Source organism: Gopherus evgoodei, chromosome 9 (genome assembly GCF_007399415.2).
Source record: "Gopherus evgoodei ecotype Sinaloan lineage chromosome 9, rGopEvg1_v1.p, whole genome shotgun sequence".
Lineage (NCBI taxonomy): Eukaryota > Metazoa > Chordata > Testudines > Testudinidae > Gopherus > Gopherus evgoodei.
In genome coordinates this window covers 101646029-101718117 of record NC_044330.1, presented here as the reverse complement: position 1 = coordinate 101718117, position 72089 = coordinate 101646029, and the positions used below count along the sequence as shown (strand labels likewise).

Here is a 72089-nt window from a genome sequence, read left to right as displayed (position 1 = left end):
TGGCGCCAAACGTGGACGGAAAAACAGGGATTGCTGGGATGTGAAGCAATGCATCACAGGGCTTTGGGACAGGAAGCAGAATGACCCACCCCCTTCCCACAACCCACGGTGCCAAAATGGGACGAGGTGCTCTGTGGGATAGCTGCCCATAATGCACCACTCCTAACAGCGCTGCAAATGCTGCAAATGTGGCCACACTGCAGTGCTGGTAGCAGTCAGTGTGGCCACACTCCAGCGCTTTCCCTACACAGCTGTACAAAGACAGCTGTAACTCCCAGCGCTGCACACCTGCAAGTGTAACCAAACCCATAGAAAGCTAAAATGGGCATGAGAATCTATATCTTTTTATAAAAACAACAAGGAGTCCAGTGGCACCTTAAAGACTAATAGATTTACAGCATTTGGGTATAAGCTTTCATGGGTAAAAACCCACTTCTTCTTAATCTTTAAGATGCCACTGAACTCCTCATTGTTTTTGTTGACACAGACTAACACAGCTACACCTCATATATCTTTTTATAATTAGCAGACCCAGTGAAAGTTAGCCAGGAAGAATGAATCTGCATGCACCAAAATGAACCACGGTATATATTCTAAAGAAGTGAAAAATAATAGGAACTGTTAACTTTACATTCTAAAAGCAGCCCTCTGGCTTTTGCTATTCAGGCAAATTATTTAATTACTCCAGATACCTGATCTTAATGCCTTTCAGGCTGGTTTCTTCCCTAACCTATATTCTGAATAGTACATATGTGGTCATAACAATTGTCAGTATTTGACAGATATTTAAGGAAATTGCTGATGGTTATTTAAAATGAGCTATCGCAAACAATTCAGAGCCAGACATGATGATTTGCCGAATTGTTACAATGCCAAACCAACATGATTACATCATTTTGAACAGATAGCCATTTATTTTGGATTTAAAAACCACCCAGTACAATTCTTCCACTCATGCTCATCTTGCCTTTATAGTACTATCAATTTCTTAGAGAAGTAGGCTACATGACACCTACACAATTCTGCTTCACGGATTTGCATTCTTTAGCCGCATAGTTTATTAATGCTTAAAAATAACGTTAATGCTATATAGAAGTGAGACATAAGAGATGGTGAACTCAAATATCAGTGGCTTCCCCAAGGTCAGTGACTGTTCTACATAGGATGACCAGATAGCAAATGTGAAAAATTGGGATGGGGCTGGGGGGCAATAGGAGCCTATATAAGAAAAAGACCCAAAAATAGGGACTGTCCCTATAAAATTGGGACATCTGGTTACCCTAGTTCTACACGATTTCTTTACGCCCAAAGCCTTGCATATATAAATGCTGAAAAACTATATTTAAAAAAGGTTACTGATATTCCACTCCCATTAACACTGACTTGAATCTGGAGTAAGTCCACTGAATTATCAGTATGAGAGCACAAAAATCTTACCCCGACTCATATTTCCCCCTGCAGATTTCAAACTTGTTCTATACTTGTCTCCATTCTAACAGTTCAAGTACTGTCCTTTTCTAATCTTTCTCCTTACTCCTGCCCAAACCGAGAAGAGTTAAAAACCACAGACATACTGGCCAGAGATATCTGTTGCAATTGGGATGAGACAGCAGCCGTTCAAATCCAATATCTATGAACGAAAGGTGAGAGCTTAATTGCCTTGCTCCCTTAATATAAACTGGTAATTGCTGATGCCTGTAATGGTCATCTGATATTCTTCAGTAATGTTAGAACATTAGTAAATGTCCTCTGCTGTTCCAGCCAACTATGTTCAAACAGGTAAAGTTAGGCAGCCATTTTTTTTTGTAATCTGACACCAAGCAACCTAATTTACTATTAGGGTTGTATTATTTCTCCCTATGTATGAACTTCTATAGGATCCTTATCTGTTTAGCTTTTATCTTATTTCCAAAGTCTTCCAACAAGTTAGATTGCAATTACAAACTGGGTTTAGGATATTCAAATGACAAGCCTTTGATCTCTGCAGATGCATACGATGACAGTTGTAGAGTTTTTGTAGCATTAGAATGGATAGTAGGAACAGTGACAGATCAGTTTTCAAGGGTTTGGTAGTAAAATTGAGAAGGAATAGTTAAAAAAAAAAGGTATTAAGGATTATGTTTTAGACAGCAAGAGTATTTTAAGAGTAACTCCTAGTGCTAAGAGATGTCGAATCATAGAAATGTGGGGCAGGAAGGGACCTTGAGAAGTCATCAAATCCAGCCCCCTATGCAGAGGCAGGACCAAGTAAACTTAGACCATCTCTGACAGGTGTTTGTCCAGCCTGTTCTTAAAAACCTCCAATGATGGGGATTCAGAGCCTCCCTTGGAAGCCTATTCTGGAGCTTAACTACTCTAAGGGTATGTCTAAACTGGATCGGAGAGCAGTGATCGATCCAGCAGGGGTTGATTTATCGCATCCAGTCTAGATGCGATAAATCGACCCCCAAGCACTCTCCCGTCGACTCCTGTACTACACTGCTGCGAGAGGCGCAGGCAGAGTTGATGGGGGGAGCGGCAGCAGTTGACTCACGGCAGTGAAGCCACCATGGTGAGTAGGTCTAAGTATGTCGACCTCAGCTATGTTATTCATGTAGCTGAAGTTGCGTAACTTAAATCGATCTCCTCCCCACCCTCCCAGTGTAGACCGAGGCTCAGAGTTAGAAATCTCCCTTGCTTTGGAATAAGCCCATCACTTCTTGTCCTGCCTTCAGTGGACATGGAAAATAATTGATCATTGTCCTCTTCATAACAGGCCTTAACATATTTGAAGACTGTTATCAGGTCCCTCCTCAGACTTCTTTTCTCAAGACTAAACATGCCCAGCTTTTTTAATCTTTCCTCACAGATCAGGTTTTCTAAACCTTTTATCATTTTCGTTGTTCTCCGCGGGACTCTGTCCCATTTGTCCACATCTTTCCTAAAGTGTGGCACCTAGAGTTAGACACAGTGCTCCAGCTGAGACCTCACTAGTGCCAGGCAGAACAGGACAGTTACCTCCTGTGCCTTACATACAACTCTCTTGTTAACACACCCCAGAATCATATTGACTTTTTTTACAGCTGCATCACATGGTTGACTCATATTCAGTTTGTGACCCACTACAACCCACAAGTCATTTTCAGCAGTGCTACCGCCTAGCCAGTAACTCCCAGTTTTGCAGCTGTGCATATGGTTTTTCCTTCCTAAATGAAGTACTTTGCACTTGACTTCCCTTACTTCATCTTCTTGAATTCAGACTAATTCTTCAATTTGTCAGGATTGGAGGACAAGGTTAGGATTTAAAACAAAGTGTTTGCAACCCCTCCTGTCTTGGCATCATTTGCAAATTTTATAAGCATATTTTGCACTCCATTATCCAAGACATTAATGAAAATATTGACTATCACCAGATCCAGGACTGACCTCTGTGGGAACCCATTTGATATGCCCTCTCACTGAGTGGTTTTGAGTGCAGTCTTTCAACCAGTTGTGCACTCACATCACAGTAATTTCATCTAGATAACATTCTCATAAGCAAATTAGGGAAATGCAACGTGGGACTGTGTCCAAAGCCTTACTGAAATCAAGATATATCATATCTTTTGCTTCCCCCATCAAGTAGGCTAGTAACCCTGTCAAAGACGGAAATTAGGTTGGTCTGGCATGACTTTTTCTTGGTTAATCCATGCTGGCTATTCCTTATAATCTAATTCTGCTCTAGGTGCCTACAAATGAATTTTTAATAATTTGTTCCAGTATCTTCCCAGGTATTAATGTTAGGCTGATAGGTCTATAATTCCCAGGGTTCTCATTGTCCCCCTTTTTAAAGTCAGTTACACTGTTTGCTTCTTCCAGTCTTCTGGGACTTCACCTCCTCCATACATTCTCAAAAGATAATTGTCAACGGTTCCAAGATTGCTTCAGCTCATTCTTTAAGTTCCCCTGAGGATGAATTTCATCCAGCCCAAGGAGTTTGCATTTGTTTTCCATAGAACTTTGTTTACTTTTGCTTGGCTCACTTGGGCTATATTTTCTCCTCTCCCCACAACCCATTCCTCAGGTGCTGACAGCCTGATCCGGAGGCCAGTTTGAGAAGACACCCACTGACTTTCCAAGGTTTTGAATCAAGTCTATAGTGACCAAATGACAGCACCACGTCTTGTGGCTCCGTTGTATCAGCGGGGAGGGGACAGCAGGCTATGTGAGTCTCTACCTGTGTGCACAATGAGCTAGGCTTCATGGGTGCTCAGTTCACAGCACTGCAGAGGAGAATCAGGGGGCTGGCTTGGCAAGACCAGTGGATCCATAACTGGTCGGATCGACCAGCCACCTGCTCCCAACTCCAGCACAGGGAAAATGTGCAACTCCAGCACCTCTGAGCTCTGGACTCTCAGGCCTGGGCTACACTAGCAGGGGGGTTCGAATTAAGATACGCAAATTTAGCTACGCTATTCTCATAGCTGAAGTCAAGTATCTTAATTCAACTTACCTGGACATCCTCACGGCAGCGAGTCGACCGCCGCGGCTTCCCTGTTGACTCTGCTTACTCCTCCTGCCGAGGTGGAGTACAGGCGTCAATTAGTGGATCGATTTATCATGGCCAGATAAGATGCGATAAATCAATCCCCGATATATCGAACACTACATACTGAGGATCAGGAGGATGTTCTCACTCAAACAATCCTTGTGCGATACTTGTCCATAGTCATAAAAACAAACACTGCTTCTCTTTTACCTCAGCTGTACGCAGGCATAGCTACATTGTCTCTTTCACCGTCTCTACTCACTAGCACTCATTGTTAATGATCAAGCTGATACATTTGCTTGTTCTAGAAATATTCAGTTTATATTACCGCAGTCTTAACATTCCACCTGTCATACAGGAAGGGGCATCCCAGGAACTCAGTGTTATTCAATGGAGCAGGAAATCCCCTGCAGAAGAGAGGGAAATTTGAAGGCTCTGGAACTATGGCACCAAGTCTGTAGGCCAGTTCAGGGTGCAGAACGAAACCCATGGAGGAGCATACATATAGGTTTGGGCCAGATTCTGCGCTAAGGCCCTGATTCGGAAAGCAGTTCTGTTCAGGACTGTGTTCAATGCTGAAAGGCATTGAAGTGGCCTTAGTCTCATCCAGTGCTTCAGATACTGGAGCCACTGAGATTTTTTTCTTTGCCTTACAGCCCATGAAGAGGTTGAGGCCTGGTCCACACTATGCTGTTAAACCGATTTTAACAGCGTTAAATCGATTTAACGCTGCACCCGTCCACACTACACTGCTCTTTATATCAATTTAAAGGGCTCTTTAAATCGATTTCTGTACTCCTACAAAATGAGAGGAGTAATGCTAAAATCGATATTACTATATCGATTTAGGGTTATTGTGGACGCAAATCGACATTATTGGCCTCATTCTTTTACAGTAGCTACCCACAGTGCACCGCTCCAGAAATCAACGCTAGCCTCGGACCACGGACACACACCACCGAATTAATGTGCCTAGTGTGGACGTGCACAATCGACTTTATAATATCTGTTTTATAAAATCGGTTTAAGCTAATTCAAATTTATCCTGTAGTGTAGACATACCCTGAGAGAGGATGGGTTACTCTGCTATGGAGAACAAAGAAAGAAAGAAGCAATTTTAATAAAAGAGCAAATATGAGTTACCATCCAATGTACCTTGTGATCTCTGGCCCCTGATTCTTATGCAGCCACGTTAAAGCAAGAGAGTCTCTCCTCTGCCAGGTTGCACCCAGGAAACTGAGTGCAAAAGGAGTCTCTCCTTCAGCCCAGGTCAGGATAGCCTGTGGACACACATTAGGGATCCTCAGGTACAGACAGTGCAAGTTCCTGGGGCTTGTGTTTATTGTTTCACTATAGTCCTGGTGTTCAAAAGGTATTTCTCTTGTTTGGTTCCTCCCACAGGGTCTGTTTTGAGCAGGTGGCTTTATGGACACAGCATGATTCACAGACTAGAAGGCCAAGAGCCTGCATTTTGACACACAACCCTCATCACCATTGCCTGCCAGTGACATCCTTCCAGTCCGACATGGGAGACCATGGTATGTAGGGAGAGGGCAGCTCTAAACCCACAGCCATGGAGGGCTTTGACTGTTAGTATAGAGACCTTAGACTGAGCTCTATATTAAATGGGGAGTTAGGCCAGAGAGTGGAGAATCAGGCTGATGTGGCCTGGAGCACTGGTAAACAAGGTGGTTGCTAGATTTTGTACCAAGGTTTTTGAGGCTGGGTGGCTACATTCCCTGGTACACTGAATGGTCAGGATGTTAGTAATGCATAATTCACTCTAGCCTGGCCAGCTTTCAACAGAATGAGGCACAATCTTCCAAGCGGGTGTATTTTCTGCTCTGCCTCAGTAGCATTGACGAGTCCCAAAGGAGCTGAAGGCTGCAAGTGAAGACAAATACCCTTGCTGATGGGGGGATGTTATAGAAGAAAGTTCTTTGAAGCACTTCTCTCTTCCTCCCAGCATCATCTCTGTCTTGCCAGGTGCAATTTCAGCTTGGCCCTGAGACGGTCAGCTGACAGCATGGTTTACGTTTGATGTAAAGAAGATGTAGAGCTGGTGTTGGTTCCAGCACTTTAGCCCATGTTGCTTCACCAGCTTTTTCCACAACTTCATGCAGGTGTTGGATAACGAAAAGGAAAGGACTGAGCCTCATGTCTGCACTGAAGCGCTACACCTGGGGCACTGCTGCTGTAGCGTTTCAAAGTGTAGACAAGCTCTTAGAAAGTGCAAAGACAAGTGTAGCAAGGAGCTCTAAAAGGGAAGAATGGATTCGTGATTCGACTTGGGCAGCAGTGGAGCAGAGAAGAGTAAAGTAAAATCTCATGAATGCTAAGCAATGTGCGGAGATAAGCAAGTAGCAAGAAGAACACAGAGCTTGAGACAGGTAAAAAGAGAAGAAGGGCACATATTGACTGAAAATGTCGAGACTCTGAAGATGCTGCCAAAGAGGTGATTTTACAACTCTGTATAAGATAATCAAGCAGCTAACAGGAAACTTTAACAATACTGGATGCCCTAGCAAAGATTTAAATGGAAACATTCTTAGGGCTTGTCTACATCAGAAAGTTGCAGCGCTGGTGAGGGAGTTACAGCGCTGCAACTTTGAAGGTGTACACATCTGCAGGGCATCACCAGCGCTGCAACTCCCTGTTTGCAGCGCTGGCCGTACTCCCGTTTTGTCTCGGGTGTAGAGGATCCAGCGCTGGTGATCCAGCGCTGGTAATCCAATGTAAACACTTACCAGCGCTTTTCTTGACCTCCGTGGAAGGAGGAAGCCTCTGGTAATCAAGCTGATCTCCTTTCCCGGTTTGCTCTCTCGTTCCCGGAACCCCGAGCAAGCAGGTAAGGAGAACCGCTTGCTTGGCGGTTCGGGGAACGAGAGAGCAAACCGGGAAAGGAGACCAGCTTTGCCGCGGTTTGCTCTCGCGTTCCCGGAGCCACCCTGCAAACCGCAGGGAAGGAGACCTGCTTGCTCGGGGTTCCGGGAACGAGAGAGCAAACCGCGGCGAAGCTGGTCTCCTTCCCCGGCTTCCTCTCTCGTTCCCCAAACCGCCGAGCAAGCGGTTCTCCTTCCCTGCGGTTTGCAGGGTGGCTCCGGGAATGCGAGAGCAAACCGCGGCGAAGCTGGTCTCCTTTCCCGGTTTGCTCTCTAGTTCCCGGAACCCCGAGCAAGCAGGTCTCCTTCCCTGCGGTTTGCAGGGTGGCTCCGGGAACGCGAGAGCAAACCGCGGCGAAGCTGGTCTCCTTTCCCGGTTTGCTCTCTCGTTCCCGGAACCCCGAGCAAGCAGGTCTCCTTCCCTGCGGTTTGCAGGGTGGCTCCGGGAACGCGAGAGCAAACCGCGGCGAAGCTGGTCTCCTTCCCCGGTTTGCTCTCGCGTTCCCGGAACCCCCCTTGAAGCCGCCCAACAGCGCTGCAGTGTGGCCACATCTAACACCACTTGCAGCGCTGGTTGCTGTAAGTGTGGCCACTCTGCAGCGCTGGCCCTATACAGCTGTACTAATACAGCTGTAACTACCAGCGCTGCAAAATTTTAGATGTAGACATGGCCTTAGAGCAACAGATGAGCAAAGGAAAAAGATGGGAAGAACATTTTCAGGCTGTTTTATATAGAGCAAGGCCAAGCAAATTACTAGAAATACATGATAAACACCTACCTCTGAAGCTTGATATTGATTTAGGAGAAAAGCCATCAATAAACTAAAAAATGGAAAAGCAGTTGGAAAGGATAACATTACTGGAGAGATATTTGAAGCGAGTGATGAAACAACCCCCTAAACTTTCCTTGTGTTTTTAATAGGCTATGGAATGAAGAAAAGAACCCAACTCGATGGAAAAGAGGCCTTCTAGTATAATTGCCTAAGAAGGGTGACTTTACCAATGGCAATAATTGGAGATGAGTCATATTACTCTCAGTACCTTGGGAAAATCGCATGTAACACCATTCTGGAACATACCAGGAAACTAACAGAACTCCAACTTAGAGAGGACCAAGCAGGTTTCAGACTACTGAGATCCTGTGTAGACTATAGTGTTGTTCTCAGATATTTTATGAAACAAGCAAAGAGTGCCTAGCACCTCTTGTGAATTTTTATGGATTTCCAGGCAGCTTTGGACAGTATACATAGAGACAGTCTCTGGGAAATTATGGCGTGCTATGGAATATCAGCAAAAATAATTAGAATAATCAAAGACCTATATGGTAATAGTGAATGTGCAGTGAGAGATGGTGACAACATTAGTCAATGGTTTGCAGTGACAGCTAGAGTAGGACCATATTATGACTTTGTCATGAGGAAAGTAACCACGGAGAGGAACCAAGAAATTTTCTGGACAAAATGATAAAATACAATTGGATGACCTTGTTTTTGCTGATGACACTGTCCTGCACAGCTCAATACATCACATAATGGAAGAAAAGACCCAGTTTTTGGTGGACACGGCAAAACAAGCTGGTTTGTTTATCAACAAGGGGAAGATAATATATTGCTATCAAGGTTCCAAAGCAGCCGTCAGAGTAAATGGAGAAACACTAGAAGAGCTAATTCTTTTTACTTACCCGGGGAGCAAGATGTGCAGGGATGGTGACACCACACTAGACATCAAGGGATGAATATCAAAAGCAGCAAACAACTTTCATAAACTTGAAAAGATGTGGAAAAAATAGCATGATCAGCACTGATATGAGAATATGAATTTTTAACACTGGCATTGTGTCTGTCCTCCACTATGGAGGAGAATCATTGATAAGAAAATCAGCTTATTCCAAAATAAATGCCTGTGGAAGATTTTCAGAGTCCATTGGAAAGAGTGTATCACAACATCAGAAATTCTAAGTAGCGCACAACAATTTAATGCATCACACACGGTAATTTTGGCTAATTTGGGCCCACTTGATTAATAGATTTTCAAGTCCAAAAGGAGCCATTTTGATCATCTAATCTGTGCAACTCCATAACATAAGCCACAGAACCTCACCCAGTAATTCCTGCACCAGGCATAACTTCTGTATGTGCGTTAGAAACAAAAGATATTCAGGCTTGATTTAATAACTGCAAGTGACAAAGAATCCACCACCTCCGTAGGTAAGTTATTCCAGTGGTTAATTACCCTCACTGTTTAAAACTTTGCCCCGTTTCTAGTCTGGATTTGTCCAGTCTCAGGACTTAAGTGATCCGATTCAACTGTGACACCAATGAAACAGTGAGCTGAACAAAAGGGGACCACATTGGACTGTTGTGTTTTGGCCATGTGATGAGCAAGGGTCATTTGCTTTAGCATTCCATCTGCTTTAATAAATGTTACCGGCATCATTAACACCCCAGCTGAACCCAGGCCTGGAAGAGGAAAGAAATGCAGAAAAAGATAGGCACACACTATAAACTCTGGGAAGATCCCAAGTAAAGGATTCTAGCCCAAGTCTATTCACTGGCACCATGCAATAAGCAGAGTATGTTCACCAGAACAATAATCTATATTAGTACAAATTATAAAACAGGGGAAAAATTACTAGGTTAATCTGTTGTAAACTGATTTTGACCCTGAAGGTGATCTCAGGTACACAGCATAAGGGCACTTTAAACTGTTTTATGCAAAGCTTAAAAAAGACCCAGCAACAGACAAAGGGTTTTTTGTGTTTGCTAAACAAAGCATGAAAGAATAGTGACAAAAGTAGGAGGGGCCGAGTTTGTACAGACAAAGCGGGGAGGAGGAGCCCTTATGCAATGGAAATGCAGTTCAGTGGTCCTGAATTGATATGCTCATCCTTTAAACCCCTAGGGCTGGGAGATCACAGGGCCTGAAAGTCCATCAAAGAGCACTTCTCTGCCTTGATCCAATCCAGAGCGGAAGGTTCGCGGGGGTTTGCTCTTCTCTAGGAGACTCTGCCTCAGAAGATAAGCAGCTTTTCTTCCTTGGAAATTAGGGAATCCCCAAACTCGAGAAAAAGTGTTATTTCAGGGGTATCACGCCAGCCTAACCTACAGGGGCTGTGAACTTAACGTTTTTTCCAAGATGGAGGGGAAAGTTGGGGGAACTGTGGGACATGAAACACTAAAAAGATGCTGATCATTGTTAATGCTTCAGTTGCTGTTCCAAGACTTTTCAGTTGCTGTAATAAATGACTAGAGAGCACTCTAAACACTTCATTGTTTACATTTGGATGTTCACACACTGTGACCAGGAAAATCTTGTCTCAAAAATCCCACTTACTTTTTAGACCACTATGTACCCCAGCAGAGCCCAGTTAGACATAAACAGACTAAGCCCCGATCAGCTCAAGGGGACCTCCTATTATCAGTATGTGTTGGGTGGGGGAGTCCCCAAAATATTCCTGTTTAGGGCCCCCAATGGGCTAGCACCCACACTGGACCCCAGAGAGACAATTCCATGTTAGCTCAGATTCCACTTTTTAGCAGCATTAATCTCTGTAAAAGTGAGAAATAATAAACCTGGCGAATCTGTGGTACTGACTGCTAAGACCTTGAGCAACTCTCAAAGCAGGAGTAACTTCAACTTTATTTCCAGTGAGCCAGCTCTACAACCAGGGCCCCGATTCTGCTCTGCCTAGCTTTACACGCGTGTAATTCAATGTCCGGCAGTGCAGTGACATTGGTGTAAAGCAGAAGCAAGTGAGAGCAGAATGAAGCAAAGTAACATTATAGCTGAAAGTCAGGGGCTGCAAATTATTAAGCAGTGAATCATGTGGTACTGGGAAAATGTTACCAGGGCTCTAAAAGGAAAATACTGCACCTTCCCCACAGAGTGCAAAATCTACATCAATGAAGATTAAGAGGAATCTTTTAATTGCATGCATAGCAGAGTTCCTGTTAACTGAAACCGACAGCACAAATCACATTCCCATTTCCACACACTGAGGAGCCCTTAACAGGTAATAAAACAAGATACATTATCCTTGAGTAAATAATACTTCAGAGGTTACAAAGATTGCCCAGAAAAAGATTGAAATTAAGCAGGACCAGTGTCATGATTGTGGTTATAAACAGCCAGAGACACAGCAGCCACTGATTTGCCTGCAAATAGTTCCTCCTGTGAGCTTTAAACAACAAAACACAGGAGGGGTGAGATTTAACCAAAGCTTCTGTGTAACTCTGCAGCTGCTGAAGTTAAGGGGAAACTCCCATCAGGCCAAAGTTGTAAAAATCTTCCCTTTAAATTTAAAGACTTTCTCTACCCTTGCTCCAGCAGCATGGTGGGAGGAGGAATTAAAAGATAAGCACTGTTGTATTTTTCTATATAAAAATGAATCGACAGTAAAATAATTCTCCTTTAACTTTTCAAATACAGTTATTGTCCCATTTCCTTATGCCTCTTGGATGGAGCCATTTGACTGACTTACTTGCCTTATTTAAAACTGTAGGTTTCTCCATGCTTCACCCACCAGCACCCTGAAGGTGTTTTCAGTCTATTTACTGTAGAAGGCTCTTTCAGTCTCATTTGCACCTTGCAGAACTCTACTCAGCACAATATTATTATTAATTATTTGCATTATAGCAGCACCTAGAGGCCTCTTGTCAGAATCAATGTGCTAGCTATTGTGCAAAGAGAGTGAAAGGCAGGCTCCGCCCCAAAGAGCTTGCATTCTAATTAAAGGCTTGTCTGCACAGGGAAATTTACTGGCAGAACTACACCAGAACAAAACAGTGTTCACCCAGAGAGTTATATTGATATAGCGAGACCAGTGTAATTATGCTGGTACGTTTCCTCCTGTAGACAAGCTATAAGATAAGATGTACGACACCTTCAGAAGGAAAGCATATTTACATACAAATCACTGAAACACTTCTCCAGTAATGGATTTTTCATTAAAATGCTTTTGCTGCACAACTTCTATGATTGTTTTTAACCTAATTAATAAAGTTGGGGTGAGGTGGAGAGTTCTTTTGTTTGATTCTCTATGCTATGGGTTATTAGGAATTAAAACATTAAGATTGTCTTCGTGGGTGTGCACTTTCCATCTCACTCATCACCCCTCCCTGCTTTAAATTCAAGCTTTTGAGTTTTATGACCCTTCACAGTTTATCTCCTCCTTTATTATCCGCTTTTGTAACTTATTGCATCTCCCCTGCTCCATGCTGGCCTCCATTGCTTATTTTCCCTGCTTCTTCCATTAGTGTCTTTAACACCTTCCTCCATGCCACTCCTTATGCATGGAACACCAACTCTGAGCTAATCTGTAAAGCCATCTCCCTGTCTACCTTCCTCACACCCACTTCTCCCATGGCGGTGCCCACATGAGGGAAACGGCCCACCAGGAGGGGCTAGGAAAATGGCCAGTAGGGATTGCTGTTGTTTACCTTCATCATAGCTTGGTTTTTAATGTGACCAACTCAAAAACCATCTAGCTATGCACATAATTGGCCCATGTTATGTGCATGTTCTTACTATGAACTCCTTCATTCCCCCTTCCCCTTTTCTTCTGAATATGTATGATGCCAGGAGCAGGCAAAGGTTACTGGGGAAGTTCACTATTCGAGATAACTTGAAAAAACCCCAAAAGTTGGCGTTTCCAAAGGATTTGATGCTCCCAGTTGGAATGAAGTTGATCTGATGACAAAAATTGAACACCAAGGCACATACAGCTGAAAGGACAAGTGGTGATTGGGGAATAGGACCACCTTCCAGTTCGGTTAGGCACGTACTCTCAGTGGATGGCTTTATTTTGGGCGGCGGGGGGATATTTTGTTTTGAGGGTGCTGTGTTGCAGCATGAGTGTAGTTACGGTTCCCTTGGCATATCAGTTATATAGCAGAATTTCACTCATGCACACTGATGGGTGGGGACCCAGGGAATTTTGCAAGTGAGAGCAAAAGCAAAGAAACCTGCTAACACCCATTAAGGGCAATGCAGCAAAGCTTCCTTTGATGTCCATTTTTACTGTCCTTTCCCCGCAATGTTTATAGCAATGCTTCCCAGGATGCTAGTGAAACAGCCAGCACCATAGTTTGTAAAAACAGTGATGAATTGGGGTGAAAAACCAAGTTTCTAGTGAGAATGATCATGTTTGCAGATAAATTACCTTAGAGAAGTAGGGACAGATCCTGCCAGATGCTGAGTGCTCTCAATTCCCATTAACTACCATGGGAGTTTAGGGATTCTGTCACCCGGCAGAGCCAGGCCCAACATGTGAACATATTACTAATCAGTGGGCTTTGGACCAGGCTCTTATCAATACGGGGAATATCAACTTCACCAGCCTTGCTCAGCTGTTCTCAGCTACCAAACTGGAGAGCACATAAAGACAGGGAGGCTGGAACAAGGTTTATAGTGGGGGAAAGCCATTGAATCAAACTGTAAACCCTGTATATAATGGAAACCACTTCAAGCCAGGGGGTGCAGCAGCACCCCCAGCACTCCTAGTTCCGGCATCTACGCATAAGGGAAGGGGTGAAGAATGCAGTGGTGCTCAACCTATTTACCATTGTGGGCTGCATCCAATACTACCTGTATGGCCCTGAGGATGTCACATGGGCTGCAGGAATAATGGGCCCTGTCAGAGAGCTTCTTTCTTACAATATCTTCCTACACTAAGGGTATGTCCACACAGCAACTAGACACATGCGGTAGGCTCCTGCCAGCCACCTCAGGCTCCTGCCAGCCACCTCAGGCTCCTGAGGCTCAGGCTGCAGGGCTGTTTCATTGCTGTGTAGACTTCTGGACTCGGGTTGGAGCCAGAGCTCTAGGAGGTGGGAAGGTCTCACAGCTCGGGGGAGAGAAGAGTGAGTCCTTTTGTGTCCATGTGTAATGCTTGTAAACTCCTTAGAAATATCAAATATGACATGCGCCCTTCCCATTTTTTGCTGTAGAAATTGTTAAAAGTTTCAGATGGGGGTTGGGAGCACTCTCAAGCCATAGCTGAAGGCATGGAGAGGGTGAAACTTTAACACAGACTTCTTTTTTCCCTCACAGATAGTTGTAGGGGTAGAGAGATGAATGGAGGTTAACAAAAACAAATAGAAAGTTTTAAATACATTGAGTAAAATCTCTTCCCCCATCTCTCAAGTTTCATTTTCTTGTAACATCACAGTCCCACTCCTGACAGCTGTCTAGTGGCTCAGCGAGTCATCCAGGGTGAACATTCTACTGAAAGAAAGAAAACAGGGAGGGGAGACCACATGCTTTCAGGCCCTCCGTATACATTAGAAAAGCAGCTATAGGTACAAACACACATGTCCTCCACTCTCTTTGCAAGGCACCTTTAAATATTACCCCTCAACAGAGCAACCACAGTAGCTAATATCAAAGTAAATCAAACCAGCAGTGCCCACATTGAATTAAATGATGCTATAGGTTTCGTTAGACTTTAAGGCAGCCCAGTAATTTGCACCTTTAACATTCGCTAAGCATGCAATCTGCATTGTATATATTCATGCAACATGTTGGGAGACATAGTCTCCTATTATACTGTGCTTGGTAAATTAGCCAGTAAGCAGAGAGCAGACAATAATAGCCATCAAATGGGAATCTCCTAGGTTTGATTCGTTGCATCTTTAGTGTTTTGATCATTTGGTCCAAGGAAAGATGCACACAATTTGGTAGCGGCTAAAGTGGGATTTAATAAGTCTCCAGTAAAACACAGCATGTATGCAAACAGCCCAGAGGATTAGCCTGCACTTGCTTAGTTTAGAATTTGGTGCAGCCAGCCTGAATAATCAAGCGTAGGAACAAAAGTTGTGAATCCCCTCAGTGCACTGCTTCATTAGGATCTCCTTACAAAAAAAGAGAGAGAAAGAGAGAAAGAGAGAAAAGAAAAATAGGACTCATCTGATCAGCCAGATTTTATGGCATCTGATTAGACCACCATTTTCTCAGCAGGTCCCCTTTCTTTAAACTGTTGACTATGGATGGCCTGCTGAATAGGATGAACTTTGGACCGCTAAATTGCAGCATTATGGTTATTTAGTGTAATTTATGAAAAAGAGAGAAGTTGTGATCACCTACTTCATGTTGCTAATGATATCTCCATTTATCAGAATAGGTCTGAGTTTGGATCACCTGTTATTTTCACCCCACAGTCATGGAACACTGTCCAATTACAGACCAAAGAAAATTGCTTGCCCGTGGGACTGTACAAATGATAAATTAAGATTTAATGGCCCTTACATAACATTTATTACTGTGGGCGGTTTGCTGCCTTGCATCACATTCCACATCTTCCCAGTGTGTTTTTATTTAAAAGTTTTCATCGTTCAGTGTTTGCTTCTGGGCAATTTACTGAAAGTGGTTAAATCACTTGAATTTGGCTTTGGTTATTCGTTCATAGTGCAAATCCTTCACCTAAAACTCTCCTCATTAAAAAAAAAACTAAAACCAAATCAAAAAGCACAACGTGAGTCGTAATATGGGGATTTAAATGAGGACTCTTTTTCTTTGCTCTATGGGAGAATCACCAGGGGATGATCGTTTCTATATCTGGAAATCTATTTTTTTGTTTTTTAGCCCCCTAATCATAAAACTACTAAGCATTGTTTATAATAGCAAAAATCCAGAGACTGATGGTTGCTGCAAACTGGAGCAATGGTAGTTAATAATGAACTCCTGCCAAACTCTAGTTTTTGTAGCAGATGCTGTTCATGTCCTAGTATAGCAAAAATCTAAGCCTCCACCAATCCTGTGGCTAGAACTGCATTTTTGTAACTAGTTTGGGAATGGCCATCTTGGCCAGTAAGGGCTTGTGTATAGGGGGAAGTTATTTCAGAACAAGGTAGGATGCGGATTTAAAGTGTTATAGATATTCTGGAATAGCTCTCTCTGTGGACAATTCTATTATGGAATAAGAGTGACTACATGGGGATTTATGCTGATCAGTTTCCTCTGCAGAGAAGCCCTTATGTAGCTTGGCTGGTAATCACACAGCAAATTCTCTGCCATCACACCTGTAGTTTTGCATCTATACCTAGCACTGATTTTAGCAGTGCATTCAGAAGAGTTATCCCTTCCCACAGCCCCTCATCAGCAGCTGCCCACACTCCCAGCTCTATTGGTGTTTTATCACTGCTCTACCCCTTTCCGGGGAGGATGATGGGATTTCCTATACAGATGCCATTGTACCCAGCTCACAGATCAGGTTTCACGGAGACTTTTCCATCATTGCAGGCTGCTGCATCCTTTGGCTTCTGGAAACAGGCCGGGACAGATTGCTGAGAATAATATGCTGGCTGCTTTCGCCCTGTCACCCAAAAATGTGGATGAGGCAAATGCAACACTGTCTCTCACTGACTGGTGGAGGAGCCAAAGTGTGTTACTTTCGCTAGGAGTTGCACTGACTGATATCTTTTAACTGAAAATTTCCCCACACTAAACTTAGCCAAGGGTTGGTGTCAGGATAAGGATTATTTATTTACCTGCAATGTTTGTAGGTTTTTTTCTTTTCTTTCTAGCATTGTTTCCAGTCATTTTTAAAGTTAATGGGTGAGGGAAAAAAAAAATTCTTAAAATCTGGGAAGGGGAGATATTCCACCTACTTCCCTGCCCACCCTGCCCCAATTAATTAATAAATAACCGATGGGACTTTTCCCTCAAAACTTTCCAAACAAATTCATCTGCTGGCTGAGATCACCCGTGGAACGTTTCAGCCACCAGAGGAGAACTTTCGAAGGAGTTATAAGCATTTGAAAATAGGAGAGAAAAATGCAAGTTCCTAAACTGCAGGGGTGTAGCAGGGTGCTCTACCCTGAAGGGGTTTAAAACAGCCCTGGGAAGGGGGCTGTGGCTGGAGAAAGCAGCCTTTAGGCTGGGCTGATTGGGGAAGTGGCTGCAGCTGGGGCCATGCCCCAAACTGAGCAACAGGTCCTCATAAGGCGGTTAGGGGAGCTAGAAGCAGACAGTCTCTCTCCAGCTATAGAGGGAGATGGGCCTGGCCGCTGGGAGCCAAAGACAAAGTACCTGAGGGGAGCAGGGCTGAGGACAGGCTGAGGAGTGGGGGGGAGCTCTAGCCTAGAAAGCCCCAGGCTGAGGCCTAGCATTAGGCTAAAAGGTACTGGGGGTTGCAGAGGGCAGCCCAGGGGTAGGCAAGGGCAGCAGGTCCAAACCCCGTTGCCTATGATGAGTGGCTGATACTGCAGTCTGCCCCAGTGAACGGGGGTGAGATGGAGACTGGGCAGTAGCCAAGACTGAGGCCAAGTGGAGATAGTGGGTGGGGGTCCCCCGGGAAGGGGAAACCCTCAGAGAAAGGGGTTACTGCCAGAGGGCAGCACTCCACGTAAAAGGGCACCGGGTCCAGGGAGGGATACAGGGCCAGAGGGCAGGTGGCTCACCGGCCTGCAGAGGGTGCTTCGGAGCTGGAACCGAGCTAATTCCCAAAAGGAACCAGCAGGAGGCGCCACAGGGGTGAGTCCGCTCTTCTACGGGGGGCAGAGACTGCTTGTATTTGTACTGTGCCTAGCACAATGATGTCCTGGTCGATGACTGGTCCTAATAGGCAATGCAGTTCTACAAATAATAATGATGGCCATGGAGCTGAGACCCACAGCAGAGGGATGTCCCAGGCATGGCCCGTACAACCCACTCTACCAACTACCAGAGATTTCTTGCAGTGGGGTGATTTTTTTTTGGCCCAGATTCATAGCCAGAATCTGCCAAAGCTGCTACCTAGCACTGAAAAATCTCACAATCCTCCCTTCCTCCATGGAATGGTCTCTCTCTCTCTCTCTCTCTTTTTCTTTTTGGCACAGCCCTTGGCAAACATCAAAGCCACTCTGAAATCCAGGATAGTGCACAGGCATGGCTGCAGAAGTTACAAAATAAGAGAAATTAAATGGACCTGACCCCATTTTAGATTCTACTCTTGAAAGGCACCAGTCCCTCAATCTGTGTTTTTCTAGCCTTCGGCACTCTCAGTCTGAAAGAAGTTCAAGCTCATCGAACTGGCCCGAGCCCTTTCTACACTCTCTGAGGAGGCTGGGTCACCTTATGGCGAAATGTGCTGCAGAAATCTCTACGCATGCTGGCGGAGGCAGTTTTGTCAAAGGTCAGGTAGGGTCAGGGTCTTTTGGGAAAAACCCATGTTTTTGTGGTGAACTGATCATAACACCATCCCCTCTGCCTAGTTCTTAGCACTTTTCAGCAGTAGAGCTCAGACCAAGGCAGTATCAGATGGGGAAACTGAGGCAGAAAGAGGGGGCAGTCACTTGCTCAAGGTCACCCAGCAAGCTTGGGACAGAGCCATGAATACAATGCAGGTCTCCTGAGTCCCAGAGCAACACTTTATCCAGTAGGATGCACTGCCTCTCATAACTTGCCCACCTAGCACTCACCCTGCTTATCCTCTCTTGCTTGGACAAGGTCCTCATGTACTTTTCTCCTTGGGCTGTACATCTGGACACGATGCTCTAACTGCTTCTCTCGGGACATGCTGAGGAGCTACCTAGAGTATAGCATTATAAAGATTGACATTGGAGATGGGTAAGGAATTATGGCCGTTCATCCAAGATCGACCTGGTAAATAACCGCAGCTCTTGTACGAAATAGCCATTTGTTATGTTGTTGTCAGTGAGGGAGTCTTTCAAGGTCTGTGTGCAGCTTTCTAAATGGTCTGCCAACCAAGATTCTCATGCTTCCCCATGCAAAATACTCAGCAATGACTCCAAGAAAGGAGGGAGCCAGAAGACAGCTATTAGTTGAGCTGTCAATGTACATAAGTGTCCACAGATGTCATCAAGTGTAAAAAGGCACGTGGCAGCCATTTGACATTGCGGTCACAATCCTTACCATAGAAATGGCAGTTGCAAAATGATGTCAGTCTCCTGACAGATCTCATCGTTTGGTTCCTGTGATCTCTAACTAAATGGGATCATGGCAGGTGAACAGAGATAATTCAAGGCAAACTCACAGGCAGGATGAACACGTAGGTTGCCAGAAGATCTTCATGACATCTCTGAACATGGCAAGGGAAAAAGCTCCAGCTAAGATCTTATAAGCTGTGCCTTTACATATTGGCCACTAAACCTAAGTGACTGTCCAGGTAAGTCTGTGTTGGCAGAATGGGAACAAGTCCTAAGAGCCTTTTGCTCTGAGGCAATCCATGTTTACGGATTTTTAAAGATCAGGCTTTCACTCAAATAAAAATTTGTTAAAGGCCCCATCTCCATCTATGAACTGCCAGGCAGCTGTTTTCCTCTGAGACTATGCAGATCGCAAAGCCCAGGACAAAGGGCCTGAGAGCCAGATATCATCCATTCTCTATCAAAAGGATCCTTTCAGAGATCAGACTAAGCCAGAGTCTGACCACTGCTTGAGTAAAGCTTTTCCACCATAACCAGAAAGCCATTTGCAACAGCCACTAACCTCCCCAGCCTCTGAAACAAATCTTGCTAGTGTCAGAAAGTTCTGCATGAGATAAGAGAACCAGAGACTCCATGAAGTTCACTAGGGACCCATCAATTAATCTGGGATGTGCTCAACTCTGATATTACAGTGATGGGAGCCAGTACAAAGCCCTACAGACAGGCACTCTAGAAAGCAGCTATATGTGAAGTGAGGAAAAGCAACCAGCACAATGCGAAAGAGAGTGGAGATGGAGAGGGAAAAGTTTGGCCAAGATGAAATCCCCTAAGCTTGCATCAAAAGCCAGGGTATATGTAAAGTCCATACCTGCGGGATGGGGGCTTGATTTTTAAAGGTGTCCTGGAAAAGCAGGCAGGGGAGGGAAGAGGAAATTGAATTGTGACCTTTTCACTTCACTTCTTAGAGCTGAAATGGTTTGGTTCTGTTTACGGATTGAACGTCTAATCTCTCTCTTTTGCCAATGACTCCAGGGAGGACTAGAGAACTCGAGTAGGAGTTCTCTCAGTCCTCATGTGAAGAGGTAGATATACAAATCTTTACCAATGAGAGGTTTTTCACCCACGTTTGGTGGGAGGGTAAATTCTTTTTTAAAAAAAAAAGAAAAATATTTAAAGTACTCCAACTGTTTCAACTGCTCAGGTTTCAGTCTCTTGGGATGTGATAATTCCAGCACCAGCAGGGAAGCCATGAATTCATATTTCTGAGGTTAAAAAGCAAGCAGGAAAAAAAAATCTCACTTGTTAAAAAGGAAAAAAAATATTTTCTGGCTTTCTGTGTATGTCGCAAGAATGAAAGATATCATGGGGCACAGACCCATTTTTCCCCCTTTACAATATCATCCAAAACCCTGCACTGAGTAAACTGTATGACGCATTGTCCCTAGCAGAATTTGAGGCCATGGCCTGAGGAATGATACACATTTCAAACCTCAGTTTCTTAAGCCGCATCCTGTGGCATCAAATAATTTTATAGCCATTCTTCTTTGAAAGCAGATGAGTCAAACAGTTACTCTGATCAACTTTTTCACCACTAAGATAACTCAACAACATTAATTTTTTTTTTTTAAATTAGAAGCTAGTGAAGGAGAGAGTTTCTGCTCCATTGCACTGATGCAATTGATTTTGACCAATCTTTATAAACACATCAGCATTTGGGCATCAAGGACTTGACAAACGTGTAAAAGGTGAGGCTCCTACTTCATTGCTGGATGCTATGCAACAATAATTTGGCTGTGTTTTCATCACTTACATTCATTAATAATTAAGAAATGCTAAGCTACTTCTGGAACATGTTCGCTCATGCTATCCCTTGCCGGCAGAAGTTTGGAGTGTGAATGAGCCTTTGACATCATGGTCCGATACATTTAGGGGTAAGTGAATAACCACATATTTTTGACTAGCCAGGGTGTGGGCTCATGGCCTCCTTTTCTGAGACAGATCGCTTGCTGTGCTGAAGTGTGAAGGATAAATAGGCATAAAGATGAGATTTGAATGATCTAGATTGGGGGAAGAAAATAAAACCACCTGTTTAGAGAGATTCTACAGAGAAAATGCAAAAAGTATGGTACTACTTAGTAATGCCTAGATGACACCTGGGTTACTCCTTTGTGCTAAACTAGCAGCAGTCTGGGAGGTCAATCTGAGGTTCAAAGCAAATAAGAAAGTTCCTTAAACAAAAAACAAAAAAAATACAACAAAACCCATGAAGCAGAATACAAAACTCAAATGTGCAGCGTGCAGACTCCCAGTAGGTCAGGCGATACTTAAAGTTACCGCCACACAGGATATTAGTATTACAAATTATTTAATAGGAATTATTCTAATACAAAATAGCTTTTGTGGATATGCACATATTACAAAGCGCTGAAGTGTCAGATGGGAAATTTCTTAAACTAAACTGAAAGACGTTTAATTATGTATCAGTAAAGACTGAACACAAAGAGCAGATTGTGAAGGAAAATAAGGGTTCAATCAAAAACAATCAAAAGGATTATTATTAGTAGTAAATATTTACATTACAGTATGACCCAAAGGACCCAACTGGGAATCACTTCCATTCATAACATTTACTCACACGAGTAAAGGTTATATGATAAAGCCCTATATAATTACTTGAATTAAGAATGCAAGCAGCAATTCGGTCAGCAAATTCTCATGGATATTTGTTTCAAAGTTATGAAATGTAGGAAAAATTAAAAGGTTTGGTTGACGTTGGAAAGAACACCTTATCTCATCCCCCCCCAACTACATATTATGTGTTAGGACTTGTAAAGACTTCTTTTTTTTTAGACAAAAATCATTGTTATTGCATAGAATGTGGTTTTTAAAAAACATTTCAAAGACCAAGATATCCTAGACCACAATGTCTTTTTCTGGAGTTTTTCGTTCTTTGGAAAAAGCACAACGTTGGGTTCTGACAAATATTACACCTTTATTCCGTGGATCAAATCTCTTTTTGAAAGTCTGAACTGACAGCATGTCTGGTCACATGATTCCAGTCGACACATTTGGCCAACGGTGATGCTTTAGGACAAAATTATGAAAAAAATGACAAATTAACAATGGCAACTAATCAATAAATGACACACTATGGAACCCGTGAACCTGATAATGCAACCTCACATTTTTCCAGTTTCATCCAAATAAATTATTAGAGCTAAACATTTGCAGGTCACAGTACTACTTATTTCCAGGGAGATTATATATATATATATATATATATATATATATATATATATATATATATATATATATATATATATATATATTTCCCCCACAGATGGAATCATATAGATTATAACTCTAAAATAATCATGTTTTAAGAATGTATTTCCTCCCACCTGACACAGCCTTTTTAATAAGCAGACAATGACATGTGGCTGCTTTCAAATAGAGTTTGATGCAATGCAATGTTCTGTAGATAAAGTTACCATATATGATACCATCCGAACTACCATAGATAATGGCATAGGCCTTTTTGTTTTCACTAAGTAAACACCAAAACAAATTATATTGAAGAGAACACTTGTGATATTTCAACACTTAATCAGTCTGCCTTCAAATAAATTCCCCTTCATTTCAGACAGTTGCTGTACTGAAGTATTAGGGAAACAATACCATTGGATACAAAGCAATTTACTTTCATTCTTATTCCTATTTTCAATAGCTGATCTATTATTTTCAAGCTGAGAACTCACACTTACGGCTTGCGCAAAAGTGAATTTGATTTTATAAATCTGAAGAAAATCTGTTCTGCCATTTTGGAACTCACAGTGGCAGAAAAACCTCTGGGAATCACCAGCTATGAAATTGTTCTACAGCTTGCCCCGTTCACAGCCGCGCACCCATATTCTGCTCATTCAGACGCAATCCGGGATGGGAAGACGTCAGACTTGGCATGTAAGTAGTCCATACTGAAAAATACACTCTTGGCTAATGGGCTAACTTGCAAAGTGCTGAGCCCCTTCACCCTCTCCCTCCCACCAGGTCCTCAGCAGCTTGTAGGATTGGGTCCTAAAGTAGAAAAGAGTTAAACACAGTTTGCAGGGAATGCAAATAGCCTCCTGGAAGCATATAGATGTGCACAGAGAAGAGACAATAATATATCACTTTTAAAACTTAAATACGCTTTTAAAGCTTCACTTACTCAGTCATTTCCACTGCTCCAGGGAAACATGAGGTAGCAGTTCCATCAAAGAATACATTCTTGATTGTCATAGCTATTATGAGCTGGACAGCAAGACTTGGGAAGGATCTGGAAAAAAAAATTGTTGAAAGGTTACTTTAAAATTAGTCCCAGGCTTTCGGGACCTCACTATTTGGAGTCTATAAAATTCCATTTATATCACATATGGCACATTATGGAAAGGCAGAGCCCTCCTTATGTAACTCTTCTCCATCCCTGTTAACCTGAACTTGGTTCAGCAGGTCCTCTGAAATGCATCGATTACTTTGAAAACTTCTTGGCAAGCTCACTTGATCAAATCAAATTCTCTCTACGTCCCCAGTGCTGTTCTAATTTAAGGGGGGTTGACTGTACATTACAGTTCACTCTCAGGGGATCGCATGCGCCTAATCACACCACTCCCCTGTCACCATTCAGAATAGTGGTGTGGATGTGACAAAAAACACACTGCCCCCATTGTAAAGAAGAGCCTCTATGGAAAGATGGTTGTCTTTAAGCCTTGAGAGACCAGACCTTACTTTCTTAGTGGGTAAGCTTTTGATGATGTTTGGAACCAAGAGTTCTCTTGCTGCGGAAATTGTCCATAGTGTGCCATCCGTTCCATTGGTGTTGATTAGAGGCTTGATGCTAGTTTGTTACAGTGCTATGATAGACATTAAAAAAAATTCAAGCCTTTTGGTGGATGTAGTTGGCAAAGTGGAGAGCATCATTTTTTCCTTGAATGACAGCCAACAGCTGCAGGCATTTACACCTGGCTTTGTGACTAGAGCATCGCCTTTCTTACACGAGTGTGTGGACAGCGTTCCAGTATCACAGGTAGAGGAGGATGACCCTCAGAAACTTCATGGAGGGTAAACAGAAAGCTGTAAAAGGCTCTAAGGGGAGAGAGAGCCAAGGGAGGAACTTTCCGGTGTGGGGAGTGAACCATTCAAGCTAGGAAGTGCATCAGTGCAGAGACCAACCAAGGCAAGGCTGGGAATGAAGGCAGACTAACACCAGTATCACATAGCCACTCTGCTCTACTTAAACTCTCCTCTCTCACAGACTCATGCACTGCTCAGTACCCACTTCACCTTCCTCCGCCTAGGGGCAGGGGCATTTCAGTCATTAGCCAGAGCAAACTTTCATATCGGCATTCATAGAATATCAGGGTTGGAAGGGACCTCAGAAGGTCATGTAGTCCAACCCCCTGCTCAAAACAGGACCAATCCCCAACTAAATCATCTAGGATGACCAGATGTCCCGATTTTATAGAGACAGTCCCGATTTCTGGGTCTTTTTCTTATACAGGTTCCTATTACCCTCCACCCCCATCCCAATTTTTCACATTTGCTGTTTGGTCACTCTAAAATCATCCCAGGCAGGGCTTTGTCAAGCCTGACCTTAAAAAACCTCTAAGGAAGGAGATTCCACCACCTCCCTAGGTAACCCATTCCAGTGCTTCACCACTCTCTGAGTGAAAAAGTTTTTCCTAATATCCAACCTAAACCTCCCTCACTGCAACTAATGGCATTAATGGCAGCGACAGGGGCCAGCCCATGTACGGCCACATACAACCCTTTCCACGTGAGACAATTGTAGGATGGGTGCCTAGTGTCTCTAGCTCTCAGAATTTTAATCAGGAGTCTGGTGATTTGGAGGTTGTTGGTTTTTTTTTTCATTAAAGCAGCAGCTGCTGGAGTCAGGTGATTACAAAGCTCAGATTTTTTTTTTTAAAGTACATTTGGCTTGGCTGGCCAGTTCTTGCTCGCATGCTCAGGCTCTAACTGATCACCATAGGTGGGTTCAGAAGGGAATTTCCCCCCCGCCCCCATCAGATTGGTAGTAACCTTGGGCGGGGGTTTCACCTTCCTCTGCAGCATATGGGCACGGGTCACACACCAGGACTATCTACGTATACCTCACTTCATCATTTCCCTGCCATTGTGGGGGGTCTCAGGCCCTCTGGGGCACCTCAGGCCCTCCTATCCTCTGCCGGGGGCACATACCGATCTAGTCTCCAGGGCGCTGTAATACTTCAGTCTAATTTCAGTTGTGGGTGGCCTGTGATATACAGAACATCAGGCTAGAGGATCTGGTGGTCCCTTTTCGCCTTGAACTAGGACACTTCTCGCCCTTGGGGCTCTAAAGAAAAGCTTGGTGGGTGGGGAACAAAGTGACTGCACTGTAAATGCTCAGCAGCCAGAAAGGATTGCTGAAGAGAAGAGAACACAAAGAGATTCATTCGAAAAGTCCCATGATTGTTGAACCCTCGAGGTTGACAACAATGGCAAAAGGAAATAAACCTGAGACTGGGAATGCTTAGAGCAGGCCACCATCCTTCTTAATCCTGTGCCCTTCCCCCCAGCTCTGCAAACCTTTATGTGCATGCTTCACTACCAGAAGTCAGACCATGCCCCATAAGGCAGTAGAAAGTGGCACAGGTGACACAGACTGTCCTTTGTGGGTTATCCAGACACAACAGGCCAAAACAGACAAAAATAATTTAAATAAACCCTTTCAAGTGCACAAAACTGGCTTGTACCTCCTTCCTAAGATTGCAAGGGCATTGGGGCAGGCCTGTCCTTTCAGTACATGTGCATCCCACAATGGCACCCCTAATCTCTGACTGAGGGGTCCAGGCCCCGCTACAGTACAAACGTCAGATCCATAAGACACTTTATATCAACAAAATAGCAACTGAGTACTTAGGTGCATGGCCAGCAGGTTAGCACTCATTCCCGGTGCTAGGCTTCAGTGCCCAACGTACGCCATTGTCACCTCAAAAGTAAGTGCTTTGTTTGGAGCTATTGGGTGACTTTCACTTCTTCCCCATCAGGAGCCAGGTTTGCCCTGTGAAACAGCTACAGTTGCTGAAGGAAACAATGACCTTCACTTCACTGAGTTACCAATGCAAAGACTACCCCTGCTTCAGTGGAAATCCTTATTCCAATCCAGCTGGATGCATTGCACAGAGCCAACTGCAGGATCAAGACCTCCGTGTATATTAGTTGGGGACAGAAACTGACCTTTTATTTCTGTGAAATCTTCCCTAAGCGTTTCAATCTTTCCCACATACCCATGTTCAGACAGAGCAAATTTTCTAAACTACTTAGCTTAAAACATCTACAGGATGCAAGGTCAGCAAAAAAACAGCTGAAAAGAATCAGACCCTGAGCAATTAGGGCATTTTTCTTAACAACTTCTTTACTGTTCCGTAGAAAATCTAAACTTTGTATACGCTTAATGTTTCTAGCCATCTCTGCTGAGAACCTGCCTTCAAAGTATGTGCTCTCCTACCATAGCCAGCCTGGCAGAAAACTGTCTCCAGCCAAACATTCACAGCAATCAGAGGTGTGAATTATTTGCCTCGCCCTATTCATTACAATCAAATGTGTCCCTATCACTGCCCATCACCTTAATGAAGAGTTAATTTCAAAATCTAATTGGGAGCTAAAAGTGCTAATGCTATTAAGCTGCCTAAGCAACAAGCACATGGACTGGGGGCAAAGTACTTGTTAAAACAATGGGCGAGATCCTCAGCTATTGTGAATTGAAGTCAATGATCTAGAATAGTTTATACCTGGTGAGGATCTGACTCAGGATTTCTGTGCACTAGTGTCACAGCACACTAGTACTGAAAAATGGCTGACTCTCATTTTTGCCATATAATTAGAAAATAGATCACAATTCCCCAAGTTGAGAAACACTGCTGTAGCATACAGAGCTGTATAAACAAGTCATGCATCCAACGAAGTGGGTATTCACCCACGAAAGCTCATGCTCCAAAACGTCTGTTAGTCTATAAGGTGTCACAAGACTCTTTGCTGCTTTTACAGATCCATATTAACACAGCTACCCCTCTGATACTTGAAGTCATTGTATGAAATTTTAGTTTGTATTGACTTTGCTAGTGCTTTTCATGTAGCCTGTGGTAAAACTAGGCAAACATCTAGACGAGCTGACGTACTCCCCTGGAAGAGCTCTGCGTACTCCTGGTTGGGAATCAGTGGTTAAAAGGGTGTCCAGGGATGGGGTTTCCACCTCTTCGCTCGCTCAATGTAGGTTTTGAGTCTGCAACCAGATCTGTGTGGCTGGGCCCTTGAGCTCAGAAGTGTTCCTGATAAATAAGTGCCTCTCTCCTTTGTACCATTCCCTCCTCGGTGTTTATACCTTTCATATAGATTTGCTTACAATTGTTACTGTTCATTGTTAGGCCCAGATTTGGCAGTTGAATCCATGTGAGGAGATGTTTTTACCCACACAATGCCTGATTGAAGTCATGCTCCAATGTTATGTTATCACTCAGGCCTACATCCTCCTAACTCCCATAGGAGCCTCAATATCTTTGTGGAGCGGCACCTTTGAACAGAAGAAGCCAAACCTATGGCCAGTATGGGCCTTTAAAAAAAGCTAAGTTGCAAACTTCTCCACTAAAGAGACAGCAACACCCCCATGATGCAACCCAGGCAAAGGCAGTATCCACAAGTTAATCATACCCGAGTGTCTTTTCCATTATATCAGGCCTCATCCCTGGAAACCTGGGTTCTATTCCTGGCCCCACTTGGTGACCTTGGACAAATCACTGCCCCAATGCCTCAGTTTCCCCAACTATGAGATGGGGATTCATAGATTCTAGGACTGGAAGGGACCTTGAGAGGTCATTGAGTCCAGTCCCCTGCCCTCATGGCAGGACCAAATACTGTCTAGACCATCCCTGATAGACATTTATCTAACCTACTCTTAAATATCTCCAGAGATGGAGATTCCACAACCTCCATACTGCCTTCCATTTGTAAAGTGCTTTGAGAGCTATCGATGAAAAGCACAATGTAAAAGCCATGTGTGGTGGTGGTGTTGCTGTGTTGATCCCAGGATATCCAAGAGACAACATGGGTATGGTAATGCCCTTCATTAGATCAACTTCTGTTGGTGAAAGAGAGAAGATTTTGAGCTACTCAGAGCTCTTCTTCAAGCCTAGGATGTTCTGAGTACCTTTCCAAGACCTGATGAAGAGCTCTGTGTATAGCTAGCTTGTCTCTTTTATGAACAGAACCTGATCCAATAAAAGTTATTACCTCACCCACCTAGTCTCTCTGATATAAAAGTTGGTACAGTATTGTTAAAATACCAAAAGCAGCCTGGGGATAGAAGGAGAAAACCCTTTTCCCCAGGAATAGGGAGGAGGGTGGGTCCTAGGAGTTAAATGGATATTGCTTCCTAATCCTCAGGCTGGGAGAAATCACATTTGCTATTTCCTACCTCAGCCCTGGGTGGAGGAGAGAGAAGGAATGCCCAGCCAGGCTGGGGAGGTGTGCATGTCTATTTCTCAGCTGCAAGGGGGCTCCTCCCTTCTAGTGGTTCTAATTGTTCATTTCAAGTCAGACAACAATAATCTGGAGACAAGGTTGTTTGGGTCCCAGGTTCAAATACACCCCAGGTTGGTAGTGACTAAAACGTGCTGCCCTCTGATGGTCCTTTGTTAACTCATTTGAAATGAGCATAGTGGTCTCAGCCCATGGCTTAGGCTCAGTCTACACACCCAGGTTCTGCAGCAGTACAACTATTTCAGCTAGGGGTGTGGCGTTGTTACCAAAAGAGTTACATTGGTACAGCAATTATATAAGCATAAAGGTGCCTCACACCAGGATAGCTTATTCCACTTGCCATACAGGAACAGCTATACAGGTATAAGCACATTTACACCAGTATAACTGCGTCTACACTAGGGGAGTTGCACTGCTTGAAATATACCAGGGTAGCTAAAGTGGTACCACTGTGTGGGTAGAAAAGGCCTTAATAGATGGGTATCCACCTCTCAGAATCCTGTCCGTTGCATTTGGTAGTCAAGGCATGTGGCCTAGGTAGGGGGCCAATATTAGCCATTGCACATGTCATCTGGGAAAGCAGAGGATTTGTTTCCCAAGCTACCAGCCCAGCACCATCCAGGTCATTAAATTAAGGGCCATGTGGTCCAGGGACTAGGGCACAGAGCTGGAAACCTAAGTTCTGTTGCAGGATCTGCCATTCTCCTGCTTGGTGATCTTGGGCAAGTCATCTGGGTGGGGAAACTCCATTCAAAAGCGCTATGTAAATGCTAGCAATTATTACCCAGTAACACAACACAGCAGTGCTGCATATATACTAGTGATCCGTCTTTAGATCATTGTGAATAATTCTAAATTCTTCAGTTCTGTTTCCTAATTGCATTGATAATTCCTGAACCAGAAAGCACATGAAGGGCCCCAAAGATATATTGAAGTCCCAGGAAGGATGCTTGCATATCTGAGGGCAGGATTCAGCCTCAGCTGTTTACCTCATCTCTCAAAAGCTGAGTCATTACATACTAGTAAGGCTTTTAAATTTGATTTATTACTCAGCAGCACAGAGAGTTATTGCATATAGTTAATATTTGTAAAATTAATTGCAATTATTCATTTATCTGTCACAGCCTAATAATGCATTTGTATTATTCATTATGGATAGGTATGTCTGCATTAGAGGATTTAAAACTCACTTTTCATGGAAGTGTCATCGCTCAAGGCAAATCAAAAGAATAGAAAAAAATAAGCAGTTGAATCGAATTGTAAAGGTTTTTGTAAGCAGAATGGGTTTTACTTAGCTAATGACATCCTTCCTCAATACCTTCCATAACACTTAAGAATATGGCGTGTGTCAGTGACTGGAGTTTAATTACTCATGAGTTATCCAGGCAGTAGCCCATTTTGCAATGTATAAAGGCCCCAATCCTGAAAGTGGATGTCTCTCTTAAGTACTTACATGGCCTCCATTATTGGGGAATCTGCACACGTCCTAATCTTTCATGTGTTCACCCTCACAAGCCCCCTGTGTGTCAGGGCCATGCTACCGCCTCCATTTTACAGATGGGAAACTCAGGCACAGAGAAGCTAAGGGACAGATTTTAAAAATAATCAATTTCCTAAAGATTCAGATATGCCTCCGGTGGGGGGGAGTGGGGGAAACAGTTTGCAAAAGCTTCTAGCAGCATAATTCCCATGGAAGTAGACAACCCACTACCTCTGAGGATCTGGGCCTAGGCCCTTCTGAAGATCCCACTAGACACCAATCTGCATTGCTACATGCCTAAATACCTTTAAAAATCTGGCCTTAAGTGACTTGCCTATCGCCACACAGGAAGTCTGTAGCAATGCATGGAACTGAGGTCTCTCCCATCCTCAGTCTGCACAGGCAGAGCCTTGCACCTGTGCAAAGCGCCACTGATGTGAATGGGATTCTTTGCTGGCACAAGGTTTACTGCCTGGGTTCAAATGCAATACTGGAGTCTATGGAGTGATTTGCTCAACTCTACCCAGCCCGTGGGCTGATGAAGCACAATGTCCCAGATCAAGTATTTGGCGGCCTGCTTCGGCAGATTTGCCTGGGCTGCTTCTATATGGAGTCAGGATGAAGGATTCACTGAACAACCTCTGCATCTTTTCCATGACTAGGCATTGACCAACAGAGCTTCTATCATCTTGCAGGCTTTGGCTTTGAGCCATTAGTCCATCCTATCTACCGAGTATGACAAAAACAGAGCCCAGTGTTGGGGAAAGGAAAGCCATCCTGACATAACCTCTTCCTCCTCCTCGCAGTAGCCCAAAGTAGCCCATAGCGGCACCATGGGTTTAGAGAAGCATGGTTAAGCAGAGAAGAACAGTGGTGGGATGAAAACTGGTTTATGAAGCATCATGTCCCAGTGAACTTGCAGGGAAATTCCCATGAGAATTCAGCCAAGTTCTGCTCCTTTCCCTAAGCCTTGGAAAGCATGGGTAGGGTGCAGGAGTGAAACCTGTAAGAGCATGGCTTTGCTACTGCTGGGGAAGGGAGACCTGCAGAACAGTGCAGAGAGGCTGGCTATCCATGTGGATGGAAAGAGGTCCAGGGGATTTCTCATAGTAACTATAAACCTCCCCTTCCATCTGAGTGCTGCAACTTGGGCAGGGGGAGGAAAAAGCAGCGCCGAGTTGCTCAAGAACAGGGGAGTTGGGTGCTGTTCCTAGCTTTGCCACAGACTGTTTGCTCGGCCTTGATCAAGTCATTTATATCACAATTTTAAAACGTGTGTGTAAATATAGGCACCTAAATCCATAATCAGGCAGCTAAATTCGTGGCCTAAGCTTCAGAGTTGCAGAGAACACTCACCACTCATGGAAGGTGAGAGAAGTTATGCATGCTCAGTACTCTCAAAAACAGGCTGCCTGAGGTCTGGACGTAGGCGATTAAGGCCTGGCCTACACACAGTTGCACTGGTTCAACTAAAGGAGTGATATTAAGCTGCTTTTGCTAAAACTGGTGCAAGTTGGTGTTGGATCCCATCAGATGGTTGAGGGACAGCTACATAGAACACATCACCGGATATCGGCAATACCAGGAGAGATGAGCTGGAGCGCCGATGAGAGGCGCAGTAAGGAAAGTAACTGAAATACTTCCCTGATGGATTGTGTTTTTCTGAATGGACAACCTACCCTACTTCTCAATTACTGAGGAACTATCTTCACTCTGTTAGAATTTTGCTTTCCACAACCAACTCTCTGTACAACTGCTCATGAGTGATGTACCAGAGTACTTGGATGCGAATATCTAAACCGTATTCTAAAATTTATTCACCTAAATTTGGCTCATTAATATATATAGTACATAATCAGCATATGACTTTTAAAAACAAAACTTTGTTTTTGTGGATAATACCGAGAGGTACAGACATTTTTCTCAACCTGTGTATTATATAATTTTAACATTAGCTTTAATCAAATTTTAAATCCGAGCACCTGACATTCAGTTCATTTACGACTGCAAAGTGCTTTGAGATCTGCAGATAGAATGCATTATAGAAGTGCAAAGTATGAAGCTCTGAATGCTGATGCTATCTTACACGCTTCTTTGGATGTACATAACGACTAGTCTCCTAGTGGTTTTCTAGTTTCCTGCTAACGCGACAGAACTCTAATGTCCGTGCCTTAGCTCAGTGACACTTAGCACATCTGTGGGCTGTGATTAGTGTCCAATATACCCTTTTAAACTTCAGAAACTATTTCATGGGTGTAAAAATTCCAAACGTAGGTCATGTCTACACTAGTGAACTTACAACGGCACAGGTGAACTGATGCAGCTGCACCTGTAAGATCACTCGTGTAGCTGGTCTAGGTCTCCCACCCACAAAGCGCTGTGCAGATGAGGAGCAACTTCAATTTTGCTGACATAAGTGTAGACGTGGCCTCACAATTATGGGCCATCTTCATTCTGTGCTCTGGAGCTGAGCAGGCCTGCAGACTTTGGGGGCTCTAAAAAGAAATATTAGCAAAGGACTACGTTTACTTTCCATCAGCTTAAGCCCTTTCACAAACCCCCAAGACAGACGGACTGCGCTAATTGGGTGGTTTGCACTGGTACAAACACCCCAGCATAAACGAGGCCTTCGTTAGGGGGATAGTCATCTCCTACTGGGGATGCACATGCAGATGACCAGTGCAGGTGAGAAACTCAACATTGTCAATAGTAAAACTCCCCTTGTGTTCAACCTTAGGCCAGTGCTGAATGCTTCTGAAAACTGCCCTCTGTGCATTACAGGGTCACTTTGCAGGAGTGTCTATAATCTTTTCACTACCAAGTTTGGTTCCAGAGTCAAGGTCAGATAGTGTGATCCAGAGATCAAAGGGAGCTGGTTCATGGCAGCAGGTTGTACTAGTCTTGGATGTGGTATTTAAAATTCTGTTAAACCAAATGTTGCTGACCCTTCTTGTTTTGGAGAAAGCCTTGCCCACAGGTAGGAGCAGTGGTCAAGTTTAGGTTGGGATTCGCTAACAAGTGCCAGCTTAGCCCATATTAACCTGAGCCGGTTTCTTGATACAGATGCAGGATTATATCTTGAGCTCAATTGAACTGGCTGAGTTGCACTCTAAACTCCACTTAGGGTAGAATAGAGACCGTTAAAATTGAGTCCTGTTATAAGGGCTGATTCCAATTTTAGCAGAAATCAACCAACTCCCTACCAAACTTCAATTCACTGCTTAGTTTGTATTTCACCAGAACTACATTCTTTTTGAATGCATTTGGTGCTACTGCAGGTGACAGATTGGTAGCCCAAGGCTTGTCTACACTCAGTTTTTGCACCAAATTTAACTACATGGATACCAAACCAGGTTATACCTACGTAAGCACCTTTAACTGTGCCCACTGTAGAAGCTTGCGCTGGTGTCACTAAATCAGTTTTATCTTCTTAGTTAAGTTGCTGAAAATATTGCTAGTAGAGCTGGAGCAGAGATGTTCAGCCAGGGGGTTGGAAACTCCCCCCCCCCAGGGTTGGCTGGAGGGGGGGAGGCAAGTGGGGCAATTTGCCCCATGCCCCAGACCCCACAGGGGCCCCCACAAAAATATAGTATTCTACAGTATTGCAAACTTTTTTTTATGGAAGGGGCCCCCGAAATTGCTTTGCCCCAGGCCCCCTCAATCCTCTAGGCAGCCCTGCCCTGCCCACCCTACCCCCCCACCATCACATTGGCTTGCTCCTACTGCTAATAAAGTCAGTAACAAAAGTCCCAGGCTTGAGGTGCAGATCAGGCCTAGTGTTCTAGAAACACTAATCAGTTTGGTTGTAGTGCACAATGCGGCCACTCTGCAGCAGAAACAGTGGAATTTCCACAAATTGATCTGGACAAAATAAATAAAAATAACAATTTCTCCCACCAAAAAGGTGTTTTTGCTATTGAACTAGCCCCTTTTGTCCCCCCCAGATCAGCTTGCAATAATCTGTTTGCGCGTGCAAAGCAGACCTGGCTGGTTTTGCACCGGTCTGGGGGTAGATGCTGCCAGGATCCTGATGCTGTTTTCAACAAGTCACCTGTAGAAAAAGAAGATACTAGTGCTTGGAAAATGACTGCATGGTGAAAGAACGTTGTGCTAGATTCTGACCTCAGTCATACCTCTGTAAAAACTGGAGGCAACTAAGATCAGAACCTTGTCTATTATGACCAGAAGTCCCAACTCCAGCATAAAAGTGCTGACTGTCCCTGGCCTCTGGATAGGTCAGAAGCCCAGAGAGTTTCCAGTTCTGGCCTCTCTCTAATTTAAAAGCTCTGCTTCTTGATTTGAAAGCCACCTCTTACATCCAGAAGGATACAACTTCAAATGGATTGCAGGGATTCCAGCTAAGGGTAGAATTTGGACCACAGTATTAAATTCATCAGCCCCATATGGTTTCTGCTTCCCTCTCTGCCAGTTTCTATAAGGGGCATCGTTTCAGAAAAATTCCAGGGGTGGGGGAGAAAGAGAAGAAGGTGTGTCAGCATATAGACCATTATATGGAATTATATCCTGCAAAGTCAGGGTGGGGTGGAGTGGGGAGAAATGAAGCCTGTAGGCCCATGGAAACTTAGGGGAGAAAACCAAGATCTGGTGGGGCAACTGCCTCTCTTGCCCCATAGTCAAGGACACCCCTGGTTTCTGTCAGCCCAGTAGCTGACCTCTCCCAGTCAATCTTCTCAATCACATCACCACTCAGGCTACCAACTCAAAACACAACAAGAAGATAAGATAAGGAGATAAGCACCCAACCCAGCATTCCTTCCACACCCAGAACTCCCAGCAACTGGGCGGGGAAGGCCCAAGAGAGGCTTTACACTTACAAACTGTCTGTGTTGCTAAGTGATACTGTGACATCATTGAAAAGCCTTTTGGGCTACTTGGCAGCTAAATCTCTCTGCATGGGCTTATGTTGATTTTTGCTAGCCAACTTGGGGACTGGCCTGGAGTGGTGCACAAATGGCTGTATGACATCAGCTGACTTCAGGCACCAGCCCAAAGAGACGCGGAAAAGAAATCCAGTGCCCTTCATTTAAAAAGGCCAGGTCCCTTATGCACTAAACCTGCACTGTGCATTTTAAACATTTAGGAGTTAGACTGGATGCAAGCACAAAGGCATCTGTTATGATGATATTGTGTGTGTGACAGCGTATGCGAGAGAGCCGGATAGCAAACTGTTAGCATTTCATAAGGCACAGCACAAATCTATAGAATGTAACCAGTGCACTTCTGTAAGACTATGCCGTACGGTAGGTTCAAATAGAATGAAAGGGCTGAATAAATCCCATGGCCAATTACATGGTCACTGAATCATGAAAAGAGCGCTCCTGGAATTTTGCAGCTGCTAGTGGATTCAAACAGATGCAGCACAGAAGCAACAAACCCAGCTACAAGTTGCTCCCATTACAGAGCTGCAGTAGAAATTAAATTGCCAACAAACAGGCAAAATATAGCATATGGGGTTGTGCTGATGAAATACAGATGTGATTGTATTGCATTGTCTCCTTTTCTTGGTCTGGCGAAGAATAGCACTTCATTTTTACATTTTACTGTCGTCAAGGGTAGACAGAGGAAAATGCTCCTTTTGTTTTAGTGAAATGCATGTTGTTAAAGGGCCTGCCATGAGTTTAAGCTTAACATTTAAATTCAGTGATTTGTTTTGGTTTTATTAACTTAAATTACAAGCTCTGTCCTGAGTTGAAGCACTTTTGGGGTTTCAATAGAAATAAATAAAAAGTTAGGTTAGTTTGTAACAGAACCTGTCCCCTGCAGAGTTGTAAACTCCAATGCTGAGACCTTAACAACAATAGAGATGATGGCAGTTTGTCCCCTGCTCTCCCCCAGTACTCTCAGGTCCCCACAGGCAGTCTACAGCATGGATAGAAAATCTCCCACCGTGCAGGCATCAGAGAGCTCTGGAAAACAGGCCCAGAGAACACAGCGGCTCAGTCGTTCAAACAGTGCACTTTCCATGGCTGTAAGGCAAAAATGCAAGTGACCGTAGTACGCTAGTTACTACATAGATATGACACACTGCTCTGAAGAGGACTCAGGAGATCTCAGGAGACCCAGCATAGCCGCTGGCTGCTGAGTGACATTAAGCAAGACATGGTGCCGCTTTGTGTCTCAGTTTCTCCATCTGTGACATGAGGATCATGATACCGTGTACAAATGCGTTGAGCTCTATAGATGGCAAGCGTTATACAAGATTATTATTAATCTAATTCAGTAGGGCAATGCCCATGTTCCTCTGAAAAAAATATACAGACCCATTCAATCACTTTTGCCTTTATCAGAGCAAAATTATTATTATTATTATTATTATTTTTTACAAATGATTGAGCTCTCTAGCGTAGACAAGGCCTGAGGTAGGGCAGGAGAACCAACATGAAAAACATATTGGACACAGAAGTGAAACTGACCAGTCTATATTCAATGTCCAAGCTGAACTCACAGCCATTAGATGTGGGAAACAGCCATCGGGGCCAGCACGTCCCTCTGACGATAAAGGATTATCCCCTGCATATTCCAGTGCTCTGTCCAGTCCTACTTTAAATAGCGAAAGTATTAGGATATTTTACTTGGGATAGCCTAAGGCCTGAACCATGGCCCCCTGCCCGTCCGCACAGCCCCTTCTCCACAAGACCCCGCGCTGCCTCTTCCCACCAAGACCCTGCCCCTCATTTGCTTCTCTCTGCCCCCTCCCCTCCAATTGCTTGCTCTTATGGCCAATAAAAAGTGGGGTCCTGGCCCCATGCATCATCCAAAACATTTTCTGTCTGATTTAGCGCATCTTTTAGCTATTTTGCAGACCTCCACTTCCCTCATTAGTCATTGCTTTGGATGTGTCTACATGCAAGTCACAGAAGAATACAGCTTCTGCAGTTATCGCATAGTTGGCTCCTTGCGTCGGTGCTGCACGTACTCACCAGGAGCCTTTGTTTCAATGTACAGCGTGCTGCTCCAGGAGTAGGTATCCCAGGGTGCAACCCACCATGGTCCAGTTCACTGTCCTTTGGGAAGTTTTGGCAATGCATGGTGGGAAAGAAACTAGTCATGCATAGTGACTGGGACTGTCGCTCAAGTCCCTTCCATTCCACAATGCCATCCCTAACCCAGAATTTTCATGCCTATTTTGAAAACTCCATGAAAGCACACAGGACACGCCACTGTTCACCATCTCTGACTGAGGCATGGAGTCTACACAGCACTGCGCTATTGTCAGAGTGTTGCAAGCACAGGACACTTGATCCTCTGGTGTTTACAGAGCTGTAAGAAGAGCCTTGGGGAATATGAGGATTTCCAGACGGTCAGATTTTGATGGGACATAGTGAGAACCAATTTAAGATTGTCAGTGGTGTTCCTGGAGCAGCTGCTGATGGTGAAGTGCTGCTTCTGGCCCTGAGAAATGAGCATTGTGAGGCAGGCTTGGGCTGATGAACTTTACGACGTGCAACACCACATTCCTGAATTTGTGTTGAACTTGCCCCAGCCCTGCAGCCCCAGGGCACAGAGAGAGAGCTGCACTGACTGGCAAAGCAAGTGGCAAGCACACCGGGAAAGCTTGCAATGCCAAATTCCTACTGGTCAGTGGGAAATCATTTTGGAGTTGGAAAATCCCATGTGAGGCCACTGTTTCCTGAGGCCCTGGTCCTGACTACAGTCTATTATTCAGTATTGAGGTAACCCTCAAAAACATTTACATCACTGTGGGATTTGTTTGTCCTCGGTCATGAGCAGGGACCTTAGAAATCTACCAGCAGAAATGGGAAAGCCCATGAATCCCAAGCATGTAGGCCCAGATGCCCACAGGTCATTAGCTGCCTAACTCCCAGTTGTCCGACTACCTGAGAGGCTCAGGGCATTAATTATTAAAAAAGTAGCTTTCTAGCCCATTCTGCTGTGTAACTAGCCTTGACAAGGCAAACATGACCAACTGGTTTGGGATTCTGCATTCACAATGAATACCATTAGAGAAGTGTTGTCCCTTCCCTAGTTACCTCAATGGGCTGTTAACATTGAAGACTACTTATGGTCTCCTTAAGTGCCAGCATTGTCAGGCATTTCACAGTTGATCTTGCTAACAAATATCCAGCTAATGCACTTATCCCCTGCAATGAGAGGTTAACCTGTCCAAATTGACATTCCATAGGAAGAAGCTGCTATTTTCAATACAATAATTGTTGAATAGTCTCTGAAAATATTCTATGAAGCACTTTTTGCCACCCTCCTTTCAAAGTTAACACAAATGAATGCCAACGTCATAAACATAGGGAGAACCCCAAAGTACAATCACCTGCAAAAAACCAACACAGCTGTCCCTCCTGCCCCCCCTTTTTAATATTAACATTTGATAGACATGCCTGGTTTGTTAAATATATGTAATCTGAGATCTCACTTGATGTAATAAGATCACTGTCCCATGCATCATGGGTAGAATAGAAACGCTTATTCTGTAATTTGGTAATGCCCTATTAAATACAGAGATCTGATGACTATTACAGTGTAATGCTTCTGTAACCAAAAGCTCACTGCTGTAATGATTATTGTTTTGTCTCTGATATTTACATGGCCAGGATATGCAAATCTGTTAAAACATCTCTAAATTAATAGTTAAAAATAAAGACCCAGGTATAGAGGGAGAACCCTTATATCATTTGTAGGATGATGGAGACATTGCTAAGATCATGTGTGTTTTTTAGGAAACTTGGCCCAGCAGTCATTTCCATATATCAACACCAAAGTTATGAACTGACCACTGAACCCCACACCTCATTTACAACTGGAAGTACACAGTCAGGCAGCAGCAGAGCCAAAAGAGACCAAAGAAAGCAAATACAGCACAGTATTGTGTTAAAATTACAACTATAAAGGGAAAGTTTATAAAAAGATTTGACAAGGTAAGGAAGTTAATCTAGGCTCTTACTTGAGTGTTACCCCTAACCCAGCTTACACACACACACACCCCGAGTTTGGTGGTGCTTTCAGTTTGGGCTACCTGACCCAGCTGGGGCTATAGCATGAAGCTTGAGTGCTGCTAATCCACCCCCTTTGCACTGTTTCCCTGGGGAGGAACCCTATGAGACAGTTTCAGAACAGATAAGGGCAGAGATAGAGGAGAATGTAGGTCAAGGAGATCAGATCACACTGGTACTTTTTTCTTACTGTGATACAGAAAGCTGAAGAGGAGAAACCTTCCCCCCACCACACCCTGCTTGACAGAAAAAGAATGGGCTGTTTCATTGCTTTTCAGGGCCATCTGTTCCAGTCAGGAGTGTCCTGAAAGTCAGCAAGAGGTCCAGAACCTCCAGGGGAAAAGAAAGAAGACCATGGACAACTTGCTGCAGGAGATGCAGAAGAACTTTGCCAGCAGGTCAGACCAGCCCTTGCAAGTGCAAAGGGAGATGGTGGAGCAGGACTGATAGAAGCAGACCGTGCTGGGAATGGAGAAAAGAATGGCCATGGATTATATCAAGCACAACTGGGTGATGAAGGAGCAGGATCACCAGTAGCAAAGGGAACTGTTCAAGTAGCTGCTTGGCATGATGACCAGCAGGCAGCTGAATGCACCAGCCCAGACCAAAGACCCTGCCCCCCTGCCACCTGCTCCAATGGCCTTCCCTCTATGCTACTAGGTCCTGCAGCCACTAGGTGATTCTAGACAGGGACTGAGCCAGTCAATGCAGTCCATAGAGGGAAGTGCACATAGGTAGATAGGTATACCCAATATATTCAACCCCAGTGCATCCTGGGGGAAGGAGAACAGGTACACTGATGATGGGCAAGTCCATTCCAGGGGCCATTGCTCTCCTTGGTTTTATTTTCTGGTTTGCTTTCACGGCTCATTGGTTTGGTCCGTGGCAGCCAGATTGCCTGTGTTGTTAACTTTTAGTCAATTATTTTGCTGTTCAGTACCTTAGTGTGTGAGTGTTTGGGAAACAATCAAAATATGGGACCTTCAAAGCAGAGATTTGAATAAAGTCTCAGATTTACAATGCAGAAAATGTTCAATTGGTACAGCATGATGGTGTTGTGTTCACACTACCCCTTATCCCAAAGATGTGGGCACACACAGTGTCCCTTACTCCCCTTGTTCTCTTGACCCAGCCCCAGTTAGAAGAGGTGCACTTTCTGTTTGTCTGTTCCAGGCCTGTAAACCAGCACAGGGCAAAGTTCTCCCCTTGCTCCTCACCTCCGTTGCGCAGTCATGGCATGCCCCAACAACAACGGCATCACACACGGGGCTCCAAATGGGTTTGTTGGCGGCGCCATCCTGCCTGCAGCCAGCCAAAGGCACATTCCACCATCATCCCCCTCAGGGTGTAATTAAACCTTTTCTGCTTGGTGTGCTCACATCAGGGCAGGGTAAGGGCAGTAGAGGATACGCTGGGTCTCCCGCCATAAGAGTGGATACACACAACCCTTGATGTCCATATGATTGGGTGGGAATAAAATCCCATCTTGTACCAGTTTGAAAATGCCAGTCCTCCAAAATACCCCACCTGTGTACAACAGTGGAGTTAATGAACCATCCTCTATTGTTGGCGCCAAGCCCCATATAAATGCTTGAGTAGCATCCTTTCCAGTTTACAAAGCACATGCATGCCCTCCCATGGCTCCAGCACAGTTCAGGAAGTCCGTTCACTCAAAGTCCACTGCTATTTCAGGACTTTTGCTCTCACAGAGTGAACCACTGCAAACCTCCATCGCCTCTGCACTCATAGTTGACTTGCCATCTCCAAGCTTCCAGATGGCAATAATAACCTATTTTTGGACTAGCATGGACTCCCTCCTCTGCAGGTCCTGGCACTGAAGGGCTGGGGAGAGCTCCTCAGAAGTTCTGGAACTACTACTGGTCATCGCAGGGTCTGCAGGGTCATGTAGTCACTGCACTCTGCTTCTGGTTCTGCTCCAGAACTGCTGGTCAACACAGGAAGATTCCACAGCTAGTGCAGCCTGCATCAGCTGACTCCACTGCTCCATGTTTGCATGCAGCCTGCATGATCTCCTCACCAGTCCCTTTTCAGGAGGACAAGCCACTTCTGAAATGCCCCCCCACCACGTCTCCTGCCCTGCATCTGCATCCTGTTGCCAAAATGAGAGCTGGATTACTGCCAACAATTGGAACAGGTTATGGTCCTGACCTTGATCCATGCCACGCAGGAACCCCAGAAAGACTGATAAGTTCTCCACAATATATTGCAAAAGGAGTCCTAGAGCAGTGCCGCATAGTGAAGCGCTAAGAACCATGAAATATGACCCCAGAAGTCTTAGTGTTCCACATAAGTGACTGCAGCACCAGTCTCGGCTAAGCAACTCCAATATGGCTTTGCTGTGTGGCCCGTCTGTGCTGACTGCTATGTGTGGTGCTTTTCTGCTCACACCCCCGTTGGGTTTCAGAGTGGCAGCCATGTTAGGCCCATGTTAAGCCCAGGTTAGGCTTAGCCAAGTATCGATTGCGCTGCAGTGAAGACTTTCCCTTTGTGCAGAGAAGGCTTAGAATCCCAGTAAGAATTCAATCTTTGAACCCCGGAAACTGGCAGAAATCAGAGTTTGTTGGGGGAGAACTGTGCTACAATGACAAATGAGGGGAAGGAGACACCACACAAAACCCTAGTCTTGAGAAGAGCTTTAAAAAACCCCACCTTTGTGTAATACACAATAGATTCAATTCTTTTTAAAGATGGTTTCATAGCACAGAGTGCAGAGAGGGGACTCTTGTTACTTCAGCTACACATGCAGCACATGGGGCAAGTTTGTAAGACTACGCATAAATATATACATATGCACACATAAAATTTAAGATAGAGACACACACATTTTTATTGACTTCTTTACTGCAGCTTAATACAATGTTGTAAGGAAGCGAGAATTAATTCATGCATAGACAATGCTTTCCCAGCCTTGTACAGCTCAGAAAATAGACTCAGAAAACAACTGCTTTATATACTGATGTTCACAAAACAATAATTCCTCTTTGCCCCAACGTTGCAAGTATAAAGCATCATTTCTTCTTCACATTTTTATCAAGGACTTTCAAGTGTCACTTTGCAATAGACAGAGTGGCCATGAAATTAAATGTGCGCAGTGAGTCTAAATAAAATAATTTTAGACCAAAGTATTTCTTCTTAATTTTGGTTTAATAACATGGGACTTTCCTGTCAAGAGAACTTGTTATAGTACAGTGAAAAAGAAACCAACACCAAAGGGCTAATCCTGAACTCTTTACTCGGGTAAAGTTCCCATTGACTTCTGAGAGCGACTTCTTTCTTATGTAGGGCATTCAAGAACAATCACTAACATGACTAGCAAACATCCATAGCTATGCTCTGACTCTTCTCTTTGTGTCAAATGTATTTATATCATTTGTGAAACCACGACAGAACATTGCAGATGGGGACGTATGAAATTAACCATCTCAGCCTGGTGCGAAGGGACACAGCAGAATGAGCTGCACAAAGACGTTAGACAGAGGTTTTTCCTCTGGGTGGTATAGAAAGACGCATTATAACCTGTTGAGAGGAAAATAGAAAAGTTTGCCAAGGCCAAAACCCTCAGTCACAAGCTGCAGAAAAAATATAAAATGACAAACTAACACGTTACAGCACTGTTGAATTTCCTCTTATTCTTCGGATCCCGGTCACCAGACCCATCTTCTTTTGGCTGATGTATGCATGGGATCTTTGCACCAGCGTAATTACCTCAGTTTAGTTACACTAGTGCTAACCTCGAATGCAGACATACTTTAACCAGGTTAAATCACACAAACTGATTTAGCTTAATCCAGTAGTTTTCCAAATTCAACTAAAGTGGTGTAAACCCAGTTTAAAAAAAAAATCAATTTAGCAGTAATGATGCATGATTTCTTATCTAGGCAAGCCTCCTGAGATTGGCTGTCCTCTCTCAAATAAAGGTAACCAAATCCAATTTAATCTGGTTTGGTATTTATATAGCCCCTGTCACTGCACTATCAGAGTGCCCTCCAGGTATTTATAGATTGATTCTCAAAGTGTCCCAGTGAAGTAGGGAAGGATTTACAGGCAGAGAGAGATTAATGCTTGTCCAAGGTCACACATCTATGGAAGAGGAGGGAACAGAACCCTGATCTCCTGAGAGGAAATTGACTGGGATAGTGATTCCAGAATAGCTCCCCATGCGGACACTCTTTTGGAACAAAAGTCACTTTATTCCAGAACAATTACTGCACTCAGCAGTAACAATAAAAGTCACACTGGGAGCTATTCCAGAATAGCTATTGTGGACTAGCCTTTTCCAAAATAGCTCCTCTGGTCAATTTCCCCATGTAGACAAGGCCTTAACCAAAAGGCCACCTTTCTTCCCTACAGAAGCCTTGTCAAAACCAAAAGAAAACACATCAGAATTTCAAAAAATCTCTACTGCGAGATTTTAAAGTTTTTCTTTTTTCCTTCCAGCATCCCAAGCACAAAGGGACTGACTCTGAAGCATTGTATGCCATTGATTCCAGTGGAAACAGGATTAGGCCCTAAACAGGCACACAGGGACAGTCAAAGTGGTGACATCATTCAGACAGGCACTTGTAGAGAAGACTTGGTACTAAAGTGTACACAAGTTGGACGGAGCCTCAAAGCAGTCATATTATTTTGTTTCTGCCATTTTATTTGCCCCTGTTAAATAATCTGTTTTTTTTCCCCTTTCATTTAACATAGATAAAACATTTAATGGAGGTGTTTTGTAGCCAATATATAGGCTTAGTGATCTTAAAGAAGTATATTTTCCTCCTCTCATTTCTGATATGGAAGTACCCAGATCTAACAAATACTTCAGATTTATGTCTGTTAATCAAATGCTTTTTCACACTGAGTTTAACATTCATCTCTCCCTATAGAAAACAGCATTAGAAACAAGGAAAGTGAATGAAAAAAGAAATCTAAAAATCCTACAGGCATTCTCTACCAGTGCCTATATGATTGATCCCTCTGCTAATTTTCCATGATTTTTTACCTCTTCTCCACACCTAATTTTTAAATTGAAAAATAGTTTCACTTACTGTTTTTGTTATATCAAATGCACTTTACAGCCCTTGTGGGGAGGAAATAGTCTTCAAAATGTAACCTGAGATGCTGTGGTTTTTTGGAATCTGCAAACTGAACAGTATCAAGTGGAATCTTCCCCTCTGCTTTTCAACAGGTTGTTCATGCAGCAGGTTAAATATTGGTACCACATTTAGATGCTAACACAATTAACCAAGACACTCCTGATATTCTATCCATTTAGCCAGGGATGCTGGATTCACCTGCACTGGAGTTGAAAGAAATGGAGAATAAGGCTGCAGGTTTTCACTGTGAAAACACCTGATTATATAATTTCGAGTATATAGCGATTAAGCATTTCATGGGCCATAAACCCTCCGTGGGAGGGGCAGATGCTCAGCACCTGGCAGGATTAGGTCTATTAGTGAGTTCTAAAGCAGTAACACTCGGCAGCGTTTATAACTGTTTGCAGATTAATTTGTTAATCCGATTTCTCCTATTTCCAACACCCAGCCCTCACTCATGAGAATGTGCTGATCCCGGTGACACCAGTGTGAATCCGGACTAGTCGGGGAGATGCTGGACTGTCCGAGATCAGAATTTGTGCCTCTGTTCAGCCTCTGAAGTTTAAAAACAAATCCCAGCACAAGCAAAATGTTTTAGTTGTGTGCAAGGGAAGCCTTCTCCCTCCACCTTTGCCTAAGAACCAGTTTTACGGAGTTGTTTTGTTTGTTGGGGGGGTAGGGCGTGGGCTGAGACGGAGCATGAGAAAAGGCAGCCCCTAGGAAAAGTGAAAAGCTGCAGGTAAAGTTTTCTCTTCCAGTTTGCTACTGTCCCCTCGGGTCTATGAAATGCCAATGTGATGGGGGCAGCTTCAGCACCCCCGTTCCTAGGGGAGCAAGGTCAGGGGGAATTTTTCCTCCTTCCCAACTGTGACCCAATTGCTCTTCTACAAGAAGGGAAGATTCCCCTCCACCCCCAAAACCAGAGAGCTGGGATCCTCCGTGTGAGTGGACCCCTAGCTCCTGGGAAATATTTTGGGAGGAGAAGAAATATCGTGTCTGGCTTACTCGGCAAGCAGCAGAGGAGCAGGAAGGACAGTGCACTCAGGGGACACATACAGCCAGGCCGGGGAGCGCTCTCCGGAGAAGGCAGCAGGAGAGGTTCTGCTTCCCAAGGACCCGCGCTCCTCGGCCTGCCGCAGAGATATGCGGGCGGTTCTCTGCTCCCGCAAAGCCAAGAATCTCAGCCTCCGACAGAGGGGGAGCCGCGGCTCCTGAAGATGCGTTTATAACGGGGCAGAATTAGGGGGCTTAGTTCGGAGCTCGGGAAAGCAGCTGTCATCCCAGCGGAGTTTCAGCGGTTTACACTAGGTTTGAGTGGGGGTCTGACGTCCTCACGGGGGTGATTACATGCGATCTGGTTTAGAAGGGGGCTGTTCGGGGTGGGAAGGACCCCGCACCCTTTCATCACAAAGGGATTGTGCTGTTCTGCCCGCGGCTTATAGAAAACCATCCCGGGGCAGCGATTGTTCCCAGCAGAGATGAGATCTGCAGCCCAACCCGTCTGGCCCTGTCTGTCCCCTTATCACAGTCCCGGGAGCTCCGGGGCCTGGGCTACAAAGGCGAGGCCAGTGCTGCTTTCTCCTTGCAAGAATGCTTCCACCCCGACGGTGCGGTGAGACACCGCGGGTTCCCTTCCCCAGGGCCCTGATTGCAAAGCCCGCAGGGCAATGGGTGGGTAGGGAGAAAAGCGCTGAGAAAAGGAGAGGGTACACGGGGGCGGCGGGTGTCTGCGTTTAGAAGCAGATGCGTCGGGTTTTCCAAGCTGAAAAGTCCCCCCCAATGTTTTATCTGCAAAACGTTTTACTATCAAGTGTGCGGGCAAAGTGTTTTAGTGTCCGCAGGCTGGCGGGGAGGGGGGGTGAGATAGTCCCTCTGCAGACAGCTGAGGGCGGTGGGGCCTGGAGGCAGATTGGCGCCCACTCTTGTTTTGTCTCGTGTACTTTCCCTTGCCTGCGATTATCCAGAAACAAACAAAACATCCAGGAGGCTCCGGGGCTGGGGCGTAGTGGAGCTGGGCCCAAAGGAGGAGTGTAAAAATAACTAAATCCCCTTTTCTTAAACGCGTTATTACATCGGGCGGCGCTTCTTCGTTAATCGGGTGGGGAGAGGGTATTTCCCCAGAAGAAACCCCCACCCTCTCCAGGAACCGGTGCAAAGGGACGCAGGGTTCAGGCCACATCTCCGTATAAACCAGGTATTATTTGAAAATAAACCCTGCGCTCGTTACCCCTAAACGCGAGTGAACCCCGCGAAATTGACCAGAGCGCTGCAGCCCCGGAGCAGACACAGGGCCCCGCCAGGCTCCTGTGGCAAAGGAGGTTAAAATACTTCGGTCGTTAGCCAGGCAAATTCGTGGCTACAAGGAAAAGTCTGAAATTAATTCCCGAGCCTCCCAGAGAGAATCGCACTTCTCGAGTTGGGTGGAACTTTACCCCTAGGGGGTAAAATGCAGCTGGGGGGAGGGGAGTTATTCACGCTTTTGTTTTGTTTGAGGGACGAGGGAAAATGTTTTCGCCTTTTTCCTGTGCAGCGCAGCACAGCACCGAGAGAGTGGAGTTCAGCGTTGTGTGAGATTCACAAAAGACACCCCCCCCCCGTCTCCAAAATCCATTTTTCCCCCTTAGAAAAGCCAGTTAAGAGCCAGGAGACGAGAGTCACATTAACAGGCTTAGAAATACTCGGCTGGAACCCGCCTCGTGTAAACGCCAGGATCTTTGTTTTTCCAACAGCTTTGGCTAGTAAAACTCTCTCGCGCAGATGCAAGAAGTCACAGCAAGGTTGGCGTAGAACAGCCTCAAGCCACGTGAGAGATTCTCTTTTCCCACTGCCCTAAGAAATACAGACTAACAGGTGCCAAACGCGAAAGGAGCAGAAAAATGAGTTAGACAACATCAGTTACATTTAAAAAGAAACACCACACGAAACCATGAAGATTTGGTATTAATTTGATAAACGGCCAGGAGTGAATTACCGTGCGAACGAAATGGCATTAATTCGGTTTTCAAAACACACGCAGACAGCTCGATGTACACCTAAAGGTTGCTGTGATCAGTTTAAAACGACTTTAGGTACGAGCTACCTGCTGTATTTTTAGGATAAACGAAGTGGGAGCCGGCTAGCGGTTCTGCGAACCCTACAGCCAAGCCCATGCCATGGGAGTGATTGTGCGGACTAAAACCACGAGGCCAGGCAGCCTGAGAAGATTACATTGTTTATCGCCCCTCGGACTCTTGCAAACACTCATTTTTAATACCAGCCAAGGAAGATTTCTGCGGGCGGTCAGTCGCTGCGCTCGGCGCTCCTGGGTGCGCAGCCCACCTCGGACAGACGTTAAACCCGAACCTTTCGGCCGCCGCACTGGGAACGCGACGTGTCTCTTTGGAGGGGCAACAGGTGCCTAAAATAAGCGAGTTGATGGGTAGATAAATCTCCGCCCGCTCTGCTTCCTGAGCCCTATTCTCCCCTCTCCCTGAGAAATTAAACCCAGGGGACTTCCAGTTTTTCCAACAACGCCCATGTGGGGTAAGATCCGCACCGCAAGAGCCGATGGGCAGGAGCGGATCGGTTTTTAAGCGTTTACCTCCCCGGGAAGCAGCTTTCACCCTTCGCACAGCAATACTGAATTCTGAGCTTTAAAGCGACGGTCTAAACCTCACCGCGCGCGGGTTTCTAGCCCCGACATTTACAAGCGTCCCACGTAACCCGCTGGATGGAGGCACTTCTCTTTGAGGCTCTGAGCAGGGCACCGTGGGGCTCCTCACCCCAACGTACAAATCGCCAAGAGACTGGGGAGGTGCCCGTTATAAAATTTATTGATCTCTGATTCAGGGGCGGGGAGAGGAGGAGTGTTTCACAGGATAAAGTCTTAAGAAACTGGAGCCACAAAAACTAAAGCGTTTGTTGCCTGGTGGGGTATGGCAAAAGGGTGTCACAGTCAAATTCACAAACCGAGTTACAGAAGTTTACAAGCTTGAGGAAAAAAAACCCCAACACACACAACTTACTATAAGTTAAAAAAGACCTTGCATTTGCGACCCGCACAGCTTTTCCCTCTCTCCTCCCGCCCCACTTCTCTCTCGTGGAGAGGTCGTGGAAGCGACACAGATTCAGATAAAACCTCCAGCAGGACACAGTAGGGAGGGCCACTTTTTTTTTTTTTAAAAGGGCGACAAACAAAAATGTAAACATCTGAGCTTGAAGAAAGCCCGCCACATGTCCAGTCCACAGCTACACTCAAACTGAAATAGACAAGACCTTTAAAACGGGGTTTGCATTTTTTAAAAAAAGAATAAAATAGAGAGTCAACCTATCAGAAACCAGGAAAGAAGCGGCTGCGGTTTTAAAACTTCCCAGGTGTTCCCAGGAGACATTTGTGCTCTAGAGAAAACCAGTCCACACACACCCCCTATTTTTTTGTACAAAAAAACACACGCGACATCGAACTTTCCTTTTAAAAAAGTCTTCCCGGGGAGTTGCCTCGAGTCCGAGTCCGCTCAAGCGAGCAACCAGCTTTCCCAGGAGCGGGGTTGGGCTGCGCCGAGGGCAGCGCAGTCTCAGATGTGAGTCAGCGGTACAGTGCCATTGACCCCCGTCCCGGCACTCTGGTAGTGCTGGTGGACACTGTGCAAGCGAGTGCCCTGCAGGCTGGCAGGGTCTGTGGCGTCCCCCCCGGGCGGGAGATACATGCTGATCATATCCCGCAGGTCCCCCAGGCAGGCCCGCTGGGAGTGGGAGGTGATGGCGGGCGGCGGCGAGCTGGGCTCGGATTTCACCACCGAGCCCATGGAGGCCAGGCTCATGGCCGTGCCGGGCTGCTGGCCGTAGGCGGCTGGGGACATGCTGTAGGAGGAGGCCGCGTTCATGTAGGACTGGGCCGTGGACATCATGGGGCTGTACTGCAGGCCGCTCATGTCGTAGCGGTGCATCTGCGGCAGCTGGGGGCTGTTCATGGCCGGGTGCTGCCCGTAGCCCAGCTGCTCCGGCATCAGCGAGTACGCCCCGTTGCTCCAGCCGTTCATGTGGGCGTAGGTGTCCAGGCGCTGGCCCACCCCGACGGGGCTGGGGACGGCGCTGGCCCCGCCGGGGGCCAGCAGGTTGCCGGGCAGCGAGTACTTGTCCTTCTTGAGCAGGGTCTTGGTCTTCCGGCGGGGCCGGTATTTGTAATCCGGATACTCCTTCATGTGCACGGCCCGCAGCCGCTTGGCCTCGTCGATGAAGGGCCGCTTCTCGGCGTCGCTCAGCAGCTTCCAGTCGGCCCCGAGGCGCTTGCTGATCTCCGAGTTGTGCATCTTGGGGTTCTCCTGGGCCATCTTCCGCCGCTGGCCCCGCGACCACACCATGAAGGCGTTCATGGGCCGCTTCACGCGGTCCTGGTCCGCCGCCCCGCCGCTCGCTCCCCCGCCGCCGCCGCCACCACCGCCTTTGCCCGCAGCCCCCGCCGGGCCCCCCGTGCCGCCCGGGGCGGGCTGGGGGCTCTTGAGCTCGCCCTCCAGCATGCTGTACATGGCCGGGGCGGGCAGCAGGTGCGCCAGCGTGGCGGGCAGGTGAGGCCGGACCGGGCTGCTGCTGCGGGGTTCCTCCCCCGGGGCCCTGCGCTCGCGGGCTGCTGCAGTTGCTACAAGCGGCCAAACTCGGGGCTCGCTGGGCGCTTCCCCCCTCTAGCCGCCTCCTCCGTGCGCTCCCAATGCCGGGGGAGATGATTGACGGCCTATAAATGAGCAGCCGGCAGCCAATCAGCGCGCGGCTCCCGACAGGCCCTGACGATGGTAATTGACCAGCTGGTTAAAAAAAAAAAAAGTTGCAGTTTAGGGGGTTCCCATTCGCACGCCCCCCTTCCCGCGCTGAAACCAGGGGGCCCAGCCCCTCCCTCACGCTACCCCCTGCAGAACAGGGGGAGGAGGCAACTTTTGGTCGGGTTTGTTTTAGATCCACCCCCCACCAAGGGCCCCCGGGCACAGGCATCCCGCTGCAAAGCGCCCCCGGCTCGCTGCTGGTTGCGGGGCCCCCGGCCGCACAGGGGTGTGGGTGGGGGGCGGGGTTGAACCTCCGCTTCCCGAGGCTGGAGGGTGCCCAAGGGCTGCGCGGTCCCTGGACTCCGTTCGTGTGCGGGGCACAAAAGGGGTCGCGATCGCGGGCACTTGCTCCGGTGCAGGAAGCGGAGCCGCTTTCCCCCCCAGTGCCTGGGGACGGGAGCTAGCAGCCCCGAAATGACCCGGGCTGCCGCAGCGGAGCTCAGCTCACCCCCCAGACCCTCATTGATGGCGGGATCAAGGAGCCCAGCTCTCCCTAGGGAAGGGTTCCCCATTCCCCTCCTCTCGCCCGGGTATCTGAAGGATGGCTGCGGATCCCGGCTCCCCGATCAAAGGATGGGGGTGCTGCAATTCCCCATGCACTACAAATGCACACACACACCCCCCCGCGCCGCAAGGCTCTTTGTTGTTCGGGTTACACAAGGACACACCAGCCCCACTCTGAAGCCCAGTTCTGGCTCTCAGTGTGGCCCCAGCATGGCTTGCCGAGCTAGGGCTGATTGGGCTCTGACCGGACTCCCTGGTAGCTGAGAAATGGGGTGCATGGGGGGGTAACCTGGCATGCACTGCCCAGCCCCCCACCTCCTTTTCTTTCTTTGCCACTTTACTTTTTCCAGTTGGCTGCCCCCGGGGGAGGGGCGGGTGCTTGCCAAAATCCGTTTTCATGGCAACAGCAAAGTCTCCTTGGAGTGAAAGAAAACTTTGTGGGGGAGGCTTGCGGGGGCTGTCAATCAGAGGGCCTTCTTCCACCGCCCTCTTTCTGCCCCCCCTTCCGCAGCACCCACACCTGCAAGGACAATCCGGGTCAGGAGCTTCTTAAAGGCACAGTGCTCCTGCAGCCGCCTCACCGCTCCCTCTGGCCTCCTACAGCACAAGGGTGGATGTTTTGGGGGAAGGGGAGATTAGAGTCGTGCTCCTTTGCTGAGTGACCGCATCCTTCCCGCCTCCTCCTTCCCCTGCTTCCCCCCGTTTGCTTTGCTCAAACCCAGAATCAGAAACAAAACCCAAGGGCTACCCGGGAAAGGCGGAGCTGTGCACGCAGTGTGAACAAGGGCTTTCGACGGGCTGAGACCCTGAAGAGTTTGTTCTCAGCTGCGCCCAGGGGGAAGCGGGGGGATCACTGAGGATTGACATCGGCGTGTGAGCAGACTCCGGCGTGGGCGCTGGGGATGACTCCACTGGGGGATGGTTAAAAAAATGACTGGGAATTTTAAATATCGTCCGACCCCAGCGACGTGGTCACGCAGTTACACCCAGGAGATGCGCCGCGCTGCCGTGTTCTTCTTGTAAAAGAGACAATAAAGAGAATGATGCTAATTCACAAGGAAGACGGGACCTCCCCAGGGCAGTGTCCTGGTCTGCACGGAAGCACTGGGAGAGACGCATATTCAATAACAATTAATAATAAAAAGCACCGCAGTCCTCAAGCTCGCTTCGCGCTGCGAAGCACCCCAGAGATAGTTCACTTTCCCGGGAACACCGAGCAGCGAGCAAGCAGCCTGCAGCCAGCCCCGGAAAACCCGCCACCTGACTTCCTGAGCACAGCAGAAGAATACACTTCGTCAGGCTCCCCACTGCTCGCCGCTTCCACCGATGGGGGAATAAAACGGTGTAACGTTAAAAACCAATAAAAAAAACTTTCACTTCGCTATCGGTGACTGGTGTCGAGATTTTATTTGCAAACTCGGTGGGATCTAAACTGTTTGTGCATTTAGTAATCCAATAAATGTTTGAATAGTTATTCCGTTCTGGCAAATGATCATCTGTTGGAGGGTGGAAAATCGACCTGGAAACAAACACTACTTATGCTATGGTGGAGTTAACCTTTGGTTGTTTGGTTTGAAAAATATGACTCCCGAAATATAAGCTCCTGAAAGGACACGATCATATCTAAATAGTTTAGCTCTGTAAAGACATTATTTAAAGAACATTTCCCCCCACGTTTCGCAACAAATTTGACAGTTTTAATCACCTTTATTTTAAGCAACAGTGCCAAATATTTTGATTAGTCAACTACAGATCTAAACTAAGATAGGCTCGGCTGTGAGAACGTTTCTCCGGTGTTCACACTTATTATTTGCTCTGAATAGTCGTTTAAACAAATCAAGATGAGCTCTGGTTAGTTAGCTATTTAGTCCTGCGCTTTGTGTGTTTGGCTGTATGTATGTAACGAAAAATCAGGAGGCAACTGAAATTATAGGAACATTATATAAAAGCTCTTTTCTGTTGAATGGCGAAAAGCGAGCCAGATGGAAATTGGCAACAATTTTACATTTCAGATTTAGCTTCATCCTGTATTTTAATTTGCCCTATGCCAGTGTGAGACTAAACTGAAATCAATTGTATTTAAACATGTCCAAAGATGCAACATTTTACTATGCAGATTATTTCAAAGCAAGGCAATATTTCCCAGGAGAGCTCTCCTGTCTCTTCTGTCATGACAATCAAAAGGCTGATTTAGAAAGTAAATATCACTCTGATCTGTCCCATTTGTCTTTTCGGGTTACTGAACATATTTCCCCCTGCAAAGCTTTTACGACTGCCTACGCAGTCTCTTGGAAGCTGTTATAAAATTTGACTCCTGTCTGACTCAATGCCAGGAGACCGGGTGACTATTTGAAAAGATGGTTCGCAATGCCCCGTCGCAAGGAATAGCTGTTGTGTCCAATGGCGGAATTAGTCAATCAATGCGCTGTAAAATTAGCGGAGTAATCCCTCTCCCGTCCAGTCTATGAGCTGCGGAGTGTAACACGGAGGAAGAAGAGAGACAGAAAACAAAGTTAGGACTCATATGGGCTCTGCCAGTCCTGTTCACACCAATGCACTTTACTGGTGACCTGACAGCTGCGCCCGGTACAGCGGTGGGACAATGCGCCAGGTCCCGCCGGCACCACCCCACACTGGGCCCTGCGCCCTCTCCAACCAGGGTACCACGACTGGCTGCCTCCCCGGAGTCGTCCCATATGGGCCTCAACCCGCAACACAGTGTGAGGGCTTCCCCCAGACCCACCAACGTCTGTTCAGCGAAGGGGACAGGACCTGCATAGTCACCGCTCATGCTTTCAGGTAGAACTGGCCCGAATTACGGCCCCGATCTTGAAAACAGTCCCATTGACTCCAGCTGGACCCCACGCGCTAAAGCACGTGCTTACACCCTAGCAGGATCGGGACCAGGGCCTGGTCAATGGCGAAAGTGAATACGGGGGGGCGGGTGCTGGGGATAATCCAGGCCTACAAAGAGGAAAGGTTTTTAATTTGGACTGTCAGGAGAACCACAGAACCGGATCCACGCTGCTTTTTAAATCCCGCTTCAGAGCGCTTTAAAGGGCCCCCCTCCTCCAGTTCAACCACTGCTAGACCCAAACGTTAGCTTGTAATCATATACACAGAACAAGCCCTTAGCCACTCCGGACCGGATTCAGTCCCCAGCTGCTAACTGCAACTGATCTGCTTGCTTGATTTCTCTCCTCCCCTTGCTCTGCACTGCTTTAGCCGCGGGGGTCTGGGAACTAAGCGAAGAATTAATCCCCCACCAAGTTTCTGACCACGCGGTTTACAACGACGCTCAGCACCCAGTGGGTCCAGTCAGTGGCGAAGGAGGGAGGGAACTGAAGCCATTGTTAATAAGTCCCTTTGAGCCGGGAATTCTACAGATCAAGAAGCGCTGTGACCAGACAAGGTTTACAGCAGAGAGCCCTTTAATTCAGCAGCGTAGATTGACCACCGGGGGACGCGGAGAGTCCCTCTAGCAAGGTGCACAAGCGAAGCGCTTTGGCTGGTGTAAACACACTTGTCAAAAGCGGAGCAGCGCGCCGTCGGGGGGCCGAAATCACTCCTACATCAACGCCAAACTTTGAAGGAGATCCAACCGCCCACATGTGGGGATGCACGTGTTAGCACGACTGTGTGCGTTTCACACGCTCAGCACTCCAGTAACAGGCATCACAGGCAGTGCGGCTGCAGCCTGTTAACCCCAGGATATTAGAGAGAGAGAAGGTGGGGGAGGTCATATTTTGTACTGGAGCAACTTCTGCTGGTGAAAGAGACAAGCTTTCGAGCTTACACGCCGCTGAAAAGGAGCTCTCTGGAAGCCCCAAAACGTGTCTCGCTCATCAACAGAATCGGGTCCAGTCAAAGCTATGACCTCACCTACCAGTCATTAACGCGATCTTTAACTTACAACTCCCGCACAGGGTTGAAGAAACTTTCTTTTTTGTTTTTAATTAAGAAATAACGTTACAACTGAATCCGTTTTTTAAGCAAGGTTTCCCCACTGGAATGGGGGCGTTTGCCCCAAAGACTCCTGGCCCCCACAATGATCAATTTCCGGCTGAGATTTTATGTCCATCCTCCTGGGCAACATGAAAGGTGTCCAAAATGCCGAGTACAAATGAACCTAACAATTGTTTTATGATATTTTAAGATCAAATATATTTGTGACTTTCAAAGGCAAAATATTAACGCTTTTTTCAATTAAAATCTCAACATGGTTTCATGGGTGCTATATATTTTATGCATATCTCTTGCTCGCACACGCTGTCTACTGATATAAAATATAGATGGTGGATGTTTTTGTTCATCCTCTAATATGTGAAATAAAAAGATTTACAGATTTCCATCTGCTGTGTTAGACCCACTCGATGATCTTTAATAGGGATGAGGTCTTGTTAGACACATCAAGGTGTATCACTACCGACTAGTACCGATAAAGCACTATAAACTTCCTTATTCTGTGACCTTGACAAGAGCTCCGTTAGCACCGGGATGTAGATAATCTGTTAGCAATTATGATTGCCACGGGATTGCTTTTACGTACAGGAGACTGAATAACCTATGATTCTATGAATCTATGCACAGGAAACTGAATAATCAGGTTATTAACATACTTTGGAAACTAACTTTTTCTTTTAAAGTGCTGCATAGAAACAAATGCACTCAGCATCGTTCGGATACAAATATATTGCTTTTCAATGACCCCTTTATTGAGAGAGACACTGGGAAATGTTTTTAAACCACTCTTTCCCCCCCCCCCCGCTGAACTTTTATTTGGCCTCTGACAACAATGACTGGCTGCAAACAGACCTCTCAGAGCCTTTGCTGAATAGCCCCTTTTCTATACCAGCTTGTTTCCACTGTCACAAAAAAACAACCAGTAGCCACATTTCTTAATTGGGTGCTCCTGAACCTTGTTCATTCAGGGGTTCGCTAGGAATTTGTTTATTAGCCTTTGACAAACTGCTCCTCGCGGTAATCGCTTCATGGGGTTGGCTTGAGCGGGGGGGGGGGAAGGGCTGGGGGTTGCTAATAAGGGTTCTCCTCCCCCCCCCTCCAGTTACTAATTAACAGAGTTGTAACGGGACCACCAGCATTGGACTGGCTCAGAGCTGCGAGCCCTCGGGAAAGGACGAGACTCGCAGGGGTCTGAACAAGGAAAGTAGCTCTGGAAAACGGACACTCCAGCAAGTCAGAAAAGCAAAAGTGCTTATTAAATCAGCCCCTGCTCTGGTTATCTGTCCTGAGTCTTGGATGGAATTTGTTGGAAGGGGTAAAAGAAGGTGAACACATTCCAGCGGCTCCCACCAGTTTGAACGCTGGGAGTCTTAGCCAATGTTTGCAGGCTATTTTTCGTTTCCGTGTGGAGGGCAAGTTACAGCAGCGATGCTCTTCGCCCGCCGTGGCTTTAAAAAATAATCAAATCGCAGAAGCTGGCGAACACATTTATTATTTGCACCTCCTGTGATTTCCCCCCCCCCCCCCCCCGACAAAGCGATCGCCTGGTTCAAATGGTGGGTTAAACCTCGCTGGTCTGACCTAGGCAAACGGTCTCTCTTACCTGAGTAAGAGGAGAAGGAATAACACATGCAAAGGTTCCCACTGCGGGGACACCATGTCCCACCGAGCTGATCATGTCAATTTCGGAAAGGATCCACTCAACAGTCCCCCTGCCTGTATTCTGTGCTCCGCATCGCACGTGCTCAGAGGGCGTAGGGTGCCAGATGTTTCACTGGCCACAGAAACATTACTTCGTTAACGTTCAGGTTTTTCAGTAGTCAAAGGTTAAAATCTGTATTTGAAAGGCACTGGGAAAAGCAGGAGCTCAGGAGTTCTAATGAATAATTATTTTTGGTACATACATCTCTGATTTGAATTGACTCACTCAACCTACCCATGACCAAGCTAAAGAGTAGCTAATGGCTTAGAAACGCAGGTATACACATGAGCGTGAAAAACCGACATAAGTGAAAACAAAATCTTCTTGCTTGACAGATCCATATATCCACTGATCGGGCCGATCCACATATGTTAGTGTGTATATATGTGTATGGATCTCTCCAAAAGATCACTTTTCATTTACATTTGAAGTACTGGATCTGTAAGTGGGAACTCTGTAAGTGGGAACACTGATAACTCCAAACCAAGCTATACAAGATACAGTAGATGCCAGCTGGTAATTAGAAAACACACACACACATTTATTTCTGAAGGGAGCGAAATAATTTCAGTAATTACTAAAGGAAAGTCCACATTAAACACCTGCCTTAGGATACAAATATTTACTGCTACCTGTTCAAGTCAATGAAAGTGTGGTTCCTTATAACAAGATCATTCTGCATTGGTCTGTTTCATTCCTTAATATAGTCCTTAAATGTTTAGTATTTTGTCTGCACAACTTTTGGCTCAGTTTGTTTTAATTTGTGACAAGTTATTAATATAATGTAAGGTAACTCCTCATCCCAGAAAACTGCTTTTTTAAAGACTTTCCATTGGGTAATGTTTACTTACTATGATTGTTGCAATATAGATTAATGATGGTTTTGCCTACTGATGATGATAACGGAGACAAGGCTGCTTTCATTTGTTTTTAAACAATTCAAACGATTCTGTATTACCCATTTAAATTTAAAAGAACCCATTGCAGAATGTTTTCTTTACAGAACAACCAGCTTTATTTGCTAATAATAACAGCTCTCTCCTTTTTTATAAATTATATTATTAGAGAAATCAGACACTAATTGTACCGATCTAACTTGCTAATTAGTTGCAAATAAACTATTCATTAGTGGTAAATTAAAATCAAAACACATGTTAGTCCTACACTCTGAGATATCATTCTGCAGTCACATATTGTTGTATACTAGAGCCTATATCATAGGCATGGCAAATTGAGATCCTGAAAGGTTTCTCTACAGGATAAATAATTAAAATATATTCAACTTTAATTGACATTATAGAGGACATAAATGAGCTTTTCCTTTTAGAAAGAAATAGCAGTTTCTAAATAAAGCTTTGCAGGCTGCAGAATGGAGGTTTCAACCAAATGAATAGTCATTACTACCTTTTCAATGATGTAGGCCTTTTGATCAGAAAAGAAATTAGCTCTAAAGAACAGACAATAGAAGCCTGCCCTGCAATAGGAAGAAAATTAGATGGCTAAGGCTCTTAACAACACCTATTTCTATAAACCATGGAGCTTCTTGCTTTTCAATTACAGCTGTTCATTTCATATAAGGAAAGTGGAAAAACACAGGGCTAATGTAAACTCCGTCGGACCATAAAGCATAGAGCAGGCAGCCAGCCTTCCCACTTCCTTTTGTTTTTTATTACCATCAATTAACTAATATTATATATTTTTAAATGACTGTGGTTTCCAAGCATAGTTTTTGCAGGGCCAGTCAAGCTATCGAGATGGATCACATACAGTAAAAGAGCTAACAATGAATGAAAATCTTAAACCTGTGTGGCTGGAGGTTTCCATTACACATCAAAGAATAACATATTGAAAGCGTATCACATTCTTGTGTGTATTTCTCAGAGAAATCAAAACAAGGGTGAAGAAAAACAGGAAAGGGCATTACTGAGTAGCATTTAGTGATATTTTTGTTAAACCAGACATTATTAAGAATTTCAGTGAATGTCCTTTCATTGTGCACAAGGCTGAGAGATTATTTTTTAAATAGTTTCCTGGTTGCTTTTAAATATTTACAACCTTTGGTTATTTTAACAACCATGCTTTTAATTTCCTTCTGAAATGTTAGAATTAATTGATTGCTCTTGCATTTTTAGGTGGAATTCTGTTTCAGGGGGACGTCTTTAGAATCACATTTTTCTTTCTGCAAATTATTTCTCCTTCAGACAAAGCAAATAAATGTTTTGCTCTGCCTCTAAAACAAAATTGCAAAAAATATTAAAAGTAACAAGGATAAGTATAATGGATATGGAGGGTCATTTGTTGTTTCCTGTGTAACTTATCCAGTTAACATGATCTTGCTGTGGTGATTTGAACACGATAATCACCAAATTTTATATATACATAAGTATGAATTGTGTTCTCTCATTGGCTTCACTGGGCTTTGGATCTGGATCTTACACATCAAAAAATACAACCATATTGGAGAGAATATCATCTTTCATTCATTATCAGCCTGTAGAGCATTGTTTGCCCATTTATATATTTAGAAATATTGCCAAAGAGCTAATCAACTAGACAAGCAAATATATTTGTATTGAGATTATATGAATTGTTTTTGCTCTGATCAGGTGTTTTATTATATTTTTTCCTCCTCAGATCAAATATTCTACTAAAATTATCTTCCTAGTCACAGAATACAAAATGCACATTTGTCTTTAATGTAGAAAATTCTTTAAGATAGAATGAAAATAATGTTCCCCCATGTAGGGCACATGACATGCAGAAGTGCAGGATTACAAATAATCCCACAGTAAGGGAGGATGACCTCAGAACTCACAAATGGTGGCACAGGTTCAAGCCACTGGTGTGAGCATGTATAGTCAATGTCAGTGAGTGAGTGAAAATATTTCTAAGAACATGCTCCTCTCCTTTGGGTATTCCGCTTATGCAAATAGTTTGTAGGTTTTAGATAATTCAAGCATACTTTGTTTTTCACTTGGGCAAAGCTCCTGTTTTGTTAGATGTTACTTAAAACTCCCAGCTCTATGACAATTTCAAAACGAGTATAGCAGAGAAAAAGTTAGCAGTAGCGCTCACTAGGACAGACGCTTGGTATGCTAATAAGAGTAATATTCTGATTTCCCATCAGCATGGGGAATTTTCAGGTGTAATATTCTCCTCACATGTGTGGGACTCACCCGATGTCAGCAGGACTACTGCACAGATTGGAACAGCTGAACACTTGGGCCAAGATTTGCTGTACTGAGAAGATCAACAGGAATTGGAAAGCGGAATATTGGATTCACGATCCACTGTACCATTCTGACAGCAAAGTTTTGTCCTAAAATACTGTTCTGGAGCTAATTACATTGGCAGATGAGGGCAGCCTATTGCCCATAACTAATAGTAAAGCCTAGATCAGGGGTCAGCAACCGTTCAGAAGCGGTGTGCCGAGTTTTCATTTAATCACTCTAATTGAAGGTTTTGTGTGCCAGTAATACATTTTAACAATTTCAGAAGGTCTCTTTCTATAAGAGTGTGTGTTTATATCATAACACTAAACTATTGTTGTATGTAAAGTAAATAAGGTTTTTAAAATGTTTAAGAAGCTTCATTTAAAATTAAATTACAATACAGAGCCCCCCAGGCTCGTGGTCAGGACCATGGCAGCATGAGTGCCACTGAAAATCATCTTGCATGCCGTCTTCGGCACGCGTGCCATACGTTGCCTACCCCTGGCTTAGATAATGTCATACACAGACAGTGAATATCCAGGGGTATGAAATAATAAACCAGGGAATTCATCATAGGACAAGTTCTAATACATGCTATTTTCAACAACAACAGCACAAGTGCATTTGTGAGCTACATGAGTGTGATGAATTACAGTACTTTTCTTGTACTGATTGTTCTTTCTGGGGAACAAATCTTGGCCAAATTTCATACCAGAAGGTAAAAAGTGAAAAAATTTGAAGCAGCTGTAGGCTGGTGCGAGGGATTGGGCAAGGTCGAAGATGAAGTATCAGACGGGTAGCCGTGTTAGTCTGGATCTGTAAAAGCAGCAAAGAATCCTGTGGCACCTTATAGACTAACAAACATTTTGGAGCATGAGCTTTCGTGGGTGAATACCCACTTCCTCAGATGCATGTAGTGGAAATTTCCAGGGGCAGGTATATATATGCAGGCAAGCTAGAGATAATGAAGTAGTTCAATCAGGGAGGATGAGGCCCTGTTCTAGCAGTTGAGGTGTGAAAACCAAGGGAGGAGAAACTGGTTCTGTAATTGGCAAGCCATTCACAGTCTTTGTTTAATCCTGAGCTGATGGTGTCAAATTTGCAGATGAACTGAAGCTCAGCAGTTTCTCTTTGAAGTCTGGTCCTGAAGTTTTTTTGCTGCAGGATGGCCACCTTAAGGTCTGCTATAGTGTGGCCAGGGAGGTTGAAGTGTGCTCCTACAGGTTTTTGAATGGCAATATACAAAAACCTGTAGGAGCACACTTCAACCTCCCTGGCCACACTATAGAAGACCTTAAGGTGGCCATCCTGCAGCAAAAAAACTTCAGGACCAGACTTCAAAGAGAAACTGCTGAGCTTCAGTTCATCTGCAAGTTTGACACCATCAGCTCAGGATTAAACAAAGACTGTGAATGGCTTGCCAATTACAGAACCAATTTCTCCTCCCTTGGTTTTCACACCTCAATTGCTAGAACAGGGCCTCATCCTCCCTGATTGAACTACTTCATTATCTCTAGCTTGCTTGCATATATATACCTGCCCCTGGAAATTTCCACTACATGCATCTGAGGAAGTGGGTATTCACCCACGAAAGCTCATGCTCCAAAACGTCTGTTAGTCTATAAGGTGCCACAGGATTCTTTGTCGAAGATGAAGTTTGCTTCAGTTTTTGTTTCATTCTTAGGACTGGTCCAAGCTACTACACCAAGGTAACACTGAGTTACTCTTAGAAACAAGCCAACATACATTAGTGGCACTCCTGGGAAGTAGGGCATGATTAACCCCATTTAACAGATGCACAGCTGAGGTGTGGACTGATTAAGTGATTTGCCCAAATTTACACAGGAAGTCTGTGGATGGGACAATATTAGTATTTATTATTTGTATTATCATAGCACCTAGGAGACCCTGTCCTGGATCAAGACCCCATTGTGCTTGGTGCTGTACAAACACAGAACAAAATATGCTGTCTGCTTCAAGCAGATCTCCTGAGTCCCGGGCCAGAGCATTATCCACTGCTAGACCATCCTTTGTATCTATAACTGTTATAAGAAAAGAAGGACTCACACCAAGCCCAAACTAGGGGGAAGTTAAGATCCAGATACACTATTCACAGCTATTTCGGTAATGGTCTAAACCAAAGCACAGGATGGAACAACTCAGAATAAAGGTAAGTTCTCATCAACCCCATCTCTGGTTACACATTCTTGTAATTTACCAAGACATAAGAACACAAGAACGGCCATACTGGCTCAGACAAAACCGATCTGTTTATCTAGCCCAGTATCCTGTCTTCCTACAGCGGCCAACACCAGGTGCCCCAGAGGGAATGAACAGCACAGGCAATCATCAAGTGATCTATCCCTGGCTGTCGGCCATTCTCAACTTCTGGCAAACAGATGCTAGGGACATGACCAAATCCTGCTTCCACTGAAGTCACTGGACGTTTTTGGCAATGTTGTTGGAGCTGTGTCCTATGAGAGAGATAAACTGGGTGAGGTAATATCTTTTACTGCACCAACTTCTATTGGTGGCAGGTACAAGCTTTTGAGCTACACAGAGCTTCCCTGGACCTGAAGAAGAGCTCCGTGTAGCTCAAAGGCTTTCACCTTCCACCAGCAGAAGTTGGTCCAATTAAAAGATGTGACCTCCCCCACCTTGTCTCTCTCAGTGGAAGTTTTGTCATTTCCTTCACTGGGAGCAGAATCAGCATCTTCTTTTGGAAATGGATTGGGGAATTGCTTGGATAGTATTAAGCACCTGGGGAATATCCTAATGCAGTATTTGGAGTCGCAAATGTAGAAGGCAGAATCCTTACTCTACCAAAAAAAAAAATTGAATTTAAGGCTATGTACACACTGCAGCTTAGGTCAGGGGGGTTAAGTTATGTCACTCAGGGGTGTGAATAAGCCCTCCCCAGCAACATAAGCTACACCGATGTAAGCACCGGTGCGTACAGTGCTATGTCAATGGGAGAGCAGCTCCCATCAACATAGCTACTGCCACTTCCGGAGGCTGGAGTAATTGACTCGACAGGACTACTTAGAGCATCTGCACTAACAACACACAGCGGCACAGCCACTGTAAGCTCTGTGGTGTAGCCACAGCCTGAGACACAACAGAAGAGATTGTTACAGCTCACACAGCTAGAATATCTATTAAAACATGTATCGGGGGGTAGCCGTGTTAGTCTGTATCCACAAAAACAACAAGGAGTCTGGTGGCACCTTAAAGACTAAGAGATTTATTTGGGCATAAGCTTTCGTGGGTAAAACATGCTGATCCCACACCTTTGTCAATCAATGCAACAGGGAATAACATTCACAACATGTCCTCCTTCAAGAAATGTGCTCAGGATCATACTGTTCGTATGCTGCTTGGTTAACAACAAATTACTGCTGTATGCAATGTTGTTGTAAGTAACTATATTGGTCCCAGCATATTAGAAAGACAAGAAAAGCTCTATTTAGTTCTAAAGCTTATCTCTCCCATTGACAGACTTTGGGCCAATAAAAAATATTACCTCCCCCATCTCACATCTGTAACAAATTCCTGTGCAACTCCAGAAGAGGGCAGTCTGAGTTATTGACAGTGTTAAGATGCATTTGAAGCAGTACCACAATATGTATAATTACAGGGTACAATTATTGTCATGTAAGTGGAATGTTTTTTTTTTTTCCATTTCAAAAGTCATCACTAGTAATAGGAAGAAAATATTTAAAATCACAGTGTCATTATTCCTTTTGGTTTTCTTAACCCTAAGCTGTCCGAGGAAGTGACACTTGCAGAGCAAGTTGTACTGTAGGTTATACATAATGAAAATGCACAATCTGAATTAAAACATTATGCAACAACTCTGGCTAATCATCTTCCCATTGGAAATTGCTGCATCACAACTGTGGATTAATCAACTGAGATGCCAATCTTGCCTCTAATACAAAACCTTAGGGTTTGCTACAGTGTGCTGGGAAAATCCTACTCAGCAGTAGTTTCTATAGGCTGCCATGGGATTAATGAGAGTTTCTAAAACTACAGTTGCAGGAGAGGGCCATATGCTTTTACTGATCTGTTTATTTTTACAGGTTTATGCTTTGTCGTTACAGCAAATGAAATCCCCACTGGTAACCGATATGCACTAAAACATCTTTCCACAGGGGACTTGAAATGGGCTATACAGGCTTTCACTTCTAAGTCACTGGTTCAAATGCAGGCCACGTGGATTATGGACCAATATTGTTGCCATCTGATAGCTGTATGGTGACCAATGTGGAGTGAATTGAATTTGCATGAACGAGCTTTTGTATCACAACTGTCCACCAACTAGCAGTCAAAGCTGAGCCATCAAAGACTGACCAGATCATGGAGACTGAACTGCAGTCTCCTACAAGAAGGCAGCCCTGTCAAATCAAGCTATAGGCATGTTGGCAGGACGAGGAGGGTAAATTCAGATTGCTACAGTTTATACTGTTCCATTTTCTTGATAAACAGAGGTCTTCAATTTGAAACACTGTCAATCAAGCACCGCACAGTCCCCACACCACACATGTATAAAGGATGCTTAAATCTATGGTGCCAGTATCCAGACATATCTCTGAAAAATTGTTCTTACATTTGAAAAGCAATGATCTCTTTTCATCATCATTTATCAACTACTGCCATAGCTGCCCATTATATGCTCTCTAGCTAGACATCCTATCTCTCTGGATGAAGAAATGCTGTCACCTTCCCCCAGTCTGACCAGTAAAAACAACCAACAACATACCCTACTGCTTCAGAGGCAAACTACAGCAACACTTCACCTATGAATTTCTGCTTCGGATGGCACTAAAAGGGTTAACTCTAAGGCATGCAGGTATATCTTTATGCCAGCCATGCATTTGTGAAAATAACATGATCTCTCCTCCCTCACCCCCCAGTATTGCCTTCTGGGTATCAGGCCAAATGTCACATATTTGCACAATAAAATCTTTTACTAACATCATAATTCTGGCTTACACATTTCAGGGGGACTTAATTGTTATTAGACAGTTACAGAGCCTTGTAACACACCTGTCAGAGACAGACTCTGATTACACAGACTTCTAGCTTGACCAATGGTGTTTAACTTTGTGTGTGCCATGTGCATTGTCCCAGACCGTATGATCTACAGATTCATAAAAATGCACAAGCTGGATTTGTTTTACATATGCACTGTAGAGCAACAAAGAGAGCAAAGCGAGAAGTACTGTCCTGGTTTGTTTGTATGAAAATAAAGAGAAAAGTCCTATTCCTATTCCTGAGACTGAATCTGCACTCTTTGGGCTTTCAGCACTCCCCTTTAAGTTAAAGGGAAACTTGAGTGTGGACAGCATGCAGAGCTGGGACTTACTTGTAAATAACAGAATGAGCATGTAATAATTATAAGATATAAATTCAAATGGTCATAGAATCATAGAACTGGAAGGGACCTCGATAAGACATCTAGTCCAGTCCCCTGCACTTGTGGCAGGACTAATTGTCTAGACCATTCCTGACAGGTGTTTGTCTAACCTGCTCTTAAAAATCTCCAATGATGGAAACTCCACAACCTCCCTAGACAATTTATTCCAGAGCTTAACCACTCTGACAGTTAGGAAGTTTTTCCTAATGTTCAACCTAAACCTCTCTTGCTGCAATTTAAGCCCATTGCTTCTTGTCCTATCCTCAGAGGTTAAGAAAAACAATTTTTCTTCCTTCTCTTTGTAACTATCTTTTACGTACTTAAAGACTGTTATCATGACCCCTTTCCGTCTTTTCTTTTCCAGACTAAACAAAACTAATTTTTTCAGTCTTCCCGCATAGGTCATGTTTTATAGACCTTTATTCATTTTTGCTGCTCTTCTCTGGACTCTCTCCAATTTGTCCACATCCTTTCTGAAATGTGGTGCCCAGAACTGGACACAATACTCCAGTTGAGGCCTAATCAGAGTGGAGTAGAGTGGAAAAATTACTTCTTGTGGCTTGTTTACAATACTCCTGTTACTACATCCCAGAATTATGTTGACTTCTTTTGCAACAGTGTTGATTCATATATAGCTTGTGGTCCACTATGACCCCCAGATCCCTTTCTGCAGTACTCCTTCCTAGGCAGTCATTTTCCCATTTTCTATGTGTGCAGCTGACTGTTTCTTCCTATGTGGAGTACTTTGCATTTGTACTTATTGAATTTCATCCTATTTACTTCAGACCATTCCTCCAGTTTGTCCAGATCATTTTCAATTTCAATCCTATCCTCCAAAGCACTTGCAACCCCTTCCAATTTGGTATTGTCCTCAAATTTTATAAGTCTACTCTGTATCCCTTTATCTAAATCATTGATGAAGCTATTGGCCAGAACCGGATCCAGAAATGATCCCCGCAGGACCCCACTCATTATGCCCTTATGAACCACTAATAACTACTCTCTGGAAACAGTTTTCCAACCAGTTTTACACCCACCTTATAGTAGCTCCATCTACGTTGCATTTCACTAGTTTGTTTATGAGATGGTCCTGCTGGACAGTATCAAAAGCTTTACTAAAATCAAGATACACTGCGTCTACCATTTCTCCCCATCCACAAGGCTTGTTACCCTGTCAAAGAAGGTATCAGGTTGGTTTGACATGATTTGTTTTTGACAAATCCATGCTGTCTGTTACTTATCACCTTATTATCTTCTAGATGTTTGCAAACTGATTGCTTAATTATTTGCTCCATTATCTTTCCAGATACAGAAGTTAAGTTGACTGGTTCATAATTCCCTGGATTGTTCTTATTTCTCTTTTTATAGATGGGCACTATATTTGCCCTTTTCTAGTCTTCTGGAATCTCTCCTGTCTTCCATGACTTCTCAAAGATAATTGTTAATGGCTTATCTGGTTATCTCCTTAGTCAGCTCCTTGACTGGGCCCTTTCTGATCCAACCTCATTTTCATTGGCATTCACTATGTTAGACGTCCAATCACCACCAACCTTCATGGTGAAAACTGAAACAAAGAAGTCATTAAGCATCTCTGCCATTTCCACATTTTCTCTTATTATTCCCACCACCACCACCATTGAGTAATGAGCCTACCTTGTCCTTGATCTTCCTCTTGCTTCTAACGTATTTGTAGAATGTTTTCTTGTTACCCTTTATGTCTCTAGCTAGTTTGGTCTCATTTTGTGCCTTGGCCTTTCTAATTTTGTCCCTACATACTTGTGTTATTTGTTTATATTCATCCTTTGTAATTTGCCCTAGTTTCCACTTTTTGTAGGACACTTATTTGATGTGTAGATCATTGAAGATCTCCTGGTTAAGCCAGGGTGGTCTCTTGCCATACTTCCTATCTTTCCTACGCAGTGGGATAGTTTGTCTTGTGCCCTTAATAATGTCTCCTTGAAAAACTGCCAACCGTCTTCTATTATTTTTCCCCTTAGATTTGCTTCCTATGGGATCTGATCTACCAACTCCCTGAGTTTGCTGAAGTCTGCCTTCTTGAAATCTATTGTCTTTATTTTGCTGTTCTCCCTCCTACCATTCCTTAGAATCATGAACTCTTATCATTTCATGATCACTTTCCTTCCACTTTCAAATTCTCAACCAGTTCCTCCCTATTTGTCATTCCCCTTCATTATTAGATTTGTAGACTTGCAATTCCTCAGTTGTGGCACAGTTCAGTTTGAATTAACAAGATTTCCATAATTATTTTTCTGGAAGGGGGTGGAGTACAAACTCCAGAACTAGCCCTATTTTTAATTATCTTCTGATAGGCTTCCAAGGGTTTAATGTGCCATTAATTACAATAGAAGTATCATAAGAGAACTGATGTAGTCAATGGGCCAAATTCTCTGCTGGTGTAAATTGGTGGACCTCCCTGGCCGTTATGCCCTTGACTTCACTGGGGATGTGCTACTTCCCACTGACATAGAATATGGCCTGGTCCTTCCCCTCTCAGCCCCCCAGCATTCCTGGTTGTATTTTTTTGAAGCCAGAAAGGTGTTTACTGCAATCAACCTTTATACAATGGGCCTGATTCACAGCTGAACATGTAGGATCATGGATTAAAAGAAAGGCTTAAAAACTGGTTAGCTATTCTCGACATCTTCAGATGCATATGCCCAAGAAAAGAATAATAATTCCAAAGAGATATTAAGTTTGAAGTAGATTTGTTTTCAGTTGCACAGGTGTAACTCCAAACCCAGTGAATCAACCCGCTTAGTTCAGTAGTGTTATTCCAAAATTAATCTGGTCCAACTGTGCAAAATTTGGCCCAAAGACTTCCCTGGATGCATGTTGTTAAAGGTGTGCTGAATAAATAATAGGAAAATGGGAACAAACTGAAATGGCTGAACAATGCGAGAATTAACTGTAATAGATTAGTGTTTTGATATTGCAAATGTAGACTAACAGTATCACCACATGGGACTTGTGGGTATTCAAGCCCTGTGTGCATATGCAACAGTATAGGTAATTTGCATGTGTGAAATTACCATGATTATGTGCGCATATCAGGCATTAGCAGGTGTAAATGGCCAATGAGGCATTTAGCTGGCTGTTTGTGCATGTGATCACAGTAAACAGACACACAAATTAAGCTCGCATCTGCACACTCATTATGAAGCCCTGCAATTGTCAAGTTTCGTGAATCAGATCTATAGTGTCCAAAGGTAAAGTCATATTAGCTCTTCACCTGAAAGGCACGGTATAAAAAGTACACAAAAATACAGAATGGCATGTTTTAACTACCAAAATCAACCTATAGTTCATTAACATTGTACGTAATGCCTTGAAGGAGTGGAAAGTAGAATAGTTATCCAAAGAGTAGCAGAAATAGTAGAAAAGTTCAAAGATACTTTATTCTGCCTAGAGATATCTTGTCATGTGGATAATTTAATTATCGTTTCAGTTTGTTCTTTAAAATAAGACATTTTATTTCAGCACTTTTGTAACAACCACGTATAGTCAATTGCAGCAGATCTGTTACCTTTGGAATAGCATCATCAAGGACTGAACTGGGCTGGTTTGTGGCCTCTTGGTGAACAAGTAGTTTCCCAAGAGCCAGGTTAACAATTAGGAAACAAGAACTTTTCTGAAGGTGGCAGGAAACATGGCGACAATGTGGTGCAGCATCAGAGACAGATAGACACATATGACACTTCATATCTAATGTAACACTGAACTACTCACTAAACAAGTAGTATTTATTATGACTATGTTGCATCCATGAAGTGACAATAAAGAAAACATATTAGTGCCTAATAATGATAGTATTACACTCAGATACTGATAGTATTACACTCTGCCAACTCCCATTACAGTCAGTGAGAGTCGCATAGCCAAATCATCACACAACACCTTGACATTTTAAGAGTGTGTGTGTCTAGCTGTGCCAGGGGAATGGGTTGTAGGAGTTCAGACCTAGCGGTTGGACAACAAATGCCAGAGGTCTAGGTCAAAGCAGAGTCAGAACTGGGGATCAGAGAGGAAGGTCAGAACTGAAGACAGAGTCTGACTGCCAGAGCCAAGGGTGGAGACAGAGCTGGAGCCAGGAATCAGAGCCGAGGGTCAGAACCAGATTACCTGGAGTCAGGGCTGGCACTTCCATTGAGGCAAATCGCTTAGGGCGCCAGGATTTTAGGGGGGGACATTTTGCCAGGGGGGCGGCAGGCGGCTCCGGTGGACCTGCCGCAGTTGTGCCTGCGGAGGGTCCGTTGGTCCGTGGCTCTGGTGGAGCTGCTGCAGGCATGCCCCTGTGGACTGTCTGCTGGTCTTGCGCGGCTCCGGCAGACCTCCCGCAGGCACAGCTGCAGTAGCTCCACTGGAGCCGTGGACCAATGGACCCTCCACAGAAATGGCTGCGGCAGATCCACCAGAGCCACGGGAGCGGCGCGCGGGACGGCGAAATGGCCGTGCGCCTAGGGCGTGAAAAACTCTAGCGCCGGTCCTGCCTGGAGTCAGGGCAGCAGCAAGGCTGGAGGCAGGGCAGGATCTGGACTGGAGCAAGGCTGGGGGCAGGGCAGGGTCTAGGCTGCAGCAGTGGAAGAGCAAAAGCAGGAGCAGGGTTTGGAGCAAGGTGAGCAGAGGGAGGCAGAGAAAATGCAGGTGTGTGCAGTGAGCAGCCAGTAAAGTACCACTGCTGCTGCTGGCCTTAAGATACAGCCTGCTAGCTTCCTCAGCCCGTCCGGCAGGATGGTCCTTCTGATAACCTGTCTCTGTAACTGCCACAGATGTAATTACTGCCAGGTGTCCTGACACCTCCAACTCACCTACAGTTTCCTAATGATTGACTAATCTCACCTGGGGGATAGAACAGCCCTTTACTCTTCCTCTGCCTTTTGGATGAAAACGCTAAGGACCCACCCTGCCATGCCTCTGCATGAAAAGGCTCATATCAGTGGGAGCGAAGTTTAGAGAAGTTATTGAATGAGAAATGTGTCCCAGCCATGGGTGTTTTCTAACAGACAGCTTGATGATTAGCCCACATCCCACTCAACCCCTCTTCTCATCATTTACCTGAATGTGGAGAGTTTTTTCAGTACAGTAGAGTACATCCCCCTGCCCTATCTAGCCTGTTTATGCCAAAACAAGGAAGACTACATCTTTTTTGTCACTATTTATCACTCTCTAATTGTTATATCAAAATAGTGAGGGCCAGATTCTGATCTCAGTTATACCAGTGTAAATCACCAGCACACTCTCTCACTTCAGTTGAGTTATTCTGGTTTTATCATCACATCTGTGAACTCAGATCAGAAATCTGAATTTGGGTATCTGGAGACCTTATCCAATGGCCATTAAAATCAGTGGAAAGATTCCTACTGATATCATAGAATCATAGAAATACAGGACGGGAAGGTGCCTCTAGGGGGTCATCTAGTCCAGTCTCCTGCATAGAGGCAGCAGGGCTGCCCGGGGGGGGGGAAAAAGTGGGGCAATTTGCCCCAGGCCCTGAGCCTCACAGGGGCCCCGTGAGCCTGGCCCGAGGGTGGTCTGGGTCTTCGGTGGCTTATTGGTGGCGGGGGGCCCTTCAGTGCTGCCAAAGACGTGTTGCGACTAAAGGGCGCCCCCACCACCGAAATGCCGCTGAAGACCTGGACCGCCGCCGGGTGAGTACAAGCACCGCAGTTCCCCTGCTTTGTCCCAGGCCCCCTGAATCCTCTCGGCAGCCCTGAGAGGCAGGACTAAGTATTATATTGACCATCCTAACAGGTGTTTGTCTAACCTGCTTTTAAAAATCCCCAGTGACAAAGATTCCACAACCTCCCTAGGCAATTTGTTCCAATGCTTAGCTACCCTTGCATTTAGAAAGTTCTTCCTAATGTCTAACCTACATTTCCCCTGCTACAATTTAAACCCATTATTCCTTGTCCTGTCCTCTGTGGTTAAGGAGTACAATTTATCACTCTCCTCTTTATAACGATCTCTTATGTACTTGAAGATTGTTATATCCCCCTTCAGTCTTGTCTTCTCTGGACTAAGCAAACCTATTTTTTTCTATCTTTCCTTGTAGGTCATGTTTTCTAGACCTGTCATCATTTTTGTTGCTCTTCTCTGGACTATCTCCCATTTGTCCATATATTTCTCTAAGTGTGGAGCCCAGAACTGGACACAGTACTCCAGTTGAGGCTATTAACTGAGTAGAGCAGAAGAATTACTTCTTGTGTCTTGCTTACAACACTCCTGCTAATACATCCCAGAATGATGCAATTGTTCACTCATATTTACTTTGCAACAGAGATCCTTTTCTGCAGTAAGCCTTCCTAGAAAGCCACTTCCCATTTTGTATTTGTGCAATTGATTATTCCTTCCTAAATGTAGTACCTTGCATTGTCCTTATTGAATTTCTTTCTATTTAATTCAGACCATTTCTCCAAGTTATCAAGATTGCTTTGAATTCTAATCCTGTCCTCCAAAGCTTTTGCAACCCCTCTCAGCTTGGTATCATCCACAAACTTCATAAGTGTACTCTCGTATGCAATTATCCAAGGAGTTCAGAAAGATATTGAAGAGAACTGGACCCAGGACAGATCTCTGAGGGACCCCATTTGATATGCCCTTCCAGTGTGAACAATAATAATAACTCTCTGAGTATAATTTTTCCAGCCAGTCATGCACTCACCTTATAGTAGGTTAATCTAGGCTATATTGCGCTAGTTTGTGTATGAGAAGGTCACATGAGAAAGTATCAAAGGCCTTACTAAAATTAAGATATATTACATCTGCTGCTCTCATCCATCCACAAGGCTTGTTACTTTGTGAATGGGCTTTGAATCAGATCATGTGTGAAGTCCTAACCCCAGTGACATCAATGCAAAACTCCCGGGTAAGGGATTTGCTGATTGTTGCCACTTACCATGTGCTACCACAAACAATTCAGATAGCAACAGAGTTGACTCTGAGGTGAACACATAACCTTAGTATGTCTACCCAGCATGTGCCAGCGGACTCTGGCTTGCAGGGTTCAGGCTTCAGGACTGTTTCATTACTCTGTGGACTGCTAGGTTCAGGCCAGAGCCTGAGCTCTAGGACCTTGTGAGGTGGAAGGGTCCCAGAGCTCAGGCTC

At 44.8% G+C, this 72089-nt stretch overlaps 1 protein-coding gene across 1 annotated transcript; it reads right to left on the bottom strand.

Annotated features, from left to right (window-relative positions):
- Positions 1-48533: 48533 nt before the first annotated feature.
- Positions 48534-49908, bottom strand: SOX3 (SRY-box transcription factor 3). Its single transcript, XM_030575145.1, has one exon. The coding sequence runs from the start codon at positions 49876-49878 to the stop codon at positions 48928-48930; it is 951 nt and encodes a 316-aa protein (XP_030431005.1). The 5' UTR covers positions 49879-49908; the 3' UTR covers positions 48534-48927.
- Between the last annotated feature and the right edge of the window lie 22181 nt (positions 49909-72089).

Bases quoted from the DNA above. Each gene is read 5' to 3' on its own strand.
- SOX3 (XM_030575145.1), bottom strand. From the start codon at position 49,878: ATGTACAGCATGCTGGAGGGCGAGCTCAAGAGCCCCCAGCCCGCCCCG.